The sequence below is a fragment of the Strongylocentrotus purpuratus genome, unplaced genomic scaffold, assembly GCF_000002235.5.
Source record: "Strongylocentrotus purpuratus isolate Spur 01 unplaced genomic scaffold, Spur_5.0 spur5_scaffold_10, whole genome shotgun sequence".
NCBI lineage: Eukaryota > Metazoa > Echinodermata > Echinoidea > Camarodonta > Strongylocentrotidae > Strongylocentrotus > Strongylocentrotus purpuratus.
The window spans coordinates 10,400,575-10,472,663 of NW_022145595.1; the positions used below are offsets into that span (position 1 = coordinate 10,400,575).

The following is a 72,089-nucleotide window of genomic DNA, read 5'->3' on the forward strand; positions in this document are numbered from 1 at the left end:
AATTATGATCTTTAGATAATATTTTTTCCTTCAATAATGAACAATAAAAAAAAAAAAAAAGTAAATTCTGTAGATTTGTGACCACGATTTGTACGTCCCTTGAGATACCAATGCCAGAAACGGTTAGAGGAACTAGAGGTATAAACATCTGCCATAGTTGAGTCAAACTTAAAGTCGATCTTAGTCTTTGTGAAACACTCCCCTGACGCGAACACCCGATGGATGATATAAGCAGCAGCATAGGTATCGGATCACTACATTAATTGTGGTTACGAAGTCCCTTCTTACTGATTAGAACTGTACTGACATAATATCTGCTATAGAAAATGAGTAAGAATGAATACCATATTACTTTTAATTACCTTATTTCACCAAATACCATAAATGACCATGTTCTTTTTAAATACTTTTTCTAAAGCATCTCCATGTTACAAAACTCAAACTAAGAATTTTAGATACACAGTACATTATTTCTATAATTTTACCTAATACTAATATTATTATCATCATTATTATTATTACTAGTAGTAGAAGGCAGTAGTAAGTAGTCATAGTAGAAGTAGTAGTAGTAGTAGTAGCGTAGTAGACAGGAGGTTTAGAACAGGTTCAAAAACAATTTTCTGTATAACCATTGTCCACTAAACTTCAACTTCACATACCTAAAATATCTAAAACCATAATTTACATGGATTACATAAACATACATGTAATTGTTACTCTATATTTTTTAGAGCTATTCAAATTCAATCAATATACATTATTCCAATTTCTCCATGATATACACATTGATGCATCAAAATACATATATTTGCACCAAAAAATATATAATCTATACATATAGTTGTTTAAATATCATATTTTACAGCAATTGTCATACTCATGAATGCAATTCTAATCATATCACATGACACTTATATAATACACAATTATTGAAATGTGTAGATGTCCTATAAAGTAAATTTTAGATGCACCAATCTAGGCTTCAATATTATGTGGATATTGCTCTTTAGACGTGACCTCAAAGCTATCTGGACTTGCAACAAATCTATTCACAGGGAATTTGCAGTTCAAATTTCCCTTCAAATTTTTCATTGCAAAAGCAGGATAAATTTTGTCCACACTATTGCAATATTAGTCAATCGTGAGGAAGCCGGTGCAATAGTTTAACACGAAAAGAGGTCACAAGAACGAAAATGTGCATTTTGGGCATTAGGATATAAAGATGATTGATTAGTATGAAGAGCTTAATTCCAAAAGGAGATAAATCCACTTTTGATGAAAATTGAGTTATTGATATCAGAACATTGTTTACATAAGTACCTGTCTTTCAACAGAATTATTGACCTAAATTCTGGTAGTAATTATAAAAAAATGACGACTGTACAAAATCTGGTAAACAATTCCTTTTTTCTCTGAAGTTACAAAAATGGAATTAGCTCTTTTTGGAATTAAATTCTTCTTTATGTATAGATGACAGGAAGACATTAATTTCCTTTATAGTTTTACAACTTCCTTCATTAAATGTTGTTAGATTGGGCAAACTTGCGTTACAGGTCATGAATAATTTGTTATCATCTAGTCAAAACAAGTCATGATTCATAAGTTATGTTTGTTGTAACTTGACTCACATGGCAAGCTACAAGTAAAGCATTAAAGCTAAAGACCAGTTATGGCCATGCGATTGCATTGTGAAAGAAACGTTGTGAAATCGATCAGAAAAGGTTGATCATCTAGCATAGATGTACTGCAAGGTTCTGGAATCATCAAAATGATAAGAAATTTGGCCAAGTCTTCATAAAGTTAGAAGCACTGTACACAGAAAGATATATATGGAACTACACACACGTGCACGACACATGCATTTCATATCTCTCAACAGGCAAGAGATACACTAATTTACCAAATATATCAATTAGTAGGCGGTTTCCCACCAACATTGTTATCATCATGTAATATTCAAAACATATTCTTTCACATGATTGGTAATAAGAGCTTCCATTTCATTTTTTGAAATTGGGGCGTTTCCAATACTGGTCTTTACCTTTAAGGGTTTATTGCCATTTGGTCTGCAACCAGTTCATGTACTACCCAATTAGTCTATTCCCATCTGGTCTACACCCAGCCGTCTACTATCCACATGGCCTAATGATCATTTAGTGTTAATTTAGTCTAATAACCAGCGACAAATAGTCTAATTCCCAGTTCGTCTAATACCCATTTGGCCTACTATCCATAGGGTCTAATTATCATTTGATGATTATTATAATTATTTATGATTAAAGATGAAGTTGAGTTCTGGTCATGCGATTGCATTGTGAAAGAAACGGTGTGGAACCGACCAGAAAAGGTTGATCATCTAGCATATAAGAATTTGTGTGTATTGCAAGGTTCTGGAATCATCAAAATGATAAGAAATGTGGCCAAGTCTTGGTAAAGTTACAAACACTTGCACAGAAAGATGTATATGGGACTACACGAACACGTGGCGTAAAAAGCCGGCCCCCGATTTTTACGATGTTACATGTATATTTAGAATATGAAGGCATTTGAAGAGCCAAGCTTTTCAGGGAACATGTCTTAACTGATGTTCTTCCACACTTGCATAATAAGAATGAGTAATGCTCACAAATTATTTTTCACCTCTTCCCAGAACTCAACCTTCTCTTTAAATGATTATTGGACCATATGGATAGTAGACGAAATGGGAATTAGACTAACTGGCTGTAGACCAAATGGCAATTCACCGCATTAAGTACATCATATCTGTATGTATAAAACAAGACTCTTTATTATACGTCTTTAATTACAGATAACTTTTATTTCTTGTCCGAGGGTGGTCCACAATGGGTTTTAACATGTAACAATGACGGGTTTGAATTCTCATTATAAATGTTTGAAAATCAACAACAGGTTAGAATTATTCAGTTATTATTAAAAATGTTGCTTGAAAATGCTTCAAAATATGGCTCAGATCGCAACAGAATGTATAAAAGAACCTTAGAGTCCTTAAGAAAATAAGCATAAGATGTTAATTCCTTTTTATCCAAAAGTTGTTGATAACCGAGTGGTCTCTTGACCTCTATGGATGTGTTGGGGGTCAAAGGTCGTCACCTGATGCAAAGGTCAATGGATCATAGGTCGTTGTTACGGATGAACCTGTTTCCTTCTGAGTGGCGGCCATAGTAGACATATTTGCAGCGTCCATACGTACCTGGATAAAAAAGAAAACATGATTAGACATTAATGACAATACTTTCTAACAGCATTCTTGTCTCTGCATTACTATCACATATCAGGAAAGAAAAGTATTCAACCGGCTTTACTTGACTTTACAAAAAATGACTCTGAACTACTACATAATCATCATTAATCTTTTAATACACACAGATGTTAGTACAACAACAATTTTGAGAAAATAAACCCTTTATGGCCAGTCCTAGCCAAAACACCTTCATGTAAATCACTTGAGATTTATATGCCTATTTGTTATGCCTAACAAGGGTTTATAGCCCTATGCTTATTGCATTATTTCAGCATGTTTTGGAACAAAGCCCACCACGCACAAGACTAAATAATGACTAAAGGAAGACAATATACTTCAGTCAAATACCACAAAACAAATAGGCTTCATTTATCATCTAGACTTGCGTTGGTATATATCATCACGGGTCAGGGGTCAACTACCATCATATCAGTCTCTGTATTTTGGTTTATTCCGTTGTCTTTTCTATTCTTATCACAGTTATCTGATGATACAATGTTTTTGTTGCCCAAAGTATTTAAAGGGGAAGTCTACCCTCATATTAAATTGGGACATTAGAGAAACAATTCAGTGAAAGTTTGAGAAATATCGGACAACAAATAAGAAAGTTATGAATCTTTCAAAATCATGGAATCTTTGAGTCAATTTGGCAATACAGTCAGAAATTGTGATGTCATCCCCTCACAATTCATCACTGATCTGAATGACAGAATGACCACAAATCTCTATTTCTCTGAATGTTAATTGAATAGTAGACCTATCTTATATGGAGGTGCACGAAAGAACATGTTATTCGTGATATATGATTGAGATAGGCATGAAGAAAATATATCTTTTGATCAAAATGGAATTAAATGACATTTCTTGCATTCAACAGAGGCTAAAATGTGAGGGGTTGACATCATATTTAGAGACCGCGTTGCCAATTCGACTCAAGATTTGAAGTATCTCGTAAAAAAAACATAATTTACTAATATATTTCTGATTTTTCTCAAACCTTCACTGATCTGTTCTACACACTTTTCTTCTTGTATAAACCAAGCCCATTATTAGGGTAGACTTCCCCTTTAAAGTGTACCAACTACCAAAAAGTATTTTGCTTTGTATGTAATGGGGGTTTCACGTCGCTATACTATTGAAAACATGAGCTTCATATATTATGTCTATAAAGAGATAAAAAGAGATAAGGCAAGTGTAAATACTCTCTCAATTATAAACACAAAAGCGACTTTTTAGTAGTCTATTCAACAAACCCGAACATGTTCAAATAGAAAAGGGCCTGTACGGAACCCAAGTCCAACTTGGGTTCCGAGCGCAGGTTTTTATGTTATCAGTTATTTTCTTCATACTCATTATCTGTTTGATAGCCCATAGGATGCCAGATCAAGAGGGTTTTTTTTTTGACTTATGATGAATTATTTTTTCAGGTGATCGGTTCACTACAAAACAAGTTCAAATTCCATCTCCATCAATACCAACTATTTGTACTTAACATGTAGACTGTTGGGTAAACTAGACAGTCAAAAAGATTGTAAAGATTTATGAGTGATGATAAATCAAATCAAAGCATAAATAGGACAATTTTTTTTCTTTTTTCTAGAACATCCCCCTTTATATTGTATTTTGATGAGAAAATTACACTCCAGTCTACTGCATGTCAGGGCTATGGTGTAACACTGGAGTAGTCAGTTGAAATTCCTATGTAAACAAAAATCTGTGATGTTTACTAGCAGACGTTATCAGTGCACAGTGCATTTCAAGATATAATCACGTACCAAGTTACCTCATCTTTCCAAATTCCTAGAAAAAAACCCTGGTATATGTCATAATACCATAAAAGTGACAGCTTACACAGGAACTGAGCTCATGGACTTTAGAGTTATTTATAATGCCTTTATATTTTGTTTAAAGTTTGGTTTCAGGCAAGCCCTTACACGGATTTTAACCTCCAATGTATAAACATTATGCTTTGATTTCGTATCACATGATGTCATAAACCATCATTAGAAATTAAAGGAAGCCATGTCACATTTAAACATGATACATGGTTGGAAAGCATATCTGTGCAGCATGTACTGGCAGATCACAATATTATGTACACTCTAATCTGTATGTGAGGATGTGTAAAGCCTTGTTTAGATGAGGAGGCAAAACCGCCACAGCTTTTTATGATGACGTAAAGATAAATATGCTTCGCATTTCTGTATTTGATAGTATACACAGAGCTCAGTGAATATGTGCAGGACCTTTGTTGTATGCACCAAAATTTACTTTTATACAGGTTTTGAAAAAAAGTGGTGGCTTTTTTGCAGTGGTTTACCATGTCAAATCTGAACGGGCCTTAAAGAGAAGGTTGAGTTCTGGGAAGAGGTGAAAAATAATATGTGAGCGTCATCATTGTTATCATGCAAGTGTGGAAGAACATCAGATAAAAAATGTTCCCTGAAAAGCATGGCTCTTCTAATGCCTTAATATTCTTAATATTGCATGAAACAGCACGTTTGTGTAGTCCCATATTCATATTTGTGTATACAGTGCTTGTAACTTTACCAAGACTGGGTCAAGTTTCTTATCATTTTGATGATCAACCTTTTCTGATCGATTCCACACCGTTTCTTTCACAATGCAATCGCATGACCAGAACTCGACTTCATCTTCAAGTGATGTCAACTGCACATTTCATTTTGTTTTGCTGCAGAGGTTACTCTAATGCAGTTATTAATTCACATAAAAACAACCCTTATCCTCAATTCTACATATCACACTCTTCTTATAACTACATGTATATCACACTGCGCTCTTCAAGAATAGGTTTCAGTTGCTTAATGTCTTCAATTCTCTTGCAAAGTTCTAGTTGTGTAATTAATTTTGAAGTGAATTATTTCCTTGTTCTTATGGTGATAAAGGTTTCAATTTCTAGAGGAAATTGATAAGAGCAATAAAGTTCTGGATTTATCCTGTATACATGTAGCGCAATTTCTTCAGCGCTTTACAGATCTATATATCATTAACCCAGTCTTCGGATTCAGGCTTGCCTGGACACAATACATGCACAATCTCCACTCGCCACGTGCCATTTTACAGATGCTCAGAATGCTGAGCAAACTAAAATGACTTTCACATCCTACGGGGTACCTGTTTACCACCAGGGTGGAGAGAAGCAATGTAGATAAAATGCCTTGCCTAAGGACATAAGATTAGAGACGTGTGAAAGGGTTATTACCTTGAGGATTGCCATCTGTATTTCTTGCTTGTGATGGCAGAGGAGAATAGAGAGTGGAATTGGAAGATAAGGCATCCTCCGCATCATCCTAAATAAAAAAAATATTGATAAAAAAAAATTGACCCTCGGTATTGGTGTAATTTGTGTAATTGGTAACATACAGTCCTCAAGAGGGTGACATGCATTGATTAAACATATATTCATCTCACCAGCTGGTGAATATACATTGTAACTATCGAAAGTGACCGGTCAGGAAAATATAACAATTAAGATCCTCCCAATTGACATCACATGACGAGCTCTGGACCAATCACATCTAAGTATCTGTCGAAGCTATCTAATATAACATAATATTATTGATAATAATAATGGTTTATCTATTCAGAAATATGCATCGCAGCCTGAGGGCTGAATTGTACACAATTTTCAGAAAAGTATACATGATCAAATAATACAATAAAAATTGAATCACAACAAAATATGTAAACATTCTGTATGCAGTTGTAAATTACCCATAAAGATAATACACACATGTGAGTCTACCATTATAGGTTAAGTTCCAAATAACATAAAGGTTGTCCGTATAAGGAAGAGTCAGGCATAAGCATGCTCCTTTTCGAGAGAGATGAAAATCTATCCCTATGGAAAGATGTGTTATCCATTTTTATTAAAACTCCCAAATGTTGTGATTCAACTTTAATATGCAGTCCGACCTGTCTTTAATAGTGGCTTCCTCTCTATAAAGTCCACCTCTCTCATGTCTCTATAGTGGCCATCCATTCTGTCCCCCCCCCCCACCATAGAAAGAGAAATATGTTGTGGAACCTGTCTATGAAGGCCACCTGACTACAGAGACCACTTCTTCTATTTCCTTTGGGTGGTCTTAAAGCCTATCTGCACTAGTTCGGCCAAGAGGGATTAGACCTCTCCTCGTGGTCACCAGGTGGCTATCTCATCAAATCAGCTCTCAGTTGACATAAGAAAAGGGGGATCATGGGGACCAACAGGCACCGATTAGGCATTGTTTGCTATATAGAGGGCGCAAGTAGCTACAATTAGTGCAGTCCCGCTTTAAGAGATGAAAAATTATCCCTATAGAAAGATGTGTCCTCCATTTTAATAAAAAGAAAAAAAAAAATTGATTCAACTTTAATATACAGTTAAACCTGTCTTAGTGGTCACCTCTCTTTAGGGGCCATGCATTGTCTCCCTAGAGAAAGAGAAATATGTGTTGCGGAACCTGTCTAGAAAGGCCACCTGACTACAGAGACCACTCACTCTATTTCCTTTGGGTGGCCTTAATAGACAGGTTTGACAGTACAGTCAAACCTGCTTTAGTGACCACCTGAATAGAAAGATCGCCTGTCTACAAGGACCACATTTTTTGTTTCCCTTGATAATGGTTTTTCATTGAAACATGTACTAAAGGAACCTGTACATAAAGACCACCTGTCTACACAGACCACTCTTTCTATTTCTTTTGGGTGACTTTAATAGACAGGTTTGACGGTACTTGAAACTTGGCACAATAATTAGAAGACTTACCACATCAGCAGGTCTGGCTACCTTCATCAGTGCACCTATTCTCTTGGCTTCATTTCTCTCTTTCACTGATACTGCTCTGTGGTCGAGAAACCTCAAGGTAGGAATACTGTAGATTACAAAATATCTGGAAAGAAAAGCCATATATATCTCAGTGTTTTTATATTGATATCAAATGAACTACTTTCAAAAAATAAATCTAAGGCAATTTCAATAACCTTGCAAATTCTGTTTTGTACCCACATGCTTTGTTTTTTTAATTCAAGTCGTTGCTAAGATTATTTTTAAGGTATGAATGTGTTAGCAAAGAATATAATACTTAGCTTAAAGAATTGTTGAATATACTTTAATTTTTAACCCATGTTATGTTTCACTCAATCATTGAGTAATTAATGTAGGTATATATTAAAATTATGAAAATAAAAACCTCGCTTGAGGATAAGAGAAAAAAAGAAAGAAAAACCTTGCACATTACCGTTTGAAATGTGCGACATGACAATTAATTATTTTGAATCTGAACGATTTTTATGGGATGTATGAAAGGATATTGAAGTTGGGCTTGAATTGACTTTTCGAAAATAGTTGCGATAGTGTTTACTGTCTAACCCACTCAGTCAAAAGGTAGCTTAAATGCTAAGAATCTCAAATCAGACAAAATAAAGTCTGTTATTACAAAATAAACAAATTACATCACACCGCCTCTCAGATTGGCATGTCTTTAAAGGGAAAGTCCACCCCCAAAATAAGTTTGTTTCGATAGAGGCAGAATAATAAGAAAATCAGGTGAGTGAAAGTTTGAGCAAATTCTGAATGAAAATAAGAAAGTTATGAATTATTGAAGTTGTGATCAATCAAATACAAATTGGCAACTCTGTGACTTATTATACGAGCTCTCCTTCATTTGCTTTGTGCATAATATTCCATAAAATCATGTTTTCTTCGTTATTGATGACGGAATATATTTTTGTTCCTTGCAGGGGGAGTATAGAAACATATTTGCAATTAATATATTTAGGGTGCATGTATGGTTGAAATTTTTCTTGAGGGAAAATGAAAATTTTAGATTTTTTTAGTACTGAGCAAATGGAAGTTGAGCTCGCATGATACGTCATAGAGTTGCCAATTTGTGTTTGATTGATCACAACTTCAAAAATCTTAACTTCCTTATTTTTAATCAGAATTTGCTCAAACTTTCACTGACTTGTTTCTCTCATTTTTCTACTCCTATTAAAACTAACTTAATTTCAGGGTGGACTTCCCCTTTAAGTAGTCATAACAGTAATTACTGTTATTTGTTATGTTAAAGAAAATAATAACATGCTGTGAATCACAGTAGTGTTTTTTACTATATTGCTCTATAAGATATCACATGACGGTTTGAATAAAAAGATAATAACATGTCGAGAACTACAGTAGATTTTAACCATGCTTTATTAGACATCACATTATGCTGTGGCTAATTTTTAGAAACATGCCAATCAGCTGAGGGAATAATGGGGTAAATACACAATGGTTGCCAAACAGAGAAGTGGAATGACACGTACCTGTATCTTTGATAGTCTTCTTCATCTTTCTCCGAGCTCGAGAGCTCATTAGGGCAAGCTTCGTTACCAAGGAGACTGAGGAATGTGAGAGAGGGAACTGACATCTGAAGTTTCTCCACTAGAATGTTGATATCTGATATGTATGCCAAGTTAAGGTCTTTTTTTATTACATGAATATGATGTTGTGGGTAGCTGTACAGGCACAAAGCTTTTTTTAATAATCAGAAGACATGATTAAAGAGTCAAAACTACTCAAGACTGACTTGTACAGTAAAGGGTAGGAGTGAAATACATTTGCATCAATTAGATATAATTAATGATAATAATATTCAGTTCATGTATAGAGCATTACACATTATACAACGTCCCTATGCGCTTCCAAAGAGCTTTGTAAATTATTACTGTAGCTTTAGCCCTGGCAGCCGTTATCAGCATTAACGCTTTGGCAAAGGACATTAGTGCCTCTGTGGGACTTGAACCGTGGACCTTATGATCCACAGTTTGGTGACATATTCACTTAACAACAACACCTCTATGATCATTGCATCAAAGAACAATTTTTTATATGACCATCTCAAAGACACAAGTCAGAATCAAATTCGGGGTTTTAGTTTGCAGGATCTTTTCATGATCTTAGTTTTAAGGCACAAGCCCTCGTTAGTCGTAATGCAAAACAGAGGGTCTGAGCAGGGAGACTACACAGAGTGTGTAATTCGTGTTTTTACAGACGTGTATCAATCAGATATGATTATTTACGTCTGGGGACTGACCTTTAACTATCGTCACCATCCGAAAGTCGTGACTCAGTTTCGAACCTGGGTCCGATCAGAATCAGTTTGAGAGCTGACCGCAGACATTACCAGTAGACCAACTCACATCAGAGTTGTTGTTTTTGTTTTAGTTTTTATTGGCGTGTATCATTCATTTATGAATATTTACGCCAAGTTAGTATGTTGGCTCTGCTCAAGACTTTATGGAATTGTATTTGAGGAACAAATTAAAGTCTGTGCCAGCAGACTAGGTCAATGTAATTAAAAAAAATAAGAGAGATCATCTAATGTAGGCATGAAGGCAACTACACTTGATAAAAGACTATGCTTGCTAATTATGACGACATAATCTATAATTGTTTTTTTAATTTTTTTAATTTATTTATTCTCCACTCATGGGATGGATTGCCCTTGTCAGCTATAAGCTGTTTTTCAAAGGGGTAAAAGGTGAAACAGAAACGATGTCACAAGATTTACAATTTTTATATGAAGCAATTACACTTCATGATGAGAGACTGATCAATACAGCTTTCACTTTTATTATCTAAGGGTTGGTATCTAAAATAGGTTCTCAAGATAAATTTATCATAATTTTGCATCTAAGGGGTTCAAGAGGAAGGAAAATGAATCAAGGAAAACTATTTTCACATAGCTACTAGCTGTGGTTTCATCGTGAAATGATACATGGTTTAAAAATTGTTTATGATAGTTTATGATTTAAAGAAATAAAGCATGAGGTGACATAACTGAAAGATCTTTTTTCGAAATGGCAAAAATAACAGTAAATGATAGTCATTTTTTTTAATATAGACAACTTCTTAGGTACAAAAACAAAAGTAATGAGATGAATTTAAATTAATTTTAAACCCTGATTGCAATGGTAAAAATGAACCAAACAAAAACCTTATACCAGTGTGTCGGGAAGAAATCTGACTTTTATTACAGCTAATCCATAAAAAGTTAGAAAGTCGCCTGGACAATTTAAACTTTTCCCCAGTTCATGTTTATAGCATGTTTATTTACACATATGTACATACATGTATATCGCATGTTTATACAGTGTAGCATGTTTATAACATGTACATATATGTTGATGGATCTTTACAAAGCGCACATAATGATTTTATGCATGGCAGGTATATAAAACAACATCTACAAAGAATGATGATTGAGTAAGGTAGGATATCAACAATGCCATTTCCTACGTATTAATCAAATATTGCAATACTAACAACAACAATAATAATGCAAAAAACAACTACCAGTACAACAACAACAACAGCAATAATAATGATAGCCTCATCAGTATTAATAATATTCTCCCTGGGGGCCCTGCAATCATATTATCACCCTCACTTTAGCAGAGCTACAATTATAAGGTGCTCAAGCATTCAACAACATTATTCCGACCAGGTACCCGTCTACTAGAGACTTCGGTGGTAAGCGCTTTATAAGTAACGTTTTTATTATTATTTATTATTATTACTACTCTTGGGTGGAGAGTGGCAAATGTAGATCAATTTCTTGCCAAATTACATTAGTCCTTTACTACCCTATAACCTGATTGCTATTACAAGAGAGTGCTGTAATTAACTTGCAAGAGCTACCGGTACTTACCCACCTTTGCAAGCAGCCTTTATGATTATATTATTTAAAAGTGAAGGCGGTCATTGTTGCTTCGCGGCAGACAGCTACTACTTCTACTACCTGATTGTTTTTATAAAGGATATTGTGTTTTTGTTCATGTGCAGTGTATGAAGGTGGGGCATGAGAGGAACGTGAAGAGAATCATCCAGAGCGTTGTTGTCCATCACCAGCTCCTCAAGCTGAGGGAATCTCTCCAAACCCTTCAAAGTTCTGTAAAGATCGTAACAAAACATAATAATAATTTTTGTTTACCCGGGAAAGTATTAACCAGCATCATGGCTGTTCTTCCTGAGGGCCCTGCAGATATTATTACCCCAGCTATTGCCAGGAACTCATTTACACCTGGGTGGAGAGTGGAATATATGGATTGAAATGTCTTGCCAAATTAGTCTACAATGAAAAAATGAATCATTACATTTACAAAATTTCTGGCACAGATCTTTTCTTCTTTAAATGTGGTTATTTTAAATGGTATTTACAATGGAAAACTATAGCTTTAAAAAGTGAATTTTCCAACTTTCTTGCAAGTTGGAGTGAGAAAATGCTGGTAGCTTACGTGATCTGGTTGAAGCTGAGGTCCACCCTTGTGACCTTTGACCCGTACCATGTGCCGAGCTCCTCTGGAATCTTCACACATGCATGCTCTATGTAGGAAAGCTGTTTAGATAGCAAAAGAATCAAATAAACAATAATGTGAATAACTATTTGTTACCCAAAAGTTAACAAATTGCGTACATGTAAGCTTTGATGGATGAATCCTTCATTCATTTTACACAGATTTCAACTACCGGTACATGTTGACTTGTAAACCCTATTCTAGACTTGGAAATCCTAAGATCTTACACAACAGGATCTCGAGTTGCAATGTAGTGCTAAAAATCGCATGTTGGTCACTTATGACCAACAGATATTACATACACTGTACACTCATATTCATCTATGGAGACATTGTATTAAGCGCTATATAAAAGCGTGCATGAAGTTATCAATCGTAATGATGAATTGCTCATGAATTTTACGAGGATCTGAGATGACAGTCGTTAACTTCACATAGGCGCGCGCCCGGCCCCACACCCCACCGTCGGTAGGCTATACAATATGCAATATTATTGTGCAGGGGTTTGCTGTGAAACCTGTGAGAAAGTATTATATATGTCTTTGTTTTTAGGAAAAATACTCCAAAAAAGATAAGAAAATTGACACAAAAGGGGTAAGACACTAACAACTTTTTAATCATGACCATAACTTGAACAATTGATGAAGAATTAGTCGCAAACTGACAATTTAACTTATATCTTGGAAGATGACCGGGAGACCTACAGGACTACCTCACTCCTGTATATCGCTGATGATGATGATGGTATCTCCACGCCGGAGCTGAGTTACAGGTCAAAGTCTGGATACGAAAGGACACTAGCGCCAAAAAGGCCCAACGAGGGGGGGGGGGGTACTCACTTATAATAAGACATACTGGGTGTGCCGCTCTAATGGGTCACTTTTTCACAAAAAATCTTAACATGGGTCTCATTTTTCAAAATTTTCAAAATTTCCAAATTTGGCAAACATCCGAAAATTGTGAAAAATGGGCTTCGAGAAAATTCCCCAAAAGGTCAAATGACCCTTAAAAATGGGTGGGGGTTTCGAGGCTTGAGCGGCACACCCCCGTCCAAACCAAATCTGAGTACCCCCCCCCCCCGAATAAAGGTAGACTAGATCTTAAATTAAATGGAAATACAATTTAATTGAAGTCTTTGTTTTCTTTATCAATATCACTCCATAAATGTCGGTATATGGGGCTGTACTGTGGCGCAGGCAACTGACAACAAATCAAAGATTACAACCGATGTTACTTTACTCACGTGTGTGCCTTCCACGATAGGTCCTAATCTTTCGTTAGAATCCTGTTCACTATGACTCCCATTTTCTTGAGCCTGACTGGGTTCGTACATTTTGATAGTCAACAGCCAGAGAATAATCCACAAAGACAAAATACGAAGTTAGTTGGAACGAAGCTGGATCAGTGTGTTTTGCTAATTGTCTGTCGGAGGATGATAGATGGCGCTCGTGTCAAAATATTAACAGTAAAAAAAAAGGTCACGAGATGATAGGAGCAGCGTGGCGGGGACAAAGGAGGCCATACCCCCCCCCCCCCCCCTTACTCCCCTTTCGTCAGGCGCATACGTCAGCTGGATTATTCTTGTCTACGGCCTGAAATGAGACAACCAAGAAACTGATATATTTACAGTTGAATTGTTGAAACTAAAACTAAAACAAGAACATAAAAAACAAGCACTCTTCGCTTCAGCTTCTAGTTGTGTTGTGTGTGATCCATATAGCTATTATCTCTATGGTGTGATCACACTTTTTGAACAAAAGTTTCTCTTGACTACTAAACGGCATGTCCCTATATTTATCAATGGAAAATTGATATTATCTATACGCGCATATCGTGGAAAATATTGTGAGAGGATGGCAAAGTATGTGAGGTTTTTTTTTATTATAGGGGTGAGAAGAAATGAGCCCCTGAACACTGGCGTACTGATGGGGGGGGGGGCAGATGCCCCTAAATCAAATTCAAAAGTTGTTTATTTCTAATTATTTCTAAACAGAACCTTGTTATTCCTGGCTAATTTTTCTTGATTGAGGTGTCATATAAAAGAGCAGAAAATGAAATTTCTAGAAATGTGAATTTTTCTTCAAAATTCAGACACCGCCCGCCAAATGACTTTTTGGTTTCCCTCCTCCAAATTGCTTTTAATCACTCATGCTTGAAATATGCATCATCTGAGTTACATCAAGTGAAAGAGGAGGATCTAAGCCTTACAAATATGTCATGTATTAATTATAACTGTGATTAAGTTATGATAAAACATCAATAATTCTCCGTTTCGTTTTCTCTGGGTCGCACTGTATTTATGAAAAGGAGAAAACGGGAAGATATATACAAAAGGATGGACTCGAGCGAAGGCGCAAAATGGGAAAAAAAATCACAGAGAAAAGTTGAGAAGGAAGAAATATATATGTAGGGGGGATGGTGATGGGGAAGAAATAGAAGAGAAAAAGAAAAGAAAACTTACAATAGAGCAAAACAAAACGAGCGAGTTTGCAAATAAATGAAGAAATGTGGTAAGTTAAGGGCCAGTCTGGAAAAGAGGGGGAGGGGGGGGGGGGGGGGGGTAGACAATGAGGCAAGGAATGTGTAATTACATACTATCATTATGTGATGGCATCGTTTATACATTAAATATTTTCAGCATAATTACTCAATAAATGTAATTTCAGGTTGCGTCAATAAAAACAGAGACACTGACAGAACAAGTTACATCAATAAGAAGTGAGTTCCAAAACTTAGGACCAGTAAAAGCTAATTTATTCAAAGCAACCTTGATGAATCACAACATTAGTATTAGCACGATAAGTTACATCAAAAACAATTCTAATCACCCTTTTCTGAGTGACAATCTTAAAAATCAGAGTAGGTCTAGAGTATTATTTTTAGACATAACTTTTTATCAAACCTTGTGATCTCCAGCGGCAGGAAAGTAAAATAAAGTAAGGGCATTGGGCTAGAGCCCACGAGACCGACAGCCTACATAATATATTTGAATGTTATATATTATATATTTGAATGTTATATATTATATATTTGAATGTTATATATTATATATTTGAATGTTATGTATTTGAATGTTATATATATATATATTTATAATTTTGATATATAGGCCTAATATAACAAAATGATAATACTAGTATTAATCTTCGGTTATTCTTTCTTTCTTTCTTTCTTTTCCAAAAGAAAAACAAATCCTGCGCACATAATATACCGAATACTCTTCTTTATGTACGTACTTCCAGTATTTGCGGTAAAGGTAAATGTCTTAGCAGTCAGGTAAAATAACCAACACCATCAAGTAAACTGGTACGGACGGTATGATAAACCATATATTCCATTCTTATATTACGCATTGCATAGCCTACACGTACCTATACCGCTTTCAAAATATACACAATCAATTATCGTCAAGTCGGCCGTCGGCGCGGTGTAATCCTATGTTCCGCCAGGTATTCTGCTACACTACAGTGATAAATTCGACATTTCAAACTTGATGTTGGTGAGTGTTGTAGCGAGAAATACATATTTTATTAACTCATGTAATTTTTATATCGAAAAAGGTGAGGGATAGATGAGTTTCGACATATAAGTTTGACTTCTGCGATTGCGGTAGATAGATATGTCAGTCCCGCGTGATTATATTCTTGTGTGTTTTAACTTCGATTTGGATCAAGATGAATAGCGCAGCCTCTCCGGCCTCGCGCCTCAGCCTCGGGCTCAGCTCGGGCTCGCGCTCGGGCTCGCGCTCTGGCTCAAGCTCAGACAGAAAAAATAGGGCAAACCCGGACTTTAGTGCCCAGCTGAAAATCTCAGTTTATTATGGATTTAATATCAATAATATTAATTATGCTAATATATGCAAATATAAACATACCAAAACTTGATGATTTTTAATCATTTGACGTCATAAAAAGCAATTTTAAGCCAAAAATAGCAGCGAAGTAGGGGATCTCCTCTTTGCTTGATGCGAGATACTAGCGAACTGAAATAACCGAATAAAAACTATGGTGAACTAAAAAAAGAAAAGAAAAAATCAAACCACCTCTGAAATTACCTTTGAAATGTTTATTAATTTTTTCTTCCGATATGCGCACATGATAGGGGCAGGTTGGGATGGGATGGGGGGGGGGGGTGCTCAATAGTCGCCAAATTTGGGGTAAAAGGGCAACTGGCCTTGGGGGGGGGGCTAAATTTATTATTTACTTATTTTTCTTTGTAATCATTTTTCTAATTTTTTTCCGGGGTGGCTCTTTTCTTTATTCTGCTTCTTCTTTCTTTCTCACCAGATATGCACGAAACATTGGGGGTTTGAAGAGATGACACACCCCCCCCTTCCTGATGGGGGCGCCAAATTTAAGGGTTATTTTAATCTTTCTTTCTTTTTCTCGAGCCCCCCCCCCCCCCCGGAAAAAAAGTTAGAAAAATGATTACAAAGAAATAAAAGTAAATAATAAATTTAGCCCCCCCCCCCCCCCAGGCCAGTTGCCCTTTTACCCCAAATTTGGCGAGTTTTCAGCACCCCCATCCCATCCCACTCGCCCCCTCGATGCGTGCATGCCTATTAAAGAGAAAGGGAGAAAGGGACGGGGGGGGGGCAGAGAAAAAGAAAGAAAGATTAAAATAACCCTTAAATTTGGCGCCCCCATCAGGAAGGGGGGGGGTGTCATCTCTTCAAACCCCCAATGTTTCGTGCATATCTGGTGAGAAAGAAAGAAGAAGCAGAATAAAGAAAAGAGCCACCCCGGAAAAAAATTAGAAAAATGATTACAAAGAAAAATAAGTAAATAATAAATTTAGCCCCCCCCCCCCCCCAAGGCCAGTTGCCCTTTTACCCCAAATTTGGCGACTATTGAGCACCCCCCCCCCCATCCCATCCCAACCTGCCCCTATCATGTGCGCATATCGGAAGAAAAAATTAATAAACATTTCAAAGGTAATTTCAGAGGTGGTTTGATTTTTTCTTTTCTTTTTTTAGTTCACCATAGTTTTTATTCGGTTATTTCAGTTCGCTAGTATCTCGCATCAAGCAAAGAGGAGATCCCCTACTTCGCTGCTATTTTTGGCTTAAAATTGCTTTTTATGACGTCAAATGATTAAAAATCATCAAGTTTTGGTATGTTTATATTTGCATATATTAGCATAATTAATATTATTGATATTAAATCCATAATAAACTGAGATTTTCAGCTGGGCACTAAAGTCCGGGTTTGCCAAAAATAGCTTGCTTGGAGGAGTATTTAAAAAAAAGGATTTTGTCTTTTTACGCTCTCCTCCAGGAGTGAGATTTATTGAAGCAAGGCATAACTTACTGATCTCATATTTCAAACCCTCAAATTTTTCCTATTTAATTATTCATTGGTCCGATTTATTTCAAACTTTCGCGATTCTGTTTTTCTTTATTTTTCTGCTTTCAAACAAACTTATAAAATACAAAGGTTGGATTGCCCTTTAAGGAGCTAGTATATGAGTATACAATTAATATCCCTTTACGCGTGTACACTGTAGGCTAAATGAATACGATTTAGGGCAAATGAAATGATAATCAGATTTATTTACGTGGTGAGTTGTTGTTGACGAGGATGCAAAGAGACATGAGAGAGCGAGACTGAGACTCTGAGAGAGTGGAAGAAATCCATACTCCATAGGTAGGAAGAGGAGGTGGGTAGGGCAGCTAACAGTAACAGAGAAGAAAACATTAGAAGAGAAAGTAAGTAGGCCTAAGGAGTAAGGTTATGTGATACATACAATGCTGTTGAGTGGCTTGCACTGACTGGGGACAAAATAATATTTCAGTTTAATGTTCAATTGTTCGTTTGAATTCGAAAAGAATCACATTCTCATGTAGATCTAGTCTACATCATCTGGCTCCCCCTTGTTTTTTTGGTTAATATGATTAATATCGTAATACGGCAGTATATTCCATTATGGCTCATTATGTTAATGAGTGGTATTTATTATTTAAAGAACAACACTTTCATGAGTGTTCACATGATAATATATTCTATGTTATTTATATTATTAAGAATTGAATTAAGTTCACATAGAAGTACAAATTTTCCATTTAATTTCGATTGATGCTCTATATTCTACATGGATATTTCTTTACTGATAGTTATGGATACAGTCATACTTATATGGATTCTTCTTAAGCCTCTTTTTTCATTCTTGTTGTTCAGTTTGGATCATGACCGGGTGGGTCGAACTTGGCAAAGTCACTTCTCCAGCACTTGTCCAGACTATTTTCAAAACTGTAGACACTAGCTGGCTGCATTAACTAGATCTTGTTTCCTCATTCATATGTAAAAGGAGTGTTTACATTTCTCAGTGATAAACCTTAGACTATATACAGCTTTTTACTAATTACTATGTCCTCTGGTTGGCCCATGCACCTGGCCTATTTAAAGTCTGGCACTATAATTTGTGTGTTTCTATCATATTTCCTCGTGCACAACAATACCGTATGTGTCTGGAGTCTAAATCCTACATTTGTAGTTTAACCTTTGCTCATATCATATGGAAGAGTCTTATTCTCAGGGACAAATTTAGTGACCCTTCTTTGTACATTTTCTAATGCTTAAATATATGTTTTTTTCTTCATTTCTATAATAAACACAATACACCTGTAACTAAAATTAAGCTCTAGATATATTATCGGATGTGAATGACACAGCTTTTAAAGCCTAGTTGTAGTTTGCAGTTAAATGTTAATAGTATTAGCTACATAACGTGGAAGAACATAGAGTATTCAAAGTATTAGCAACAAGCCAGGCAAGCATTCATTTTCACTACAAGCTGGCGTAACCTCAAAGTTAATTGCATCTGCACGGCACGTAATAAGAGGACCCCCAATGCTAGTAGTTATCATGCTAACCTTAAGATCGCTTCTGGTTTATCACTTCAATTTAAATTAAAGTTTTGTACCCTGGTACTTGGTGGGGTAATCCCTTTGGCTGCTCACTCAGGAAGCTAAACTGGGATGGTCAAGTCGGTCAAGTGTATCCGTATGGTCCTTTACGGTACTACAAGATAACTTTGAAGTAGCAGATTACGATCTAAAGTTAAAATTAATGGACTGTCCTGTCCTGTGAAGTGTGAACCCAACTATTATTGTCCAGGTGGGTGTTTCACAAAGATCCTAAGTTAAACTTAACTCTATTTAAAGTTGGACTTACAAATTATGGAGAGCCATTCGTAGCCTTAGAATAAAATATATTCAAAAGCAAAACCTCAAGTATTTTAGACTTTTCATAAATTCCACATCAAGAACATGAAATCTCCATGATAATAGAGAATATGAATGAATATGAATCAACATTCAATGCCTTTTAAAATAACTTTTACAAAATATTTCATAGATGCTAATGGCTTTCCATAATTGTTAAGTCCAACTTAGGATCTTTGTGAAACACCCCCCAGATCAGATGGTAAGAGAGCACTCTGTCTCGACATACATGTATAAAAAACACCTATTCATTACGGGAGACAGGGAGAGTGTCTATTTGTCAACCTATTGAAAGCTGCTGTGGTGAGATTACTTTTATTCAAATACAAGCTAAACAATGGATACACTGTTTCTGACCAAACATGCTTTAGATGCGCTGCGTATTGTACGAAGTGAAAGTGTGGATTTTAAAGTTGTTTCTTCATCAAATTTTATGAATAGTTTCTTTTGAATTTACAGCATTACATAACATGAATGCATGTATAGTGAAGTAAAACAAAAGCCAAGTTTGCCCATGCAGAAACTTAATACTATTGCCTGTGTCCACTGTGATATTTGTGCATGAATGATTTATATACTCCTTTTTACTATAACCTTTGCAATAAAAATAAATTCTGTAATATTGCTTGTGTATTGTAAGCGTGATCATAGGTCTAGTTGCTGTTTGCTTTTGTTTGTTCTTGTCCAGTGCATTGATGTTTTATTCATAACTTACTCCTGTTTTATGTACCGGTAATAAAGGTAATGCTTAAAAGACCAGAGTGGTAAAATTGCAGTTCAAGGGTTTTGGGTGCAAAATATCCAACCAATATTCTTTAAATATTGCCTTTAGAGGTTTAGATGGCAATACTTCAACCTAAATTTGCAAAAATGCTGAAATATATGCCCAAATGTTCGATGTTGAAGTGCATTCGCGATATCTATCCAGGTCGGATCGATATGATAATTTAATACCGGTAGTAGGCGGTTTTCCGGCAAAATTTGTATCATCACGTATTAGTCAAAACATATTCTTTCACATGATTGGTAATAAGAGCTTCCATTTAATTTTTTGAGAGGGGAGCGTTTCCAAAACTGGTCTATACCTTAAAGAAAAAAGGGGTTGACCCCAAACAACCGATTTCTATAGCCTTTTATTTGTAAGGTCATTGAACTATGAGTGGGTGGGAGTGTTTACCACAAAACTGCAACAAACAAGTGTTGTTTTCTTTGTTTACTGGAGCTTTTAGGGAGCCTTTAAGCTGCTATGCTCCAATGAAACTTCTTTATTAGAGTGTAAAGGAGAGAGGATTAAATCCAGACAGTGATGAATATTCCAGCCTTTCAGCCTTTTTTAAAATAAAAATTCATAAACAGGTTTGCTACTACTACTACTACTACTACTAGTACAGTACTAGTCATTAGTCATGTATGTTTACGAAACCTGACAGTTATTAACAAAAAATTACCAACAACAACAAGGGTTCACACAGGAGTGACGGTGACCTCATTTTCAAATTACCGGTATACACGTACAAGCTGGGGTAAACTTGCAACCGCAAGACTGCAAGGCACATACATGTAGCTTTGAGGGAGAACCCGCCCCCTGTAATTCTTCATTAACGTGAAGCTCGACAGGTCTGTCTTCATCAGCTCGAGTTTGCCAAATAACCCGCTATTTTCAGACTCGGGATATAATCCTGAAGCTTGAAATTGCGTCTTTACCAGACATACACGCTTATCACAAACTAGCTTCAACGGGCGCCTATTAGCCCGCTATTTCCCAAATGGCGGTATATTTTGGAAACAAGACCAAGATTTTTCTTGGATATTTCTCGACCAAATATCCCGCTAATTGCAACTGCGGGCTGATGAAGACGCAAATTAACTGGGTATTTTGCAATCGGGATAGTTAAAATAGCGGGTTATTTACCAAACTTGGGCTGATGAGGACAGGCCTATTGATCTGTATGAGGAGAGTCCTTGAAGATGGAGAGGTCTTGATTCATTTTTTTCCTTCATTACAGCTGGGTATACCGGTATATACCCCAAGGGCCAAGGCTCAGTGCAAAATTAGCTCCTTCACTTTGGAGGATGGAGAAGAGTTTCTGTCTAATTTTAGGTTACCGGTACTGGGTAGTCGTGTGCATGTCCTAGCTAGCACTTGCAGTAGATCTCTTCCTTACTATCCAAAAATCTTGTGAGTTTTACACAGTGAAAGCAGTGGTTTACCTAAAAATAGACAGGCTTCATATTATAAACATACATTTACAACATAATTTTATCAGTACATGTTAAATGTGTCTAAAGTACATCAGTGTATATTATAGATACTTGATCGTTTTGCTTGCATGTATCTCTTTTTATAACCTGTTCGGACTATTGGAAATTTAAATGAACCTTGTGTAAAGAAACATAATAAAGAAACATGTAAAGAATCATCTTATAGCGAAAGAAGCATACAAACTAGATAACAACAATAAAGAAACTCGTTTTGATGAGGTCAGTTGAAATGATAGCTGCCCAATCATGAGTGCGAGGTCACATTATGCCCCCCCCCCCCAATTTATGCTAGAGCGGGATGCTGATTCTTTATCAAGTTTTTTTTTTAAACGATGCTCAAACAGGCGTTTTATATGCTTATTTGTTATACAACGTTCAGTTCAGACTACAGCATTTAAATTACTTATTGTATATACTGGATATATACACATTTATATACAGTCTGAATGGAGGGTCTAATTTTAGTTTTTGAAGAAAAGCCAATGTAATGTATATCCCATAGAGCAAGCCAGGCATTCAAAACCAGTTTGGACTGAAGGGATAGTACGCAATGTAATCTAATAGGGAATTTGTTTGTCGGTGGTAATTGCTACCAGAGATGGTATTATTTTAGGATCAGTTGTGATGCCCATTGCCCAATGCAGCGTCATATGCTGCAATATGTGTACATAATGGACGTTATAATGCCAAACTGTGCATACAGTATTTGCCTGTGACAGGGTCTCATTAGCAATTTGAGATACATTGTACATGTAACAGAGATGTGTGATTTTAAAAAACAAACCCACATCCACATGTACAAACCCACATTCATTAACTTTGCATTAATTGAATCTGTTGGGACCACACCAAAAAGAAAAAATAGTTTGACTTACTGTATATGCAAAATGCTACTTGGGAAGTGTAAAAAAACATTGACATGTTTTGCATAATTTGGTTCTAAAAATCTATTCAACCTGGGGAAAATTCGACTTTTGCGACTTTGAGTTATAAATATGCAGAGTTGACTGTTTTAGTGTTTACATGTATGTGTGTCCTTCATTGTATTAGTTCCTTATTCTCTTTTGAGTAAATAAGTCTTTACAATTTTGAATAAACTCCCCGCCATTGCAAAACTCCATGATCTTCCCTTGTACTGTGAAAACATACTGATTGGCGATATTCTTTTTTGGAGAACAGTCGCTTCAGCTTCTTCATTATTAGACAGAAATAACCGTCTGGTAGGGGTCATTCTTTAATAAAACTGACATTTGTATAGAGGTGGTCAGAGGAGCCAGATGTAATCTCAGCAGAGATGCATGAAATATTTGTGATCTTTTTCTCTTCAAGATCCATCAGACCGAGGAATTATTTAGACAGCTGATTGCCATCCTGTGGACAGCATCCCACCAGCTCACAGTATGAAACCATTATATTTCATCTTTCATGAGTATTAGCTTGCAATCTTCAACTCCTCGTCGCACAGTTCAGTTATTCCTATGTATGGAAAAGTCCATAGCAATCAAAATAGTTGAGTTACCTTGTACATCAGAGTTGCTACTGGTTGGGGGGAGGAAAAGAAAAAGAAAAAAAAAGAAAATCCTTTTTTTTCCCTTCTGTCCATTAGTCTGTTTGATTGTTTTCTGTTTGTTTTGTTTGGTTTCTTTTATGAATTTATTTTTTGTATAATATAGAAAAGGAACCCTTTAATGAACAAAATTTCTTTCTCAATTAGGCCCTACATGTAAGTGCTTCTGAAGATATAATTTGGTGCTACAAGTAAATTGGTCTCTACTCCCCCTTTTTTCTTCTTCTTTTTAAAAAAAATTTGCTGCACGCTAGTATGTTCGATGTACATGTATAATCCAAAGGGAGTCAGACTGGTCAGTTTTATTGATCTGACGTCCAAGAGACTTGCATACAGTACATTGCCTTCGGTGGAGCTTACATTGTGAAGGCCTACATGTATCAATATTACCAATGTTGGAAATACATTTGAGGCATAACTACTCTACGTTTCAACGTAAACATGAAGATATTCGAAGCATATCTCAGGACTACTGAACTTTCAGGATTTTTTTATAGATCCCTTTCTTATTTGCATATATCGCTAATTTATAGTCTAAAACACTCCATGATGTGAAGACTTTCAAAGATTTAATTTTTGAAATCTCTGGCTGTGTCTGAAGCAGCGAAAGGAAAGAGCCTACCGTATGTTGTATGCTGTCAGCATAGTCTTATAGAAAGAGAGAAATGGATCATGATGACTGAGGAAACCAGATAGATAATTGTCTGGCTTATTTGTAATATGATTCATTAGCGAGTCCAAATTAGAAATTATCAGAATTAGAATTTATGAAATTGAATCACTATGTGACGCACATGCTTTATATATGGCTATTGTGATTTCATTTCTCAATGGTTGTGTGGATGTGTGTCATTTGTTAACTGAATGTACATGTACATACATGTAATAGCCTGATCACTTTGACATGTGTACATTTATACTGAAATGACATGAAAGTCACATTCATTTCCTTCTGACAAAAATAATGTTTAAAGTGTAACCCATTAACATTGCAAACAAGGAGGTGTTTCCCCCAAAGCAGAAATTGAATCGGGAATACCAGGAACAGATAAAAATAGATCAAAGTAAGACGACCAATGTGTATAACAACCTTTTTTTTCTTCTTCCCCTTTTGTTTGTTTGTCTTTTTTGTCTATGTTTTGCTGTTTTTGCACAGTCAGAATAAGTATATTAAGAATGAGAAAGAGGATGCGGTAGATTTGAAAATGCGGAGGAAGAATGTTATTTGTATCAGACTTTCAGTTGATATTGCAGGATAAATTGGTTTCTAAGTGATATTAGCAAATTAAGTCATGGGTAGCAGATACATGTACTTGTAATTTGAAAATGTTTAAGGTGTCACAGATATATGAAGTTTAATGTTTGTTTAAAGCCATTATGTGGAATCCTACAGAAAACCTTCAGCTTATCTCTCATTCTTGTTCCTTACACTATTCCTATTCTGCAATCACAGACTCTAACTTGACACTTTACCAATATTCCTAAAGCTTTTCTGCCTTGAGCAGAGCCTACAAATTTCAGTCTCTGTGTGTGTTTGCTAAAGTACAGAGCCTAATGTAGTCTATAGTGCAGACACTGTTACGTCCAACTACTGGTGAGGGTTTTTGTCTGCAAACTACACTATTCCCATCCCAACATCTTATATCAATTATCATCAGTTTATGGTTGGCTACTTTAAAATATTGTCTGGCTGTGTTGGCTCAAATATATAGTCTACTGTAGTCTTGTACTGCAGACACCGTTACACACAGCTACTTTCAAGTGTTTATGCCTGCAAACTACATGTACAAGTACACTACTCCCTTCCCAACATTTTATCAATTATCATGAGCCTCTTTAGCATTTCAGTTTATGGCTGGCTACTTTGAGAATATTGATTTGAAAGTGTCAATCAATATTCATCTGACAGTGGACTGTCTAATGGGAAGGTGCTAACAGACTGGTGGATGAATGCAACCCTGAGGGACATTCACAGAAACCACTGGACTGTGTGTGTCTCCCAGACACATCTATTATACCATCCTTTTGTTTTTACAATCAGTTTTTAACACTGTATTTAGACTGCCAGAATTCATTGTATAGCCAATGTGCATGTATATGTCAGTATCATATTTACAAATGTAGCTACCCGTATATGAAAAGTAATTATCTTTTTTTCTAATATTCTGTATGTCATATGTACAGAAACAGCAAATAACAAGACATTGTATAACAAAGTTCTTATTTGAGCATCGTTTTGAATGAAACATATCTGTAATCATCGATGTATTATGCACTATATAAATGCGGAAGATTATTATTATTATCAGGGTTCCACTCAAGTCTTATTTTATGGTTGCAAAAATCACTCTGTAGAGGTAAAGTGCCAAGGTTATAAATTATGATTATTGGATAAGCAATGGAGCATGGAAAATTAGATGTCATGGATGAGAGGATATTTGTATCATCTAGATTCATCATGAACAGCAAGGTACATGTAGGGTATTTGATGGAACCATATTTTAGAAGGAGAAAGAGAAAAGGATTTCGTGCTGTAGATATACATGTACATGTAGAAGATATTACTTGGAATATATACAATGTAGCTGTACTAGGAAGAATAGAGCTTCCTCAAAAGGGGAAAGAGTGGAACATCACCATCTTCAGCATCATCATCATCATCATCATCATCATCATCATCATCATCACAGGGCCCACTGTAATACCAATGCAATGTTGAAAGGGCATCCAGTCGACCTGTTAAGATATTTTTTATGAAAATAAATGAAATATATCATCATCATCATCATCATCATTTTATTCCCTTTCATTCAATTTTTGTTCTCAACATATTTCATATCCTCTACAAAGGTACAAACTATCTGTTCAGTCATGAAAAACATTTCATACCCTGAGCCTCCCAGTCAGGATTTTTTTAAAATCTTTAATTTAAAATCAGGATGAAGAGAAATATGGGATAAATCCATGAACCAAACTATGATAATTTTGAAGTGTGACTACTTAGTAAGTTCCAGATAGTATTGGGGAATTGTGCATGTATAACTACAGCGTGGCTGCTCTGCACAATCTGCTGGAAAGCAGAGACATGCGATTGATTGTAGATGTATGCCCTTCATTGCAGGAAATAATGAAGGCTTAATCATACATTTCCCCTATCAAGTACAGCTTTATAAATACCGGTACCGGTAATGTATTTATTTGAAAGGAATTTGTATTGTAACAATTGAATTCCAATCCTTCTTTGGGGGCTGATGTGTGTACTCTGTAGGGGACATATCATCATTGGCCAGAAGTCAAAGCTGATGTATTATTTTGATATCTCTTTCTTGTCATTGTTAGCTTTGATGTTGAACTTTGCTCCAAAGGATACAATGCACAAGGAGTCGTCTTGGATACAACCCATGTACAGCAGTGTCATGACTTTGACATGTATGTGTATGTATATACATAATCTGTATACAACATGTCTATGCATGTATATCAAGTATACGTACATACTGTATCTGGTCTTAATACAGGAATTGTTTTATATTTGCCCAGAAATAGGAGTCTTTGTCCGATGTTTCTTATCGTGCCTATTTAGAAATATATGTACAAATTTTTAAACGCAACTTTCAGGCAAAATTAGTAAAGGACAAGGTCATATTATAAATGAATATAACAAATATTTCTTTATGTTGTCCATTTGGCAACATATCTCATGAAGAGGGCTACAAATCACTACAATAAATCTTTTAAAATAAAAAACGTTGAGAAAAAAAAAATATGTGAGCATAGGCATTAGAATTGTTTGGAGGCAACATGATCAATAAAGTATTGTTTGTTGTATGGTATGGGCCAAGGTTAATTTTATTGTATGGGCGACTTTTGAAGTCAGCAATAGTTGCTTTGTTACATTAGCTGAATAGCTGTAGTAAATTTAGCACATAGGGCCTGCGTCTTCACCAGACCGATAAGCTCATCACAAACTAGCTCGAACGGACACAAATTAGCCCACTATTCCCCAAGACCAAGATTTCTCAAAAAAAATTCTTGACCTAATAGCCCGCAAATTGCAACTGCGGGCTGATGAAGACGAAAATTAGCTGGCTAATTTGAGATCGGGCTAGTTATAACGGCGTGTTAGTTTGCAACTTCGGTCTGATGATAACAGGCCTGTTAAAGGTGTCTTATCTCTGAGAATATTTTATTCACATCTGTGAAGTTAGACCGATGTAATTCAAACATAGTGTTATTAGTGCTGTACATGTACACTGTACCGTAGGTACTTGTGATACGATGCCTTACCATAACATGAATGTCATATTTATTCAGGTGCTTTTTGTAGCCTACACATCGATGTGCTTTGCTTTGTTTTTGTTTTGGATGAAAATTGATGAAAATTGATGAAATCGTAACATCTTGTGATATTCTTTTGAAGTCAACTTGACTTCTTTTGAAGTCTGCTTCTTAGGAAAACACAAAATTTCATTTCGATTTCCAATCATAAATATCTTGATAATCAGACAGGCGATCGGCTTGTAAAAGTCACGGGATTCCTGACTGACCTGAAGGTTTATAATTATGATTGCGGCATGAGCAAAATCCAGGATTTTGTTTCAGAATCTGAGGCAATAATACTGAGTCACTTTAAATTAATTGTCTTATATTTTTCCTCATTTATTTACAGAATCAACTAAAGAAAAGGCCTTGTCATGCCATAGGAGAGGAATTACAAGGCTGCTAAAGCAATCACCCTGTTCATTAAAGGCTAGTGTTCCAGAATCTTCCGCAACTTGCCGTTGCCATGGTACCATAAACATCGACACAAGGAGGAGAGAGGGAGTCGGATGCTATAGGTTTCTCGCCGAAGCTTGGAAGTGATTGAAATGACACTTTGTGCCATCAATCTTAAGCGTTGTAAAGGAAGAGAAGGTGTCTGAACGCGAAGTGGATACATGCCATTCCCACACATTCTCAATTGAAATCACATCACTTTGCTCGTTGTCCGTGACACAGAAAAGGCAACCCACTTCTTTGAAATTTAATGATAAAGAGTGGGAATAAGGGCCACAGCAGATACCCATCGTTTCTATTATCACAGTCCACAAAACACAATATCAAATCAAGAATCTTATCAAAACAAGTCGGCTGCTTCTCCAGCTCCGCATAAAGGTCCAGAGGCAAACCGCTGCATGTTTTTTCTGGAAGGAGGTCAAAGAATAATCCTTGGTAGAAGCGATGGAAATAATAGAGGGATAATTTTGGAGTTGTAATTGTGTGGTTTCATTGGAAAATGGGTTACCTTTGTGATTTTCCCTGAACTGTGTTTGGTTGATTAGATTGAAAATACACCAATAATGATGTTGGATTAATAGTAAAGCGATATAGAGGGAGCAACTGCTACAACTAATCTTGCTTTCTAAAACCAAAGAGAACCAACAACCAACTGATAGTCTTGTTACATCAGAACTCTTTGTGTGATTAAATTGCATTCTAACAGAGGAGCATTGTACTGAAAATAAACCTGGACGATAGCTTGATACAGAAAGTCTCATGAATAATGGATGAAGAAGGGGCTCCACTCTCTCAAGGAATTTGACACACACCATTGAAGAGGATCGCTGCAAACATGCTTCAAGTCAAGAGTAGAATCCGGTGAATTTGACAACTAAACTCTTCAGATCACCATCACTGCTCATTTTTGGAACAGTGAACATCACGCTTTGCCATGGATAAAATCAACGTTCTCCTGTGAATTTTATGAATATTTCTTCTTTGCAACCAACATCGCTGCATTTACACGTAGAAAGGCAACACAGAGAACTACAGCTACATGTACATACTCATGCAACATATTTCTAGAATGACTCAGAAGTTATCAAAGTAAACAATAGGAGAGATTATTTTGATTATGCCTTCGTCAAATTCTTGAGATTTTGAAAAAACAACTTTGCTAGAGATTTTCATTGTCTATCATCATGGCCGCTTGGGTGAAGGAAAACTTTAATCGAGTCAGACCTCGTTCGCAGTCTTCGAGAAACATTTTCAAACCTGGAAATACAACGTCGGTCATCTTCTCAAAGGGACTTCTGAACGCTCCTGGAGATAATAACTGCTTTCTGAACAGTGCTGTACAGGTAAATATTACCATCTCAATATACCAGTCAAGTGTACTACATGCAGGTGTTTAAAAAACCACTCTTGTATTTTAGTCATATTGTAAATGGTACCTGGCAGGAGTTAATTCCTTGAAATGCTAGAGCACCGTAATGGCAGCACAGCTAAAGCCGAGTTATAATTAAGGCACCTTGAGCATCCCTTGGGGTGGATTTGTGCGTATTATAAATGTTGTTATTATTATTATTTAAATTATATTAAGTGAAAGTTGTAACTACAATGTAGTGCATAGATGAATATGAACTTAGACTTTGCTCGTTTTTTGTTGAAGAATGTAGTAAATAATGCTTCTCAAAATATCATCCATCATAATTACTGATACCCAGATTGTTATGGCCTTTATTTGTAATAAGGTGCAAATGTACATTGTAATTTCAAATGCATACATGTATCATTATGTGGGAACTATTATTATAAGAAAATTACTAGGAAATAACATGTACCGGTACTAAAAAAAAAAGGTCTTTATTGTGTATAGTTTAGCTTGATATTAGTGGCATATAGCTTTATGTTTTTAGTCAATCAATTAAAAAAGAGTCAACCTTTTTGTTATGCCCGTTATACAGTACACCATATTGGTTCCTCAAGTATATAAATGAAAAGTACCGGTATATGCATGGAGATGGTATATGCATTACATGCTTTCAAAAATCTAGATGAATTAAGCATGACAAAATCAATTACCGGTGAATAATTAATGGTCCATTAATTTTTATAGATTGCAGGTGTGCCAAAAATGTTATTGCTGTATATTGACCTCTCATTTTTGTACTTTCATTCTTTTTGTTTTGACTGCATGGATAATTAACCCATAGCAGTATACAGTGCCTCCTTTAGGACATTTTTTGCATACTTGTAATCTTTAGATCAGGATTGCTAGGAATTACACATTATACATGAGCAGAAAAAGCAACAATCATAGAAAAGTTTGAGTCTATTTCCAGTGCAGTACGCTGTGTCATTCACAAATAATTATAGAGCGATTTAATTGTGACTAATCATTAAAATTTGTTAAATTGGCAATGCCGTGTACAATTTGTACTCACCATTTTTGTGGACACATTGGCAATTTTACAATTTTTAGTTTTCATTGAATTCATTCACATTGGTTGAATTTTACACTTCTCATTATTTCAAACTATGAAGTAGTGGAAAATAAGAATAATCATTAATTGCCAGATTTAGGAGAGAAAAAATTATTCATTTATATGAGAAAACTCTGAACTGCTATGGGTTGAAAATGAGGTCAGAAAGGGAAGAGGTCGTTGTTTGTTTGTTTGCTTGATTTTGTTTCTGCATTTTTCAACATAACAAAAAGTAATATAATACAAACAACATGTAGGTACATAAAAAGAGTCAAAAAATGTATACTGTATGATCGTATCATCATATAAATGATTACATAATTATACCTTTAAAAAAAAACATAGTTGACATCACATCATTTCAAAATTGACAAATGCAGGAGACTGACATCTTAAGCTAGAGCTTGAACGTGATTATGGCCTCATGTTGCCAATACATCATACACTGTATGTAATGATGCAGAGGATTACGCACGATCAGCTGATTCATTGTGTTTGTGGCACGCTAACCAATATTTATTCATTCAATCAATGGAGTAGTACGGTGTACTATTTTTGTGGTTTGTTTGATTTGAATAGACAAAGAGAGGGCCGAAGAGAAAGCTCTCCTACATGTAGCATTCCAATGAAGTGATACATGTCTATGATCTACATCTATCTGTATTCTGTAATGACGTTATTTTTAACTTATGATGTAATACATGTACATGTACATGTATCTGTAGAGTGGAGTACAGACTACCATGCATAGTGTACATCTAGATGTGTAACAACTAGATCATTCATAACCCTTGTAAATTTGATGTTTTTTGTGTTTTTCGTAACTCAAGAACGAAACGTGGACTATAGTTGAACTTGGGTCTTTGTCGATAAATTTAGATGTACCGTATGCTTTCTAATTCGTATTCTTAAGAAACATAAAGCAGAATAAAGCAATCTTTCACATAGTACCGGTACTTGAAAATTACAAAATTGGTAAGGATATGAATAATTCAGTTGTTAGCTGTATATGTTCAGTAGGCCTGTATCAATTAAAAAAAAAAAATTATTATTAATAATCTACAATTTAATTGTAAAAATACATTTGTCCCTTGCTGTACGTATGTATATGTAAATTTGCATGCATGACCATTGACTTTATCTTCAATGTAGATCTGTTCTACATTTCATTTCAAAATCATTATTTGAATTCATTTTTGTAAGATGCCATATTAAGCTTTAACAGCACCAAAGTGACAATGCATAATGGCCAGAACACATGGAAGAAAAATCAAAATTAAAAGAGATATAAGAGCGTGGACTCTTTTTCCATCTCATCAACACACCAAAGCATTCAATTGTGTATGAACATATTAAGAGGGAATCCTCTTTGCTATGAGCCATTAGGTATATCTGTAATCCATGTAAATGGCACTCCTGGGAGAAGGCATTACTTTTGTCTGAGTAGTTTTAATCACTAAATTGCTTGATATACTCCAAATGGTTATACCACGAAATCACAATTTATGCTGCTTGATTGGAACAAAATGAACCCATCTTATATGCTTTTGACTATTTTCTAGATTAAATATAAGCAGGCCGACATTTACACTGGTAATTTCAAAATGCATCTAAATGGGATACACACTATTTGATTGTAAAGGTTGTAGATTTGATAGTTCGAGAACCGATTAGTTTAATCACTAAATTGATAAACACCAAATGGTTATACCACGAAATCACAATTTAAGCCGCTTGATTGGAACAAAATGAACCAATCTCTCGCATACATTTGGCTATTTTCTAGATTACATTTAAGCAGGCCTACATTTACACAGGTAATTTCAAAATGCACATGTAGTAGATGTACATGTAGTAGATGTACATGTACATGTACATGGGATTCTGCTGTTTGATTGTAAAGGTCGTGGATGTAATGGTTCAAGAACAGTTCACGATATTTTGAAGGGCTAACTACTTATAAATCTATTTTTGAAATTTTATTTCCCACTATATCGTTGACAAAATAAATATGAATATATATAAGATGAACCGCTGCGGATGAAAATGACTGATTATGACAACAAGAAATTGCCAATTTGTACACAAAATAGTGATTGTTATATTTCACACCCCAGTGCCAATTTAACGACTGCAATGATTACATGTACATACAAACAATTAAATCATTCTTTTTTATGAACGACACAATAAACATACTGCAATGAAAATTGACCCAAATTTTGTTGTTTTAATTTTTGCTCATTCTGCTCATGTACAATGTACCATTCCTACAATTCTGGGTCAAAATTTATGATAAAATGTCACTAAAATGAGATACTGAACTGCTAGTACATGTACCTTACATGTATATGGGTTGAATAAGCGTTTTGTAAGATAGATGAGAGAAACACAATAATTTGGGTACATATATCTATCTGGTCCTAAATCCTCACCAAACAAAATATTGAACATGTTAAACAAATGTATAATTTGTCAAAAATGTAGGCATTCTTAACTCGCATTTTACCTGTGTACAGGTACATATACATGTACATGTACATCAAAAGTACTTATAGTATCATTGACTTTTCCACATTTTCTTCATTTTTTGTTTGTAATGAAGAAACTCTATTTTGTCTGTTTGACTTTAAAAAGAAATGTGTATTCCTTTTAAGTAAAGCCTCGGTCACAAATGCCATTACGAACTGCTACGAACGCCGTATGAACGATTTTCAGACAATGGAAATTCGGTAAGACAATGGAAAAACGGGGATTCGTACAAAATTATCGTTCGTACGAACTTTGTGACCGTAGCATTATGAAATGTTCTTTTATTATAAAATGATGGATGCAGTGTAACATATATATTTTGTCTGAATAAGTGTATTGCTTGAAAATATTTCTATTATATGTAATGAAAAATATTAAAGTGTCGTTTTTTTCTTGCTATATTCTAGGTATTATGGCATCTGGATGTATTCCGGAGGAGTTTCCGTGAGATGCATGGCCATGCCTGTATGGGCACATCGTGTATCTTCTGTGCATTAAAGGTAAACTAATCATTCTCCTAATTTTCAGGTTTCTTTTCTTGAGATTCCACTTAATTCATCCATTATATTTACTTCATGATGTAACTTGAATATTGAATACCGTAGTTTGTATGAGTACAGTATTATACCCTTTTTGTGACAGGCATTCCACATTTTGTTAACTTTTAGGGGGGTCCACTAAAAAGCAGTGCTTGTAGTTTGTGGATTCTCCCATCTTTATAGGCAAGTGGTCTTTATGTACAGGTCAATTGTATGTATGCTTCAATGAGAAACACTACTCAAGGAAACAGGAAATGTGATCTTATGCAGGTGGTCTTCACATACAGGTTTTTGCTTAAACAGGTTTCACTGTTTTATGATATTTGTAAGGTGAGACAAAATTAAAAAGGCATGTACATACTCTCAGTCATGCACCTGTAATAATTTCCTTCTCTTCCTTGGGGGTGTTTCACAAAGATTAAGATCAACTTTAAGTTGGACTTAACTATGGCAGGCCGCTGGTTGCTCTCTCCATTGGTCTCTCAATTATGATCTTTAGATAATATTTTTTCATTCAATAATGAACTATCAAAAAATGAAATTCTGTAGATTTGTGTCAATGATTGGTACGTCTCTTGAGAAACCAATGCCAGTAAATGATGAGAAAATAGTGGCATGAACAGCCTGTCATAGTTAAGTCCAACTTAAAGTTGATTTTAGTCTTTGTGAAACACTCCCCTGATATCATAATGTTATCTCAGTAGAGTTTCGTATTCTCTATGTCATTGTCTGTTCAGAGCCAAAAGGGCATAAACAAAGTGTCAAAGTATTTGATTTAACACCCTTCTGGCTCCAAACAGATGATACTGTATATGCCTTCATTACTTGTCTGTATGATTGTTTGAATAGATCATTTTTAATTTTGATATGGAATCCTGTTCTGAAACTACAATGATACTTTTGAAAGCATTCATGCAGACTAATACATACTGTACCACAGCATTCTGTGCTACATAGATAAACATCGATTTGTTTTCTTTTCATTGGGAGAAAAAAAAACAGTCCAAGTTGTCTCCAGAAACATGTACAGTATATGTACTACAATGAGAACGCAGGAGTTTTCAGTTTCCGTACATTTTACACAAGTCATGAAAACTCTACATGTACATGGGTATGATGATGGTGTTTAATGTCGTCAAGTATACAAAAGTAGCCTCCATAATATAAAAATGTAGGCTTTATTGTATTTCCAACTTACTTTCACTGATTTGAGGAAACCAATGAAATACGACATTTTACTTTGTTATACAAACAGTCAAACCTGCTTTAGTGACCACCTGTCTACAAAGACTACCTGTCTACAACAAGCACATTTTTTTTCTCCCTTCAAAATGGTTTCTCATTGAAACATGCACTATTAGGAATTTGTCCACAAAGATCACCTGTCTACAAAGACCACCTGTCTACAAAGACCACTTTTTGTCTTTTCCTTGGGCGGTCGCTATATAGATAGGTTTGACTGTACTGTATATAGAAATTTTCATTTTTTAAAATTTGATTTTTCAATCGCATTACATGTAGCCATGTAGGAGAAGAAATGCCATGTTGCTTTTTCGATCATAACTTTGCCCCTGAACCATTTCAGTAGGATAGCTGTTTCAAAAAGTTTTGAAAAGAATGTGGATATGCCGTTCTAAGATGGCACTTTTATTTTCCATGATCTTTATTCGATTCCATTTGACATCAATTATATTCCACTTGAATATGTGATTATACAAAATGATTATAATACAGAAATGGATATAAGTGAATGAAGTTTAGGCACTGATGCTTTAGTCAGCCTTCATACATGAATCAGTGTATTGCAATAGAAATGTATCTAGTCAAACTGTTTAAAGCCCCACTGTACTACTTGTAGCTACTTGCTCCCTCTATATACATATGTAGAAAACAATGCCTAAGCTGTGCCCGTTGGTCATCCATGATCCTCTTTTCTTATGTTAATTGAGAGCTGAGTTGATTAGATAGTCACCTGTCAGTGACCACGCTGGGTGGTCTAATCCCTCCTGGCCAAATTAGTACAGACAGGCTTTAACCCATAGCCTACTGGAACCGGGTGGTCCCTGTATTAAAGGGAAAGTCCACCCCCAAAATAAGTTTGTTTCGATAGAGGCAGAATAATAAGAAAATCAGGTGAGTGAAAGTTTGAGCAAATTCTGAATGAAAATAAGAAAGTTATGAATTATTGAAGTTGTGATCAATCAAATACAAATTGGCAACTCTGTGACTTATTATACGAGCTCTCCTTCATTTGCTTTGTGCATAATATTCCATAAAATCATGTTTTCTTCGTTACTGATGACGGAATATATATTTGTTCCTTGCAGGGGGAGTATAGAAACATATTTGCAATTATTATATTTAGGGTGCATGTATGGTTTAAATTTTTCTTGAGGGAAAATGAAAATTTTAGATTTTTTTTAGTACTGAGCAAATGGAAGTTGAGCTCGCATGATACGTCATAGAGTTGCCAATTTGTGTTTGATTGATCACAACTTAAAAAATCCTAACTTCCTTATTTTTAATTGGAATTTGCTCAAACTTTCACTGACTTGTTTCTCTCATTTTTCTACTCCTATTAAAACTAACTTAATTTCAGGGTGGACTTCCCCTTTAAGCCTATGGCAGTGAGAGAGTTCAGTAATGAGTGGGTTATTTTTTTTTCTTTAGGCGTTATTCATCCAGCTACAGCACAGTGAGGAGACTGCATTACCGGCTGATGCTCTGAGAAAGGCTCTTGCTACTGCTTTCAAAGATCAGCTACGCTTTCAGCTAGGATGCATGGATGATGCAGCAGAATGCTTTGTAAGTATAGTGGCTAGGATGGGGCAGGGGTGGGAGTAGAGTTAGGAGGGGGGGGGGGGATGGGCATCAGCTAAGCTTCCAATTAGGACATATTAACTATGTTGCTGAGTGCTTCGTGGTTTAATGGCTGGGATGGGGGCAGGGCAAGGGTGGGGCAGGGGTTGGTGCATATGCTACAATTCCAGATATTCTTACTAAGATGTATTGATTATGCTGCAGAATGGTTTTATATTGGAAAGCATAATGTTCTGTATAATGCTTTGTAAGTATAATGACTGGGGGGAGGGGAGGGGGTAAAATTTGTCTCTTTTCTTGGATGGGGAGTTTCTTGACAGATACTGTACCTCTCTTTTCACAGTGATGATATCAAGTTTTAAAAAAAATCCTAAAATACTTTTTGTATCAATATCTTAAACCCCATTCAGGTATCCCACGGTAAATAGCATTTTAAAAATGTTTATGTAAGGATGTCTTTATACTTTTTACTTTTCAGTATCTAAACACACAGAACTCAGCAAATATGCAGAGGTTCTTTGTTGGACTTACATCAGTTTACACATTTGAGAAAAAACACCCAGGTTTACTGTTCATATCTTAACAAGAATTCAGAGTGTCTAGGCATATGAAGTCACAGTATGTATTAGTTATTCTTTTCAACACTACTATTTTACTATAATTTTCTTCCCTATAGCTCACATCAGAACACACTTTAAAAATCCTTCAAATAATTCATGTATGTAAAAAACGTCTTTATTGTTCTGTTTTCTATTCAAGGAAAACATTCTGGTGCGGATCCACTTCCATCTAGCTCATAATATCAAGGAGGACCTATGTGATGCAAAACATTGCATCCCTCATCGCAAGTTTGCTATGACACTTATTGAACATGTGAGTATACATATTGCCATTTCCTTTGGCACATACATTCAAAGCTGTCTTAGTGGCCACCTCATAAATGCCACCTGGCTGTAGTGGTCGCCTAGATTGCCCTCCTGTATTAGACGAAGCATGTTTTGTAGAACCTGCCTAGAAAGGCCATCTGTGTGCAGTAGCCAGCCTATCAGTTTCCTGTGGGTGACCTTAATAGACAGGTATTGTATTTGTGTAGAGCCTCAATAAATAATATATAACATGACATTCTATTGTAAAAGATGTTAACAAAAAATAGGTATTACTTTAACTATTTAATCCACTCATTAACTCAGAGATTGAAGTAAAAACCATATTAAAAACAAAAGGAGTGTGAAAATGAAAAGAATGAGAGAGAAAACATTTAACTGTAATATGTTATTCTCATTACACACATCTTCATGTAAAGCTTGAAATAAAGCAATATTCTGTCTGTCTGTGAACAGAAAATTCTATCAGTTGTAAGATATTGACTTCGATGGGTTACATTCTTATCAAAATGCATTAAAGCATTAAACATTACTGCATTGCTTGCAGCTACTTGCGCTCTCTATATAGCCAACAATGCCTATGTGGTACCTGTTGATCCCCCATGGTCCCCTTTTTTAAATGTTAATTGAGAGCTGATTTGATGAGATAACCACCTGCCAGTGACCACACAGGGAGGTCTAATCCCTCCTGGCCAAACTAGTGCAGATAGGCTTTACATGTTAACAACATCATATTTCTCTTTATTACAGAGTATTTGCAAATGTGGTGCTACATCAGAACCTTTCCCCTTCACCCAGATGGTCCATTATGTGTCCAGCACAACACTGTGGTAAGTGATGACACACCCTCTTTCTCTCCTTCTCTCATCTATCTGTGTATGTCATTCTCAACTTCTCTCTCTCTCTCCTTTTCTCTCTCCTTTTCTCTCTTTCTCTTTCTCCTTCTCTTTCTCTTTCTGTTTCTCTCTCCATCTCTTTCTTTCCATGTCTTTCTGTCTAGATAAATATCTCCTGTTTTGAGACAAACTATGGTATAAAACATGTACAGTGTATACTTTTGAGCGCTTACAACACCATCATCATCATTATTATCATTATCATGATCATCATCTTCATTATTGACATCATCACCATCACCATCATCATCGTCGTCGTCGTCGTCCTCGTCGTCATCATTATCATGATGATCATCATCATCATCATCATCATTATCATCATCATCATCGTCATCATTATCATCATTTCACAATGCAGAAAACAAAAAGGTTCAGGTCATTGTAGACAGACAAAATTCAGATTCAGATTATTTATTGACCCATATTTCAAAAACATCAGAAAATCAGCTTCCATTGTCAAAACAAATAATGGACTTCTTGACATCATAATTAAAAAAGCATAGATCATTTAAACATTACTAGACAAATAAGGCTCCAAAAAAACAAAGGAGGCAGTAGAGAGAGAGAGAGAGAAGAGAGGACCGTGAAATGGAAAGACAGATAAGGGGGGGGGGGTACGTAGAGAGAGGGAGATATAGACTTGATGGAGGAAGAGAGAGAGGGGAGATCAGAGCAACTTTTCATATACATGATGTAGTAACAGCCTGGGGCCCGTTTCTCAACAGAGAGAGAGAGAATCACATTGCACTGGAAAGGAGGTATACATGCAAAGAGATGAATGGGAGAACTGGTGAATAGGAAAGATTAATAACTTTCTCTTTGTTTGTTACAGTACTGAAGCTAGCAGGATGAGGAAGGAAAGAGTCTGGCCGAACACAGATCATTTTGGAGTTCTGCTGAGGAAAGCTGGTGCTATCGGTGATGTCAGGAAATGTCCTGTAAGTAGTTCACAAGAAATCCAAACCTAAAAACAACCAAACCTTTAAAAAAAGCTGGAAAATCAGAGAATCTGACTTGTGAAAGTTTTTAAAGGCCCACTGTACTACTTGTAGCTACTTGCTCCCTCTATATAGAAAACAATGCCTAATCGGTGCCTGTTGGTCCCCCATTATCCTCTTTTTCTTATATTAATTGAGAGCTGAGTTGATGAGATAGCCACCTGTCAGTTACCTCGCTAGGTGGTCTAATCCCTCCTGTCCACTAGTACAGACGCGCTTTAAACAAAATCTGACAAAAAATGAGAAAATTAGGAATTTGTGAAAGTTGGAATCACTATAAGTATGGGCACTGCAAATTGGCTTAAATTGGTAATGTTTTTTCTTTAATATGTATGACTTGGGGTGGTCTTTTTTTGTTAGACGGTCTGTAATAATATACTCTCCATAATATATTTTGAGAAGTGCCCCAAGGGTGATGGCACTTGGGAGCAAAACCGAAATTAGTGATATTTTTGTGCATAATAAATGGGAGAGTTATTTGTGACTATGTCACAATCCACTAACCAAATTGCCAATTTGAGATTCGTATAGATGTAGGGATCTCATATTTCAAGCATTCACAACTTTCTTGTTATTGGTCTGTTTCTCTGATTTTCCAGCTTTCGTTAAAATAACTCATTACAAAGGTTGGATTGCCCTTTAGGGCTAATTAAAAATATAAACTCCAGTACTGGTAAAAAAAAAAAAAAAAATTCTCACAGAATCAAACGAAACTTACACTGAATGTTCAAGATTACAAATAAATGACTTGTGCCAAACAATTTTGGAAGAAAATGTATACTGGCTGAGTAATGAGCATAGAAAGACAAGGAAATCAAGGTAGTACTAGCCCCGACACCACTGTGTTGTCCCATATATAGCTTTCTATGTGAGTGCTTGTTACTTTACCAAGACTCGGTCAAATTTATTATGATTTTGATGACTCTAGAACCTTGCAGTGCACACCAATACTTACATGCTACATGATCAACTGTTTCTGATCCTTTCCACACCTTTTCTTTCACAACGCAATCGCATTACCAGTACTAAAGTTTATCTTTAAGATATTTTCAGTTTAAATCTGTAAGTACCATGATCTCAAAACTGGTATGTTTCCTGAAGTGCTCGGTTTACCAATCAAAACAGGATATACAAAGATGTATTACAGATACATCTTTTTAGTAACTTATAATATTGTTCTGTTCCCATCGTGTTTATTGATTTGATTTGATTTAATTTTATCTTTTATTACCGAAATTCATTTCACAAACAGATATAGATATAACAGTGTACGTAGACATTTTTTGTAAAAAGGACTAACAAACTAGCATAATGCTAATGTAGGTTAGTCTCATCAAAATATACATAGTTATTTGACATTTGAGCTTTTTTACGATGTTTAATTTGATATTTACAATGGACAATATTTACAGAGAAATGTTCCATTTGAATAAGAATTGTCTTCATCTTATTTTGACAGAGTTCATGTGGTAAGAACATCCATATCAGGAGAATACTCATGAACTGTCCTGATGTCGGTGAGTACAGCCTGAATTCTTTTCTGATCAGATGATTACAAAATCATCTTTGATAACATGATTCTAAATTTATTGATAATTATAATTATAAAGTTAATTACGTAGATCCACATCACGAGAATCAGGAGAATACTCATTAATTGTCCCAATGTTGATTAAATATTTTTCTAAAGTTATTGATAATAAAGATTTTAAAGTGGTATAGCGCTTAATAATAATTATGATAAGGTGGATTGTCCCAATGTCGGTGAGTACAGCCTGATTATTTTTTTTATGATTGAATTATTTTAGTGTTGTCTTTGATAACATGATTCTAAAGTTATTGATAATAATAATCATTAGATTAAGTATAGCGCTTACTAGTTACACTGGCAATAAGAGTAGGGGGAAATCCTGGTGAAGTGGTCCACCTGCACACTCCCATCAGTTATACCAAGAAGAGAGACGCAAGGGTTACAATGATTCAGTTCACTTTCGCCCCCAGGCACAGATGACACCAAACACTTAATAATAATAATAAGAAGAATAATAAGAAGAATAATGATGATGATGGTGGTGATGATGATGAAGAAGAAGAAGATGATGATGATGATGATGATGATGATGATGGTGGTTGTGGTGGTGGTGGTGGTGGTGGTGGTGATGATGATGATGATGATGATGATGATGATGATGATGATGGTGATGATGATGATGATGATGATGATGATGATGATGATGATGGTGGTGATGATGGTGATGATGATGATGATGGTGATGATGATGATGATGATGATGATGATGATGATGAAGAAGATGATGATGATGATGATGATGATGATGATGACAACGACGACGATGATGATTATAATAACTCTATTTCCCCTGTTTTCTTGCTACAGTGAGTATTGGACTGATCTGGGATTCTGACAAGCCTGATATTGATCATATAACAGATGTCATCTGTAATCTGGGTACAACTATTCAACTCAGAGAGGTAAACCTGTTACCCATACACTTTATATCACTTCTCTTTCTTCTTCTTCTTCACCTTCTTCTTCTTCTTCTTCTTCTTCACCTTCTACATCTTTTTCTTCTTCTTGTTCTTTTTCTTTTTCTTCTGTTTCTTCTTCTTGTGTAGAAAAACAAGGTAGATGACCTAAAGACCATCTTACATCTACTCTTCAATCCCCATCATATTTTTGTAGACTTCCTTTTTTGTAATCTGTTGATCAAAAAATAGAACATGGACAGATGAACAGTGACTTTCCTCTTCATTATTGATTTGATTTGATTGATTGATTTATTTCTGTTTGATTTTTCTTTTTCTTTCGCAGTTTTACAAATATATAACAAACAAAACATCGCAAATTTTGCACATGACAAAAGAATATATGTAGAATAAAGTGAGGCTGGCTGTAACTAATCGAAAACATCAAACAGGAGGGTTGACAAAGTAAAGCTTGATAGCATGACTAACCTCAATGGATACATAATAATACAAACATGGTGGAAAAAAATAATGGTGAATAGGAGAGAAGGAAAAAGAAGAAAGAGGGGGTGTACATCCAAATTTACAGATGTATGTGGTAGTTGGATTTCAATTTGATATAAGAAGATAAAAACAAAGATGGACCTTTGAATATTGAGTGGCAAACTTGGGATATATTATAGAATGAGAAGACTCGCAAGGTTTCTGGACAATATGAATAAGAATGTGAGATCAGTGAGCTGATTTTAAACCTGGGCCTGCGAGTCGGAGCCTTGAAATTTTTGTATACAAAACAGTGTATAGTCAATATTCCCATTCTTATTCCCATGCAGCTCTTTGATGACACTGTGGATGATAGGGCTAAGGCTAACAGCCTTTTCCTGGTCGGTCTTGTGACCTACTACGGCAGGCATTACACCACGTTCTTCTATAATACCAACCTAAGATACTGGGTCTACTTCGATGATGCTGTTGTCAAACAGGTAAGTAACCTGGGACCCGTTTCACAAAGCCATTTTTCAATGACAAATGACAAAAATCTAATAAAAATCTGCTGATAACCAATCAGAAGCAAGCATTTCAGTAGCTCATAACAACAACTGTCAGTTGTCACTGATGACAAGTTGTGTGAAACACCCCCCTGGAGGGTGTTTCATAAAGACTAAGTTCAACTTTAAGTTGGATATAACTATGGCAGGCCATTCATGCCACTGTTTGCTCTCACCGTTTACTGGCATTGGTGTCTCAAGAGATGTACAAATCATAGTCACATATCTACAAAATTTATATTTTTTGATAATTAATTATTTAAGGAAGAAAAATGTATCTAAAGCTCATAATGGTGAGAGCAAACAGTGGCATGAATGGCTTGCCATAGTTAAGTCCAACTTAAGTTGATCTTAGTCTTTGTGAAACACTCCCCTGGAATCAGTAATGCCATCTATTTGGAGCCAGAAGGGAGTTTATCTCTGTGTAAAATGATATGTATTAATGTCCTTCTAGCTCCAAACAGACGATATTACACCCATGTAGCCCTGGTGGTTTATTGCCGTTCGGTCTACAACCAGTTCGCCTACTATCCATGGTTTAATAAACATTTTATCATAAATAATAATAATCATAAAATGATTAAATTAGAACTTATGGATGGTAGACGAAAATGGGCATTAGACACACTGGGAGTTAGAATATTAAGACTAAATGACTTTTAGCCCAATTAGCCAAAAGATAAGTACCCGGTAGACGAAATGATTATTAGAACTTATGGATGGTAGACGAAATGGGCATTAGACAAACTGGGGATTAGACTAACTGATTATTAGACTAAATGACTATTAGCCTAATTAAATTGGCCATTAGACCAAAAGATAAGTAGACTAAATGATTATTAAATCATGTGGATAGTAGACAGGTTGGGTAGTGTAGACCAAATGGGAATAGAATAATTGGGTAGTAGACGATCTGGGACCCGTTTCACAAAGCCTTTTTTCAATGACAAATGACAGATATCAGTGACAAATCTGCTGATAACCAATCAGAAGCAAGGATTTCAGTAGCTTATAACAACAACTGTCATATGTCACTTATGACAAGTTTTGTGAAACACCCCCCAGGTTGTAAACCAAACGGCTATTCACCGCCCTGATTAGAGGCTTGACAATCAGGAGGCAATAGACCAGGGCCCTGTTACATAAAACTTGATATCAATAACAAGTTACAAGCTACTGTTATAAGCTACTGAAATCGTGGCATCTGATTGGCTGAGAGCAAATTTGTCATAGAAATTTAGTATTTGTTATAGATAAAAAGTTTGATGAAACAGGCCCCAGTTGACGGTTAGCAACATGCCCCAAATGACCCCGAATATCCACAGATCTTCAAAATCATGAAGAGGTCCCACTTTGCACATTTCGATATTGCAAAATTTGGATTGCCTGTAGATATATGGCTGGGAAAATAGCATCTGGCATTTTGTTAATAGCAGACGTTTCAAGGTTGAAATCACAGATACTGCATATATATATTTATCTCACAGTGTATGACATATTCTAAATCAATAGGCATGAAAATGTGTCAAGCTCTATACATGCTCTAACTCTGTTGGAGGGGCGCCATATAATAGATATGCTGCAAACTCCTGGGTAAGTATTTCTGTTAATAGTTTCAAACAACAGACTGAGTATATGTGATCAAAATAAAGTTCGTAGCCAGTTTACTCACTAAGGACATCTTTTATTTAAAGCCTGTCTGAACTAGTTTTACCAGGACGGATTAGACTACCTTGCTTGTTCACTGACAAGTGTTTATCTCATCAAATCAGCTCTCAACAAACATAATGAAAAGGGGATCTTGTGGGACCAACGGTTACCACTTAGGCATTGTTTGATATATAGAGGGCGCAAGTAGCTACAAGTAGTGCAGTCCGGCTTTAATAGTTGGTAAAATTTAGTCAAGCCACAATAGAGCCTACCCAATCACTGACTTTCGCGCCATGATGACATTCCCTCCCTCCCTCCACTTCTTGTCTTTAGCATCCTCCTTATTTAGACCAACCTTACTGCTTTCTTTCCTCAACATATCTTTCCCTGAAATCTAGTGTCTTCCTTTCCCTCTTATGCCATCCACTATGTCTTTCAGATCCCACGCTCTTTTCTCAGGTTCATCACCTTCCCTTCTCATCACATGATTGGACATTGGTAATTTGATGTTTATCTTTTCTTTGAATAGGTTGGTCATAACTGGTCTGATGTTGTGGATAGATGTCGGAGAGGTCATTTTCAGCCTCTGTTACTTCTGTACGCATACCCTGATGGTAAAGCAGTGTCAACGGTCACAGCCCCCAAGCGCATAACTATGCTCAAAGGATACGACAAAGATGACAAGGAAAATGGTCAGTTTCCTATTACTATAATCTTGTGAAACATTTTGCTCATTATTGTTTTCCAAAGGAGAGAAAATCATGAAGGACATAAGGAAAATCAACGCTCTTTTTTAGTGCCATTGATATTTGTCAAGTATAAAATACAGTAAAACCTGCTTTTGTGACCACCTGTCTATAATGACCACATATCCTGTTTATCTTGAATAGTGATTGTCATTGAAACCTGTACTTTAATAGGCTTTTCATATTATAGTTTTGAATATCCATGCTGGTACTTTGTTCTTTAATGTTTCATAATTTTAATTTTGAAATGAACACAGTTCTCCTGTGAAGCTTTCATAATTCAGTAATATTAGTACACTCTTCTTTAGACATTAATTTATTGTTTAGCTTTTTTCAATTCGCATGTTGTAATTTAAAAAATTGATTTGGTCGTAAGTTCCAAGTGGTCTGTAAACTCAGCATGCGATGTTAGAAATATTTATGCGTTGGTATACAGTCGTTCGTAAAGTAGGCAACTTGGCGATCACTACATAACACTGAGCCAACGGGTATTACGCTCCCGTACAGACATACGCATAAAGGTACACCAGTACGCACGGGAGCGTAATACTTGTTGGCTCAGTGTGCTGCCCTCTATGTACCCAAGCATGAGCAACTTTAAGCAATGGGTGAAACACACTGTGAAATCATTGGCCTAAAAATGTTTCCATTATCCATCATTTCAGGAGGACCACTTGTCCACCCAAACAAACCTGAGGAATCACTGTTACTCAAGGTCCTCACCGAGCCAGAAGAACCCATCCCAATCCATCATTACCATGGTAACAGTAACAGTAGCACCATGAGTGGACAGAGTGCAAGCTCCAACGATTCCCAGAATACCTTGGTCTATCAGCCAGTGGGGACAGTCCCTGAGTTCCAGGCAACGTCGGAGATCAGGACGCCTCCAAAGGGTGAATCCTCCAGGGACAGCAGGAGAAACGAAGCCGATTGGACGATCGGTAATGACGGGTCTGTCGCAAATGCAACCAGGGCTAGTTGGATTCCAAATTCCATTGTCGAGATAGGGCATGATGCCCTGAACTATGTGCCTATGAAGAAGCCTGGTGAAGGAAGCTATGCCATCTCTCAGTTTGCTCTACAAGGACACGATGAAGCTGCGGACAGAGGAACTGGTTCCAAGACAATGCCTAGAGTCCAGAATGGAGGGAACCAGACCGAGAGACCTTCATCTGCTAAGGATTTATCGTACGGTCAGAGGATCCAGCCGATGTCACCACAGCAGAGTCGAAGACCATCTTCAGCACAGTCTAAGATCAGTAGGCAATCGGTTAGACAAGTTTCCTCTTCTGTTGTGAGTACAAATGATTCAGCCTCACAAAGGACAGATACCGGCTCTCAGGGAGGAGCAATGTACAATGCCAAGACAGGAATGATCACCGGGCATAAAGAAGCACAGTCTCCTCAACACATGCCTCAACATAGCCTCACCTTTGAGCCTTATGGTAACTTTGCAACCGAAGTTGAACGTGACCCTGTAGCACAGAAAAACAGGCAACTGAACATCAAACCTCTACAGGAATTCAGTGTAAGACAGGGACCTCAAGATGCCACTATGAACCCAACTAATGTTCTAGCTCCAAATCAACAACCCCCAAAGACTAATGTGGTCAGACAAGGATCTTGGAGTAATGGTTCTAGTGGACAATATACCGGAGATCCCGTCCAGAGAACTTCCTCTGTCCAAAGAGCAAGTTCATTGACTATCAAACCTCTTGACAGATATCAAGATTCCCATAGTAGTAACCCTGATTTGAAATCCGATGCAAATCACTCTAGAGGACTGAATTCAAATGCAAGCTATACAAGTTCCAATGGTGGACAGTTTCCCAAGTATTCAAGTGTGCCAGACCTGCAGCGGCAGATGAATCCTCATGATGATATACCTGGGAAACAGTTTTCGAGGACAAACCCTCCTGCAGGATCAAGGTCAATGAAGCGTTCCCCCTCGTTAGACCAGCCTGTATCTGCAGGAGGTATACTAGATACGGCAATCCGTAATTGTGAACCAACTCCAACGCAGAATCAACAGCGTGATGGACGTCACATACCACTAATGAGATCATCATCGGTTACTCAAAATCCTGAAGATAAGCAAGCCAGGGCAAAGTACAACATACAGAATAAGTTCCTGACCCTACCAGGAAAGAAACAGGCTAATCAGTTCAGACCAAGTAGTAATAAGCAGAGCTTGATGAGTAGCAGTGGTGGAATAGGGTACAGTTCTGCTCCACAAAGAGACACGACGTACCATCAGTCGTCTAGCACCGAGAACAGCTCACAAGGGACATCCCACCATGAAGGACTCACTATGAGACAAACACCTGAGGTGCACGTCAGCAAGGGTTTAGACATTGATTCCATCGCGAGCAGGGACTCCGGTTACAGGAGTCGAGACAGGTCAAGCGCAAGCTCCGGAAGTGTCTATTCTCTGGATGGACATGCTTCCGATGTTCCACCACCAAGTGTAACGGCTTCAGCGTCCAGTAATTCCCATGATAAAGATATCTCTAAGTATGGACACGTGCACCAGGGTTTTGATAAGAATCAACCGTCACCCATGCACCATCAGACAAGTTACAGAGGCGATGCCCAAAGACCTCAAACGCCTACAAGACAACTTGGTCAGCAGTTCACACCTGCTGCAGCCGACAAATCAGACCGCAGAACTCAAGGATCTGAGGATGTAGTCATTGAATTCATGCAGGGTGTTGAAGAACAGTTACTCTCATCCAAGAAGGCTGAAGAGGAAGGGGATTTGGCATTAGCACTTGGTCTCTGCACAGCAGCAGCTTGTAAGTCCACCCCCCTTCATTACCCATTCTGTTATGAAGTATCATTATGATGTAGTGAAACTAATATAATTTATTATAAAACTTCATGGTTTCTGTCAAACAGATAACTAGGAAAACTGCAATAATAGTGTATATGATGCATTACCTATTCACTATGAATATGATTGAAAATTGAGTGAGAATTTTGAATTTTAAAATGAGAAGAATAGATCTTGAAATATTTGAAAAAGCTTTCAGAAACCTGTAATAATGAAATTTGTATCTCCGATACACTATAATTGTCTGAGAGATGAATAAATATCAGCAGTACCCAAAATTGCATGCACTTTGCAATTTAAGTTTTACAAAGTGAGAGTAAACCTTGAACCCTATTCAAGCTGTATTCACTGGGTATCACAGCACCAGTACGGTGGCATATAACGTACCACTGTACATTTTCCTCAAAAAGATGTGTAAAGCAAGCATGATTTCGTGCAAATTAAAGGATGAAAGGATGTTATTACCAGTTTCCTTGTAAAATTCCAGGTAACAAACAGCAGTTATTATTGTAACAAAACATACCACAATTATTAGGTTAACTCAGTCCTTGATGTTCCAGTGGTAGTACATGTATTATCTTTTATCTTTATTTTTTCATTTGTCATTTTTCTGATATCATATGTATTTTCTTTATTGCAGAATAAAATAATGATGAACATAATAAGAATGGGCACAAAGTTAAACGTAATATTTTTTCTCTTCATGATAAAATGTGAAAAGTTTGGTGGATTTGTAGGACTGTGGGTGACATAGTTTGCAGGTCGAGTCCCACTAATGTCCTTTGGCAAGACATTAATCTACATTTGCCACTCTCCACCCAGGTGTTAAATGGGTACTGGAGGAAAAGAATTCCTTGAATGCTGTGAGCACTGAATTGGTAGCCTAGCAGAGTCTTAAGCACCTTGCATGAAGGATATATGGGCTATACCGTGCGTCCCCCAAAAAACTATACACTTTCAAAATGGCTGCCGAATAAAAAATATTTGATTCTGGGGGGAAAGTTTTATATGTATGGAAAGCTCATAAACTCAACTTTCATATCACACCAAAAAGTCCGAAAAAAATTCATACTTGGGTGAGCACTGCTCACTTTTGTAAAGGGTATGAAAATTAGGTTGTGAGAAAAGAAAATGCTAGAATCGTCAGCAAACAAAAGAAAAGACAGGGTTGTTGAAGACATGTTAAAATCATTAATATATACAATAAAAAGTAACGGACCTAAAATAGAACCTTGAGGCACGCCATATTCAATGGTCTTTATAGAAGAATGTGCATCGTATATGAGAACGTATTGGTTTCTATTATTATTATTATCATTATAAACATATCAAATTTTATTACTATTACTATTTCAATACCCTTTCTCTTTATACCTGTAGCGACGTTAAAGATTGCGTTGCGCCAAGATGGCTTGAAAGACCAGACCAAGCTATTCCTGCAGACCAAGTACAATACGACCGTGCTGAAATCACGAGGGTTGCATCGCCGATTGACCTTACTTAGAAGATCAGAAGGGGACAGAAACATCCACAACAAGCTCACTCCACCTGCACCTCCAAAGCCAGACTATTCAAGGTAGAATGAAAGACTAGTCACTGGGGTTTATGAAAAGTTAGTCACAGAACTAGCTCCAAGTAACAGTATTGGGTGCGATAAAATGATACGTGAGATGATGATTAGGCAGTTGGAGTTCATGGGTCACATTACACGTAAAGAAGGCCTACAGAATCTTGGATACTTTGGATGGACAGTCTGCAGAAATTGTTGGAAGAGAGAGGAGTGAAAAAACTGGGAGTGGTACTAATACAGAAGGTTAGGAGCGGAGGGTTGTGGAACAGCATGATCGCCAAAGTAAAATGATATGGCACTTAGAGAGAGAGAGAGAGAAAGTAGAAATGACCGTTCAGAAAACTATACTAATCTGCAAAGTGTTTATATATTTTCTTTAAACAGGAGCTTTTTGAAGTACCATTCCTTGTTATGATTTTTTTTGTGTGTGATTGAAACAGAGACAAACCAATTGTGAGGATGGATAGCAGGGAAGAAATGCAGCGACAAGAGCAGGACTCAATGCAGCAGATAGCGCTCTTGAAGAAGCGAGTGGAAGACCTATCATCGGTACAGGACACCAGCAGACTGTATGGACAGAAGAGTTCTACCGAACAGACTGATTCGTCAAGGAGCGGCTATCAACCTCGGCAGTATCAGAGCGTCCCATCATCACCTTCCCTGCAGCGTAATAGAACGAGTGGCAATCAGACCATGCAGTATGGATCAGCTACCAGTATGACATCAGGCGCTCCGATGGGACATGGACACAGTCGGATCCAGCATGACCCTTCTAATGGACAGGGACGGGTGCCACAAGGACACGGTGTACCTCAGGGATCCTCCTTGGAACCATCAGGACACCAAACCTCTGCTCCTCCTGTGCACAAAGACTGGAATCAATCACAGGTTGGCTATACATCGGGTTACGCTACGGTGGGGCGGAGCTCCACGCCCCTTGGTTTCACGTCCACGTCACGTCCGGCAGAGGTCAGCAGCTCCCGTTACCGATCGCAGACTCCCACCCCCTACCTGGGATCGACGAAACCCTCGTCGGGCTACGCTGGACACCACATCCACACAACAGGGAACCGTAATAACAATGCTATCACCCAACAGAACGGGAGAGACGCAGCCAGAGTGTACCAGAACACGGCAAGTGAGACACAACAGAGGAACTATAACCAAGATTGGGTCCAAAGGGAACAACCAAGACATGGTAAGGATACTGCCTTTTTTCTTTGATTTCACTTTCAGAAAAATAAAGCTTTGCATCATCAATTTACCCTTTAAATGCCATTTCATCAAGTTATGCCATTCATCAAGTATTCACATTTACCAATGTGTATATGTAACTAGTTTTCACTAATTTAAAACCAAATTTCAGGTAAAATCTTTTGTCAAATTTATTCACTGGTATTTGGGAATTTTTCTTTCTAAAGTCTCGGGAGAACACTGCCTGTTATAAATGTTATAGTGTTGATAATTTTTTCAAGTTTCCTAAGTATCAATTTTTGATGCATGTTTGAGAGGAGATGTTCAACACCTAACCATTTCTCTCAATGTAATATCTGTATTTTCAAGATATTGAATGTTTTGAATACCGGGTACTTATTAAAGAATTTATCTGTCACTTTGAATATCTGGTGTTAAGGCTAAAATTAGTTCTTATCATGGTGTTACATCGCAGTACATGATGATGAAAAATAGGAATTCCTCGAGCAGAACAGTGAACTTATTGGGTATAACAGTCCAAATAGATGCCCTTGATTGCCAAACATCATTTGCGATATTCTAGCAGAAATTTCATTTAATATACTTTTCTTGAAGGAAACATTTGAAGAGATATTTTACAATGAAAAGAATAGGAAATTAAGAGATAACATCCCAATTTTCTAAATTTCATCGTAACATTCATGGACCATCATGCTAACCATTCATTCGCTATGGACTCAGATGCCAGGTAAACTCAAGCTCACACTGCATGTACATTGCATGACTCTAACACGTCTTTTTGTTGTGAATACTTAATATTAGCGCGCTTTCGCAAAGACGACGGAAGGCAAAGACGACGGTAATGCGAGCGAAACACAATCTGTGCATGTGCGAACCAGAATTTTCTCAGTCCTGTTGATTTTCACGTCCGTACGCGGCCATTATAGCATTTATTCCCTAAACATGACGGAAGAGCTGTATCCCTGTAATTCTCCAGAGGTCTTTGCTTCCGTCGTGTTTGCGAAAGCGCTCTATTGTCTGTTTGGAGACTGAAGGCTGTTAACTCATACTGTTTAACACAGAGTTAATGCCATTTTGGCTCCAAACAAATGATGTCACCATTAACTTGGACAGATCTAATTCATTGCATGAACTCGATGTTTGTGGATTGGGACAGTTGACAATTATTGTCCATCGATTATTATAATATATGTTTGTGAGTGCATTAGTAATATGCACTGCACACAGGTTAAAGGTAAAGACCAGTTATGGTCATGCGATTGCATTGTGAAAGAAACGTTGTGGAATCGATCAGAAAAGGTTGATCATCTAGCATCTGCAAAGTTCTGGAATCATCAAAATGATAAGAAATTTGGCCCATTCTTCATAAAGTTACAAGCACTATACACAGAAAGATGTATATGGGACTACCCCATATCTCTCACAGTCCATGAGAGAAACAAATTTACCAAATATATGAATTAGTAGGCGGTTTCCCGGCCAATTTTTTATCATCATGTATTAGTCAAAACATATTCTTTCACATGATTGGTAATGAGAGCTTCCATTTCATTTTTTGAAATTGGGGCATTTCCAATACTGGTCTTTACCTTTAAGTCACAGTAGGATAATGAAAAAGACTTGTTGAGTTCATAGTTTGTCTCATTGTGACTTAACCAAGTGCAGTACATATCACTAATGCACTAATGCACTAATGCACTAATAAAGTTAAAAACATATATTATTTGTTTTATATGATGGGTCCACAGTGTGAGTAAAAAGTTGAGAAATTGACCAAAAAACCTGACCAAAAATCCAAGTAGCGCACAATCATGGAGGCCCTTATTTGCTTAATTGGATGACCTTGGGGGTGTTAAATTGAAATGTGCATTGTTCAAAATATTCTTTTAGACAGAAACAGGTCGCACTTTTAGCTTGAAGTACATAGGTGTTATTTTATTCATGTTCAGAAAAACACTTAATTCCACAGGGGTTTGAAAGCTGAATAATAGAATGTTTTTACTATTGCATCCACAGTTAAGACATATTGTTACTCTTACTCTATGCTGTGCTTCTGGAATAATGTTATTAAATCTTGAAATTCACCAAAATAATGTGATTCGATCGTCATATATATTAGTAATCCATTTGATTGTTTCTTGTACAGTGGTATGACTTTTTGTATCAAGTTCAGTAGTGTTGCAATTCTACAAATGCACTTCATATATTTGATTTGTTAATCATTAATGGTTTTGTTGGTTATGTATGTGGATTTGTGTTTTTTTGTGTTACATTTCAATCGAAGTTTATACTCTAATAGACCAGTTCGTAGTTACCATATAGTACATATGACCCGTAATATCCACGACATTTTTACACAGTAGTCCCACTTTTTGCATTTTAGACAAATCACTGCCAAAGTCATGGATGTGCTCCATGAATACCTTTTTATTTGCCCTCTTGAGAAGAATACTTCCACCTGTGTTCAATAGATTGTACCCTCAGTGCATAAATGAATTTTGATTACATAACTTTTATGAGCACGGATCCAGTATTCGTATTGGTGGATTTTACAATTTTGGTACAAATGACCTTTATCTACATGGGCTGGGGGGTGTTTCACAAAGATTCTAGGTCAAACTTAACTCTAAGTTGGACTTAAATATTATGGAGAGTCATTTTTAGCCTTATAATGAAATACATTCAAAAGCAAAATTCAAGTATTTAGACTCTTCATAAATTCCACATCAAGAAAATGAAATCTCCCCAGATGATAGAAAATATGAATGATTTGAATCAACATTTTATTCCTTTCAAAATAATGTTTAGAACATATTTTCAATGATGCTAACGGCTTTCCATAATTGTTAAGTCCAACTTAGAGATAAGTTCAACTTAGGATCTTTGTGAAACACCCCCCAGATTGTATCTACGAACTGGCTTATTATGTGATCAGTGCATACTAACTTCTTTTCTGGTGTCATTCTAACAAGCACTTTTTCTTTGGTGTGTTTTTCTTTGATATCACCGTACACATACTAACTGGGACTACAGGATTGGGAAAACTTACGATGTCTGTAAGTATTGTAGTCTACATCAAACTCTTCTCATTTCATGTAGCTTCTACTCTCCCCAATCAAGTTTAAGTTTATTTATTTTCCACATACAGGTAGTTAATGATACAAATAAACACTGTAGACTCTTTGCCCACTCATTTGATAGTTTGTGTTCTAAAGGAAACTGACGCCAGGCTGATAAGAACGCGCACTGTGGTATGAGTTTAAGCAAAAATCGTCTGCTTGCCAATTCTTGGTGAAAAGGAGGGTGATTTAGGCAATAAAATGTCTTTAAACAGGCAAAGTATGATATTAATTGAAAAAAAAGACACATTAATCCGAAAAAATAATATGCACTTGATAATCCCAGAATGTTTCTGGCCATTTCGTCATTCCTAATTATAAACGACAATGAGATTGTAGGATCCTTAGTTGTAGGACAAATACAAGGACATTCCTGCAATGATGTCAAATGCGTCATCAAGCCACGTGACCTTATTTACCTTTTTTTGAGGGGTGTAGCTTAGCAAGCATGAGATCTGTGAAAAATGGATGGTTATTATCATTTTTGGGTCAATGTAGAGATTTTCTGAAAAATGTTAGGCTGGAATGTTAATAAGTACAGGTGTATTCATGTTTTAAAAGGCTAAGTTAGTTGGGTTAGAGCCTTAGAGGGGACCTTTAAAGCTTATCTGTACTAGTTTACAGGAGGGATTAGACTGCCCTGCAATGTCACTTGACCGGTGGTTATCTCATCCACTCAGCTCTCAGTTAACATAAGAAAAAGAGGATCATGGGGGATCAATGGTCACCGATTAGGCATTGTTTGTTATATAGAGGGCGCAAGTAGCTACAAGTAGGACAGTGGGGCTTTAAAGTCAATCTTGGTCTTTGTGAAACACCGCCCCAGATACATGAGTAGAAAGGGAAAGAATTTCTGCGCAGACTGCATCCATTTTTGTTGCATAACCCCATCACATGCTAAGAAATAGGAATTTTCTAAAGGAAAATAAGGTTTAATAGCCTTAAATTGGCAAAACATAACATTGAAAGGTTCAAAATCATTATTTTTTGGTCGAAAATGGCAATTTTTTTTTACAACTCTTCAGCTAAGTTCTTACCCGCTCTTTTTTTCTCCAGATGACAAATGTTATCATATAAGTTTAATTATTATTATTTTGTTTGTTATAATGACAAGTTTTTATATTTTCTGTTTGTCCCCAGGATACCACGACGTTCATCAAGTATAACAGTGCTGTACCCAAGCAGAGAGGTGTAAATGGATCCAGTGCATACCCCGAGCGTGACAACGGAGACAATCTCATTGACCTGTTATAACGACATGTATAAGACTATTCTCACTACATGTATAAGACTATTCTCACCATGGTCATTTGTAATAACAATACATAAAGCATTTTCAAGTTATAACAGTTATTCAGATTTATACATTAACTTAGCACTGAGCTGTTACATTCACCTGTAGAACTGGGCTTTTGACAAGAGTGACTTGAAGGATTTGCTATTGGGGGGGGGGGGGATGTTTTTATCCGACGTCAATGAAAGGGAGCTCCAGATCGGGATGGTTTGGGGGTAGAGTCGAGTAGGGGTAGCAGTCTTGTTGGTCTGGACAGTGTTGTAGTTCAAGGGCAGGTTTTGCCTAGTTGTCTAAATGTCTCAAATAATGAATAATGAATAATTTTGAAATTATTCATTATTGTAGATTGATGATTGACTTGCAGGGAAGAAAATCCAATCCTAATACATATTTGCAGTGAGAGAAAGCAAAAGAATCTCATGACTAATATAATTTTTTTTTAATATGGAAACTAAAATCATTGTAAAAATATGAAATCCATTGTCCTTTAAAGGAATGGATGGAAGATGGAGTAATGGCAATACTTGGTATCCAATAGTGTTCCCAAGTTACTAAGTTTAAACAAAAAACTGTGAGTGAAGAGCCTTAAAAATACTGTGTAGTTGTAGTTTAAATATTTGAAAGATACCAATGGTACTTATCAATGTTGTGTAAATGATTTATGGCGTAGATGGTGAAAAACATTGTAAATAGTGAGTGTATTCAGAGTTTGTATAGAATTATTTACTGTGAAAGTTTGGAAAGTGTACAGAGAAATATGTTTGCAACTCTTATTTTTGTATAAAGAAGTTTACGAGTGAATGTATGTATATACTATGGTTAGTTCATGTCAAAATTTATCAAAACAAATGATTAATATAAGAAACAGTGTATATGGAAGAAGAAATATTTATCTTTTGTATTAAAGAAGAAACACCAGAGGGCAGTCTAAAATGAATATGAGAATAGGGATTTAACCAGAATATCGAAAAGAAATTGACATCAAAGTGGCATTTAACTCGCTTGATGCTAAGGCATACATGCAGCGAAGTTTGGGCATTTTAAGTCAATTTCTATGATAACTCTCTGACTGTTATAAAGGACATAAGAATGAGAGTTTGCTGGTTTCGATGGAAAGCTGGAGTTGTACCAAAATAGAATTGTATTCAAAGGATTGATATTCATCCAGGACTTGCCCTTTGTTTTGTCTTGTATATTGTCTGTTTGGAACCAGGAGGGCATTAACTCAAATACTTAAAGGAGCTACACAAAGAAAACTCACAAAACAAAAACACAAACAATTTGCTGAGAAATCATATAGATATCATGGAAAGGCGTAAAATGCAATTTTTCAAGACCCTCCTTAGACCCCCGAACGCCCCTGAACGTAAGTCAAACACACAAGCGTAGCAAGCTCTGAATTGTGACGTTACACACTGGACGAACAGCTCAGTGCCATGTAGCAGTATGCAGCTAGCCAGCCGTGTCCCGTATGTGACGTCACAAATATTGACGCTCTGCAAAGGACTGCTGAAGGCAGAAAATCTGGATCTCCGAGTCAAAACTAACATTTTTGAGAGTTGATTACTGCGGGCCCCAAACATATTGAAGAGAAGACTTGTTTCCCCTTCGCAATGATATGAGTTTTGCATCAATTCAAAACACTTTTGATTCTTCACTTGGCTACTTTAAACACAGAGTTAACACCTTTTTGGCTCCAAACAGATGATATTTATATTTTTTGCCAACATTTTGTTTATACATGTACATAATTACAAATTGGATTAGTCTACAGAAGTCTGCCCTTTGTATGAATTCTCAAAGCTTATTATGTAAAATATATTCACCATGCATGGCAGATTTTATGTGCAGTGTAGCCATATGCATGGCCCTTGTGTGTTCTGCATAAATTCCTTTCTGAAAGTGCTGCCTTTTATCACGTTTTGACTTAAGTAGAATGAAATACTGCAGCATCTTGCCTTGTGTTTTGTGTTGATAGCATTTTAAATTTTAACTTACAATGAATCAGTGAAGGTACATACAAAAATGGTACTTCTCTCCTCTTATTAACTATCATTAGTTTTCACCATTCATAAAGTTTGTCTATCTGATCATATGAAAGATCATATTAATATCCTTATAAGTTAAAGGAACCTTTTTTCTCTTTCTTTTCTTCTAACAATATTGTGGATGAAACTCAATGGCTTTTGCTGTGCAGTGATGAATTTTTGGACATTTTAATCATATTACAAGTTCTTCATTAATTTGGCAGTGTGATATGCAAAGTTTGCATAGTACAAAGAACAATTTAATTATACTGAGTGTTGTATTATCTGAAGTTGTATTCAAGGTACTTAAATTATAAAACAGTATTTTTATTTGTAAAAGTAGAGAAATGAGGCATTTAAATGTATCTTGTTTTCATGTTTATTAAGGTCATGTTTTTTCTTCACCTCTCAAAAGAGAGTATGAAAACCTTTCATAAAGATTTGGTATAACAATCAATATCAACCTCCTAGCTCAAAATTTATATAAAGTTATGTGATGTCCCAGTACTAGATAATAAACGGCGTGGATACTTAAAAATATCAGATTCAATAGATGCTATTTGGGGGTAAATTCATGCAAATTTATGTGAAGCTTATTTTTTTGTAAAGAAAAGGAATTATTCGGGGGTGTTTACTAGGGTAATTTTTATGTTTTAGGATTTTGGGCTTATCCACTGAGCTCCGTGTTATAAGTGACATAAATGTGAAACATATTACACTTCACGTCATCATAAATGAGAAAGAAAAAAAAAAACGCTGCAGTTTTGCTGCGTCATATTATCATATACCCTAAAGGTATTGCGTCAGTTTGGGGGCTAAGATTATGCTGATGATTATGGCAAGTACCCAAAGAAAAACACGATTTCGGTGAAACCAGAAATGATTGCATGCGGATTTTCACGCTGTGCAATAATTAAATCACATGTACACATCTTATTTGGAGATTTGCAAAAATGCATTGCTTTGAAATTAACTGTCATTACCCGATTGCGAAATTTGCATGTCATGAAAATGTAGCTTGTTTTACAGTGTGATTAGCTCTTTAAAGGTAGGGTATTCTACTGACCATACTTTTGATGTGCATATACTGCCGTCGACAGCCATGTCCCACAATGCATCACCAACTGATGACGAGCAGGTGATGATGATGCTTGGATACAGGAACCGGAAATCGCTGTATGTACGCCTGACTGAAGATAGCTCAATTGAAAATACATTACAGCAGTGGTAGCGATGTCTGTAAAGTACCCTGCCTTTAAGTTGCATCTCAAGTTATGGGAGTTATGGGGAAGAAAGATTTTTCGTTATTGCTTTTAATAGCTCCCTATTAAAACAGTTGACAATTGTGAACACATTGTATATTTAAAAATGTCTAGGCTTGTCATACTGTCTGTGGGAAACCATCAAATTCCACTGTGTACGCCGGAAACTGCCATAGCTTTGAAAAAAGTTTGGAAACTTTTCTCTTAAAATCGATAGCATTACGCTTCACGCAGTAGAATGAAAACAATGCTTTTAGCTAGGTTTGTGCCTTTAATTTAAAGATGGATGTAAACACCTTGACTTACACCAGGCTTCTACCAAGGATACATGTTTGTGATCTAGACTAGTCTATATCAGTGGTGTACGGAGTATAAACATATTCTTATTTTATTTAAATTAAGCTATATTTGATTAAAACATCTATTGATGCTTCTAAAAAATATGCTGTGCTTTACATCTTTTCTGTAGTTGTCGTGTGTTACAACAGTGTTTTTTAATTGTTTGTCGTGAGGGTAGATTTCCCATCGGACAGTTGGAAATAGGAAGTCACATCGATACTAATATTTTTATCATGAACAGAAGTAGAGGCGCGTGGACGAGTGGATATGTCACCGGATCTGATGACCGGGTTAATAATATATATATATCTGTATATTTGAGAGGGCCTTCGATCCTGAAAAGCGTTTTATAACAACTAGCTCATTATTATCATTTTTTTTGTATATCACTGAAAAATACGAGTTCATTTCCGTTGCAGTAAAAATCGTTAAGGACTAAAGACCGACTAAATGAAATGTATAATGATTGAAGTCTATAAAGTGAGCTCTTATAGGGTGAAGTTGCATGGAATTGCGTGTGAAATATAATAATTATCTGTCTATAAAACAAAAAACAAACGAGCAATATCACGTTGTATTTTCGTAATTGCTTCAGTTAGCAGTAGGCCCCGATGGAAATCTCTGAATATGTAGTTGTGTTAAATAATTTTCAAACGGGAATATCTAGTCGAGAAATATTGTTTTATAGCGTAATTAATATATTGACCTTAAGAGGGAGCTATACTGCGTAAAGAGTTAATTATTTATAATTTCATAACTTTAGAGTCGATTTCAACCGCGACAACGATCATTGAATATTGTAGGATCGCATTTCCAATATGTTCATTTGAACCAATTTCATGACCCCATACCTAAACTTTGTATTACCTTTAATTGAGGTTGTTGTTGTTGTTGAGATTAATGGCGTTTCCATCGTCATTGTAAGATTTTCGCCAGGCAATGTGAGAGGGCGTAGTTACTGCTCCTCTCTTAGTACTTTTGCTCTGTCGGATCGACGATAGCCTAGTGGCGTTGTGTTTATGAAATTAACAATAACAGTTAATTGTTAGTAGTTATTTTCTGTATAGTTATGCAGCTTGTTATTTTAAAGAATTAATTAGGAAGGAAATGATGAAGTGGTTGAATATTAGTTGTATTATAAAAGTCATATTGATTTCAAATGTGCTATGCATTTCCAACTGCGGCTTTCGACCATGAAACTAGTTAACTTTCTTTCTGTTTTTTTCTTCTTTTTTTTCAACTTCAACATCTGCAAATCAATGCCAAATATAATGATATCGGTTTCAAATTCAGTTACTGTTGACGGACGATGGTACGTGTAATAATGATATATAGATATGTATGAATTCGGTTTAGTTATAAGAAACTTTGAAATGGTAATATTCAAAAGTGATGTACATGTAAGAAATATATTTCAACCTCTGTAAACTGCCATGTGGATGCAATAAAGATTTACCCAAACAAAACCCAACTTAAAACGAAGGTTCTATCAATAATGAATCGATTTCGTATATTGTATGTATTTTGTATGTTGTATGAAAAAGATAATGAATGGTTCTCAGAAGAAACATCTCACATTTTAAAGAAAACGTGTATTCATCTGGTCTTTCCCTTTTTTTAATCGATGTGATAAACATCAGGAAGACGCAATTACCATTTGATATGTAAACATATGATGTAGTTTTTTCTCTTTCTCTCCCCCCTCTCTCTCTCTCTCTTTCCTTCTTTCACACTGAAACATTTTTTCCTCATATTTTATAGATCATCTCTGCTTAATTCACAATATCAACAATTTCATAACTTTGGATGATTACGTCCTTGAATCACCATATCAAAGACACCATTATCATCATCATCATCGACAGAACGTAATAAGATAGACATTCTGAAGATGTTTGTATTTAATCGAACATATATAGATCTCCCTGCCTCATCTGTTTCTCTCTTTCTATCTCGTATCCTCTGAAAAGAGTTGCTCCCTTACTATCTATCTCTATTTATATGCCTGCTCCATGGCTATTCCTCCCTCCCCTCCTCTCTCTCTCTCTCTCTCTTCTCTCTTTCTCTCTCCTAATTTTCATAGTTACCCCTCTCACAACATGAACAAAAGTAAGTTAACCCGAGGAGGAATTATTACGTCATTCCATTTAATGAGACCGTTTTGTGCACAGTTTGTCAGAGAATAAAGCAGCTGATTAAAAATTTGACAATTTACAACTTATCAATGTATACCCCTCAATGGTTTCATTTTCACGTTTTATCTACACATGAAGCACATGTACAATATTGTACTCTTCAATGCATTATATCAAAACAATCAAATTTCCAGTGAATTGACTAACCTGTTGTCAACACAAAACTATATTGGGCTACATGTAGGCATATTGATACTTTCCTTTTGAATCGAGATTCAAATTGTACTATATACATTTATTGAATGTTTATATTTTAGGGGCAAGGTTATGAATTCGTTGGGGTTAGGGTTAAGGTCAGTGATGACTGATCACCGATGATTGTTTTTCTCGCATCAATTTGACAAAAGTCTCAATTAACAAACAGAGCAGACGTCTGACCACATGGAAAAGATCCAGCTAGTATACTTTCCGATCTTCTCGAAGCTACTCTTCCCCTACTGTTGAATTAAAGCAAAGAGAGAATATAAAGATTTAGTAAAAAATATTAAAACAAATTCTAAGGAATTTTGTTGACAATGTGCATGCACCGATTGCATTTCAGAAACAGTATTGTTATGTGATATGGTGTGATTCTGCTAGTGGGATAATGAAGATGTGTATAATTATGTGCACTCTTAAAGCAGTTTACAGTTGGGTACAATTTTGCAAAGAGGTTAAAATGGGAATATGCATGTTTGTTGGATGAAATGTACCCAACCTTGGTTGATTACCCAGTGTTGGCAAACTCTTACCCAATGAACTAACATGGTTCCTTTCTTCCCCTCTTATGTGTAAAATTTCACGCAACCCTAACAATTATGAAGATACATATGGGAAAAATATGGATTGGGTAGAGCCTGACTTCTATAGAAAATAAGCATGCCCTTCATAATGTTTTTAAAAAAAATGTTATGCAAAGTCTTTTTGATCGAAATTATGCGCACTTAAAAGCCTTCTTGTGTCATGATTGTTGAGTACTCCTTAATTTGTATTCTTTAAAACAACAACACATTCATTTAAAATTACAATGCCATTGATCATGACCATCGTAAATATTACCAATAAAATTGTTTTTATTTCTGTACTGCACATCCACGAGTCATATATCAGCGTTAAAAGTATTGCTATTATCAACCTAATCTTTACGTTCACAATGGCATTGATCATTTCGAGGCTGGTAACAGAGGTGGTAAAGATAAGAGCGAAAGAAATATATTGCCGACTTTTCAAGTTCGTCTTCCTTGACCTTTCTCATTTTCATAACTATGTGATAGAGGTGTCGTATCGAAAAATGAAGAGATGGATTATTATCATTCATAGAAGGAGCATTCTATTTCTTTTTTTCTTTTTTTTTTTTAGATTTGGAAATATTGTTCATGCTTGACTTACGAAAACAACCTAGTCTAACTTTTTTTTAAGTGCGTACACTCTGTGATGCAAAAATAAAAGATTAAAAAATGATTAAAACAATAATAAATCAATAAATCAAATCGAATCAAACAAAACTTGGTTGGTACCTAACCTAAAGTTATCACGAAAAATCATCGGCAAGGAGAATAAATGATAGAAAGTATTTGGTCGGATTATGTCGAAAAATCATTGTCATGTTAGCACATTTCGATAGGTAACCGCACAAGCATTTATATACGACTCTTGGAATTATAGGTCGGTTGTTTTGTAATTATCGTATTCGTTTAGTTGGTTGACAAGATTAGAAATTAATTGCTTACTTCTACTCCTGCGGGGAGTATAAGGCATGTCTTCCTCGACATCCAACTCATTATCATTGTCGATCTCATCTTCCTTGACTAAAACAATACCAAAATAAAAGACGAAAAATGATCGAAAGAATAATAAATCAACAAATCAAATTAAACGAAATTCGGTTGGCAACTCAATTTATCACAAAAAATCATCGGCAAGGATAAAAAGTGATATAAAGTATCTTTCTTGTCAGTGCATTGCAAACTTTCTTAAAATCTGGTCGGATAATGTCGAAAAATCAATGACATGTTGGAAAATTTTAATATGTGACCGCACAAGCATGAAATTACTTGGTCGGTTGCTTTGTAATGGTATTCGTTTAGTTGGTTGACAACATTAGAAGTTAATTGCTTACCGCCTTTGACGTTTTTCTCGACATTCAACGCATTAGAATTGTCGATCTCATCTTCCTCGACTAAAACACTTGCTGCCACGGCCAAGGCAATCAGAAAGTAGAGAGCAATCATGGTTTTGGACGCCATTTTTAAAGTCTAAGGAAAATGGAATAAACATGAAATACATTTTTGATTCGGTACATAGCTACGGTGAAATTGCAACATGATTAAGAATGTCAGCATAGATTCGCGATGTACTGAAACTTACAAGTAACTGAATTGTGCATGAATAAAACATTGATGGTGAAGACAATTATACATTTCAAGTGATATCACAGTAAAAAAGTAACTGAATTGCACATGAGTAAATTGCTGGAAAAAAGCAAGTATACATTTTAAAATGTCACACTATAATCTACATAATTATGAAGAGCGTGTATATACTATATACCATTAATCTTATACAATATTTCAATTTAAAAATTTGAGTTAAAAAGAAAGAGAGATGGGAAAGCAGGAGAGAGAGAAAGAAAGAGAGAGAGAGAGAGAGAGAGAGAAAGAGAAAGAGAAAGAGAGAGAGAGAGAGAGGGGAGAAAGGGGACAGATGGACAGAGAGGGAAAACAATTATGTACATGTTGATAAAATACAAAGATACATTGCAAGACAAATATGAATATTATAAGGTGAACATTAGAGATATTAAAATATAAATATATATGCATCGCATTCTTCATGTCATAAAAAATTCATTGACTAACAAAGCCAAAATTGAACAATATGAAGTTATAACGGAAACTAAAGGAACAAATTGCGCTCAACTAAATAACGGGCTTCGAGACGACAGGCTGTCTTAAAATACGGGAATTGCGGGTAGCTCTGATCAATGCAAGGGGAAGGCTTCAGAATGTCTTCATTCAATCATATTCTTTGCTTTCTGAAATCATGGACCTTCTATCAGTGGCGGATTCAGGGGGGAGGGGGGGGGGGGGGGGCTCCTCTGAGCAAAAATACAGTTAAAACACGTAAATTTTACCCTTTTTTGGAGATGGCGCTCAAAAAAAAGGGGGGGGGGGTGCGATTTTTCAAATTATCGAGCCCCCCCCCCCCCCCCCCAAAAAAAAAAAAAAAAAAAAAAAAAAAATTGTTCACATCCCCCCAAGGAGCACAATTATTTATTTTTTTTCCAAAATAAATTGAAAATTGTGCCGGCCGATAATTCGCTCAGTCATCAATAACTGAGAAAATTAAAGTTTATGAAATTGTCGGTACAGTTGAAGAGGGGGTCGCAATATACGTTACAGTGTTGCCAATTTGTGTTTCAGTGATGACAACTTTAGGAAGGTACTTGTAAGTCTGTGTAATGGGCCCGTAATGGGTCGGTGACGACAAGTTCAGAAACAAAATGAAAACGAAAGAAGCTCGGATATACAGTTGAAGTCCACTTTATTATTTATAAAGTCAACGGAAGCTCCAGTAGTTACAAACGAAGATTAATTATTTAAGAACATTTTGAAATAGCTGATTCTCTCAGAGGCTGGGTAAAACTAGCAGCATATCCTAAACATGGTAACGGAATAAAATAAAACTCAGCTACAAAATCCCGCACATATGGCATTTAAATACTCCGGCACCCGACGACGCTTAAATATCACATGATAATATTAACCAATCAGGAGTACCCTTACGAATACAACCAATTACAAGATATGATATATAAAATAACCCTTAGGTCATCCGACCTCTAGATCAGTTCAATCCACCAATTAAAGATGAAGTTGAGTTCTGGTCATGCGATTGCATTGTGAAAGAAACGGTGTAGAATCGACCAGAAAAGGTTGATCATCCAGCATATAAGAATTTGTGTGTATTGCAAGGTTCTGGAATCATCAAAATGATAAGAAATTTAGCCAAGTCTTGGTAAAGTTACAAACACTGTACACAGAAAGCTGTATATGGGACTACACGAACACGTGGCGTAAAAATCATACCCTGGAGTTTTACGATGTTACATGACATATTTAGAATATGAAGGCATTTGAAGAGCCATGCTTTTCTGGGTACATGTCTTATCTGATGTTCTTCCACACTTGCATGAAAAGAATGATAACGCTCACAAATTATTTGTCACCTCTTCCCAAAACTCAACCTGCTCTTTAAGAGAGGAGTATTAATTAAACAATGACAAAGCATAATAGATAGAGTGACTTGAACTAGGCACCGACGAAAATGAGAGGAGGCTATAGCTTCGCGAGAATGTCAGGTCCCCAGAAAAACAGTCTATTGGCTAACGTAATTATCGAAAATGAACACCTGTAATCTAATGCAGGAATTCAAGACCTATGACGGTTTCGAGAAACGGCCCCCGGGGGCCGTTTCTCGAAACCGTCATAACTACAAGATCAACGACATCTCGCCACTGTCATGCAACTTGTCAGCTAAGTGTTTCACGAAGCCGTCTTTGCCAAGATGAGCGACAACTTCCGCGACAAGCGAGTTGTCACTGCTCCGAACCTGTCATATCTTTTTAATTGCTGTAAAGCGCCATCACAAGTCAGTTTGTTGCCATTCCATGGGCCGCGAAATGGACGATTAGTTTCACTATCATTTTGAGAAAAATATAGACGAGTTCGGTACGTAATTCTCTGGGATGCGAAATGCAAATGTACAAAAGTGAGAATACAAATTATACAGAAACTTTAAAAAGCTTAATATAAACATTAAATCCCAAATCATTAAACTATAACATATAAAATAAGAGAGGTAAGAATGTTACACACCGTTTTCCATAGTCGATCCATAGTCTTTTCTTAGGATACCGTCATACCTTTGGGGCCTATGTGCATTATTTTCCCCTCTCTATTTACTTCATCCAAATTATATTTTCAACATCAAATCAATTATATAACGAGTATTTATGAGACTCTAGAATAAAAACTGGCTGAGAAAAGACATTTTGCCTAAAATTTCTCGTCACAATAAACAAAAAAGTACGTATTGATAAACTATCACATTACGGTATCCTTCAACTAATTTTTGATTCGACTGTCGAAAAAAAAACACTCACCGGTTTTTCTTCAATTTAAGAATCTTTACAGAAATATGCAAATCGTTTGATGATGTAAATATGATAATGACACTATTTATTATTTATTTTAGGAGAATTTATATGAATATATTTCTTTTTGAACAATTTTAGCCACAAAACTTGTTTTGGGTTATTCTTGATAAATCAAATGGATCGTGACAAAGACTATGTTCTTGAGCTGCTAGTATCGCGATATATCGATATCATGTCTGTCATGGCTTTGTGAAACGGTTTATCCGCTTCATGACATCTCCGTAGGTCGCCGACAAAGATATGACTGTCATGGAGTTGGTTTCGAGAAACGGCCCCCCGTTCCCGGCATACTATCGGGAACATAATTAATGCTTTTCAACTTTTAGATGTATATAAAGTCAAACTAATAACCGTACAATTGATCAACTCAACCCGACTCCTTTATTGCTATAGCGCCCCCTTTAGTTCAATGTGTTGCCTAAGTTAGCGTACCACTACATCTGTGTAAGCAAAGAGTCAGTGTAATAACTCAAGATGAGTAATGAGGATTAATGCCTTACCAAAGGACGCCTAGCGCCCTTTAGTGTTACGAACCCGGGACCTCCCGATTACGAAATCACTGGGCCATCGCACCCCTCAGAGTTGCCAAAGCATAGCTCCTGATTAATGTGCACTAAAAGCCCGCTCCACAAGAGGCGAAGAAATGTCTGAAGAAATGCAGGCAACAACTGAATTTACATTAATTATTCCCAAATCCACACCAGTCAACCACCAAAAAACGCTATACAGTTGCTGCTTCAAAAACATAGAACAATATTCCCCTTTCCATCAGAGAATTAAGCTGTCTCGCCTCTTTCAAAAGACTCATTAAACATATTTCTTCTCTCAGTAATAAAGTTTGATTTACCTATTTTTGAGTTTTATGTTTCTCATCACATTATGTTACTTTGTATACAGTAGCTTACGATTGCACCATGTGAGAGGGGGGGGGGGGGGGGGGGGGACTGGGGAGTCCTAAAATGATTGTCGATACTCTTTCTGTCTTGAGTGTGTGTAAGCCTACTATATCTACATCACCAAGCAAGCCGATACTTATAAGTAGCATCGAAGGTACTTTTTGTTTTAGCGCTACTAAATAATCGAAATCATTATCAATACAATTACAAACTGACGAAGTCAGAAAGACGTCTCATATGTAACAGACATAATGTAAGAGATGTTGGGCCTACCTGATTTGGATGCGGTGTTCGAGTAGATTTCGGTGAAATGATGATATACTTTCTCGTAGCTTGATGTGACGAAGTGTCTCTATCCAGCTTCCTGTTGAAGTACTGTCAAGATAGCTTCTAGTTTTATAGAATATCGAAGCCTGCCATGACTATCTGTTCGTAACCGACAAATCACCGCAATTAAATATAGTGTTCAATTCAATTCAATTCAATTTATTTTGCCAAGCAATAAACAAGCATACAGGGTGAATAAAACAGTATACCAGATACCACACAATTAAGTTGAACACAGAAGAAGAAAAAAAAATCCATTTACAAACATCAATAAATATCGTTAAAATACAAGGAAAATTGCTTAGCCTGGTAGCATTTAGAAAAGGAGGTGGTCCTTATAAAAGTAATAGTGAATAAAACAATAGACCAGATACCACACAATTACAATTAATAACAAAGTTGCACACAGAAGAAGAAAAAAAATCCATTTACAAACATCAATAAATATCGTTAAAAATACAAGGAAAATTGCTTAGCCTGGTAGCAGTCAGAAAAGGAGGTGGTCCTTATAATAGTAATAGTGAATAAAACAATATACCAGATACCACACAATTACAATTAATAACAAAGTTGAACACAGAAGAAGAAAAAAAAAATCCATTTACAAACATCAATAAATATCGTTAAAAACACAAGGAAAATTGCTTAGCCTGGTAGCAGTCAGAAAAGGAGGTGGTTCTTATAATAGTAATAGTGAATAAAACAATATACCAGATACCACACAATTACAATTAATAACAAAGTTGAACACAGAAGAAGAAAAAAAAAATCCATTTACAAACATCAATAAATATCGTTAGAAATACAAGGAAAATTGCTTAGCCTGGTAGCAGTCAGAAAAGGAGGTGGTCCTTATAATAGTAATAGTGAATAAAACAATATACCAAATACCACACAATTACAATTAATAACAAAGTTGAACACAGAAGAAGAAAAAAAAAATCCATTTACAAACATGAATAAATATCGTTAAAAATACAAGGAAAATTGCTTAGCCTGGTAGCAGTCAGAAAAGGAGGTGGTCCTTATAAAAGTAATAGTGAATAAAACAATATACCAGATACCACACAATTACAATTGATAACAAAGTTGAACACAGAAGAAGAAAAAAAAATCAATTTACAAATATGAATAAATATCGTTAAAAACACAAGGAAAATTGCTTAGCCTGGTAGCAGTCAGAAAAGAAGGTGGTCTTTATAATAGTAATAGTGCAAATTTATAGAGCGCACACACCATCCCGGGACGCTCACGGCGCTAGCTCAGCATCAGTTCTCTTTGATACAAGTAAAGTAAATAATTTTGCAATATTTTTATAACCCATTTCAATCCTCAGCTCTGCCCGATGAGGGCCGGTGCCCTCCAGCTGCTCCGTTCACTGACAATTTAAGGGACTAGCCCAGTCAGCACATTATTCACAGGAGCTCTAGCATCTGAGGCCAACAGGCCCCACACGGGCAGCCAATGAGACTAAAGGGTGATAACTAATTAATTTCAGATGTATATACAAATAACATATCAATTATGGATTCATTTAAATAAACTGATACAACTTACAGATGGAATAGGTAAGTCTTAAGATGAGTTTTAAAGGTGGAGTACGTTGCAACACAGCGAAGTGATGAGGGAAGCTTATTCCATAATTTGACTGCTGCATGCGAAAAAGCATGGTCTCCCCATGAATGACGGGTACGGGGAATTTGCAGCAAATTATCACTTCCAGATCTTAAGGTACGAGTTGGATTGTAGGGGTGTAGTGAGTCTTTAATATACTGCGGCGAAATTCCAGGGAGAGCCCGATAAACAAGTAACATAATTTTGATGTGGACCCTCTTCTGGACAGGTAGCCAGTGAAAAGAGCGTAATATAGGCGTAATAGAAGACATTCTTGGTGTGAAAGTAAGGAGTCTTGCACTGGAATTTTGGAGGGATTGCAGTCTGTCTTGCTGCTGTTTTGTGAGTCCAAATTGAATAGAATTACAACAATCTAAGCGAGATGAGATTAATACATGGATTAATTGTTCACATGCTTTTGAGTCAGAGATTTTCGTATGAACCCAAGGTTCCGCAGTTGATATCTCACAGACTTTGATGTGCTAGATACATGTTCAATAAATGACATATTATTGTCAAATATCACACCGAGGTTACGGACCTTTGAGGCTGGCTTTAGAACTTCGCCACCTACATGCAAGCTTAAATGAGGTTGATTTGCTCTCAGTAAAGAATTCTTAGAGCCCAACATGATAAACTCAGGTTTATTTTCATTTATTTTAAGACCGTTGGAATCCATTCAGCCTTTCATGTCATGAATACAGGCTTCTAAAGTTCTCCTAGCATCGGCAATTGCATCTGAGGAAGAATGTACAGAAATGAAAAGCTGAATGTCATCAGCGTAACAATGATACTTTATATTATGCTTTCTAATTATTGTACTGATTGGCTCAAGGTAGACAGAAAACATTAACGGGCCACCAACAGACCCTTGTGGCACACCATATGAAAGATAAGTTTTGTCGGATTGAGAGTTATTTACAGAGACATACTGGGTTCTTTTATGAATGTATGATGAAAACCACTGCAACGCAGTGCCTGTTACCCCAATAGACTGTAGTCTCTTAACAAGTATTGTGTGGTCAATAGTGTTGAAAGCACTTGACATATCAAGTGCCACAAGAAAAGTAATGTTACCTTTATCCATTTCAGAGAGGATACTGTCCACAGGATTAGTTAGCAGCGTTTCCATACTATGGTGTGGGCGGTAGGCAGATTGAAAATTATCAATTAAATTATTTTTTAATAAGATATGTGCGAAGACGTTAGAAAGCCACTCGTTGTGTGAGTTTGGATAGATATGAAATATGAGATATGGGACTATCCAAATAATCAAATTTTAAAATTCTTATGATTTAATTTAAGCTATAATAAAAAGTAAAACAAATAACAATCACATGTAAAATATCATTATATAACAACCATATTGAAATTTTTAGCTACTAGCATCAATATAGGTCCATCATTTTTTTTTGTATTTACCTTTTAAGTGTTTACAACATGCTGGTGAATGAAACTGTTTAAAACTGTAATAAATATGACGTCAGAACGTATTGTTTGATTATTTTTTATCCAAACTTTGAATCATCGTCAATGTCATCATTCTTGCATTTCCCTTCTTTTACTGTCTTGTCCATAGGCGCCGGAAGTGGGGGGGGGGGGCGCAGTTGCCCCCAGTCAAAAAAGTGGGGGGGGGGGGGCAAAACGCCCCCTCCCCCCTCAAAAAAAAAAGCAGTAAAGGAGTAAACATGGTTTGTATTTTTAACCCAAAAGAACATAACAAGAATAAAAACCTGAATTAAATCACATATACAATTCCATTCAAAGAAAAGGAAAGTTCACAGGAATTAAATTTCATAAACACTGCGCATGCCACCTATACGGTATTTATCAATGGAGGTCTTTATAATAGCGATACGCGCATATCGTGGACATATTGTGCGAGAAAGCGTGTCTGTTTTTTTGTTGTTATAGAGGTGAGAAGACATGAGCCCCTGAACGCTGGCGTACTGATGGGGGGGGGGGGGGGGTGTATTTCTTATTCGATACCAGTGATTTACAAATGTTGCTGTTATGACATGATTTTCCGGTATTTTTTCTCCATTTTTATGTAAGACATACCTTTTCATGCGTTTGTTGGAAAATAAGAAATTCCCAAATTTCGGTCGGGCGAAAAATACGCTTATTTTGAAGCCTTTATGTCATGGTCTGCTAAGTGGCTGGGCTCCAGCCCCCCCCCCTTTTTGAAAAAGTATGTTAAAGAGAAAAGGGAAGAAAGACGGAGAGAAAAAATAAGTGACCTGCCAATGTCACTAATAAGATATAAAAAATGCTCATCTGGCGTAGTTAAATGCCTAAAACCCTAGAGCTTACAGGGGCTCCGCCCCTGGACCCCACTAAGAGCCCTAAGGCGGTCCCCTGGATGCTCATCTGACCGTAATTAAATACCTAAAAAAAACCGAGCTTCCGGGGGTTTTGCCCCCTGGACCCCACTAAGGGTCCTAAGGCGGGCCCCTGGATGCTCATCTGACCATAATTAAATATCTAAAAACTCCGAGCTTCCAGGGGTTTTGCCCCCTGGACCCCACCAAGGGTCCTAAGGCGGGCCCTTGGATGCTCATCTGACCATAATTAAAAACCTAAAAAACCCGAGCTTCCAGGGGCTCTGCCCCTGGACCCCACCAAGGGCTCTAAGGCGGGCCCCTGGATGCTCATCTGACCGTAATTCAATACTTAAAACCATTGAGTTTCCGGGTGCTCT

The 72,089-nt window shown here is 36.3% G+C and overlaps 1 protein-coding gene and 2 long non-coding RNA genes across 6 annotated transcripts in view; 1 reads left to right on the forward strand and 2 right to left on the reverse strand.

Annotated features, from left to right (window-relative positions):
- Positions 1–2,652: 2,652 nt before the first annotated feature.
- Positions 2,653–13,989, reverse strand: LOC100892506. Its single transcript, XR_004063024.1, has 7 exons — positions 13,848–13,989; positions 12,545–12,645; positions 12,072–12,198; positions 9,572–9,711; positions 8,031–8,154; positions 6,486–6,573; positions 2,653–3,211 (listed from the first exon to the last, which is right to left on the reverse strand). It is a non-coding gene; the product is annotated as a leucine-rich melanocyte differentiation-associated protein (long non-coding RNA).
- A 15,044-nt stretch (positions 13,990–29,033) lies between these two features.
- LOC115918098 lies at positions 29,034–56,111 on the forward strand. Of its 3 annotated transcripts, none has more exons than XM_030979461.1 (15): positions 29,034–29,774; positions 33,839–33,931; positions 36,641–36,775; positions 37,550–37,663; positions 38,425–38,504; positions 39,403–39,508; positions 41,028–41,085; positions 41,967–42,061; positions 42,889–43,038; positions 45,284–45,446; positions 46,166–48,295; positions 49,714–49,909; positions 50,344–51,101; positions 51,839–51,845; positions 55,378–56,111. In XM_030979461.1, exons 1-15 carry the CDS (start codon positions 29,616–29,618, stop codon positions 55,430–55,432), a joined length of 4,299 nt encoding a protein of 1,432 aa, XP_030835321.1. In that variant the 5' UTR covers positions 29,034–29,615; the 3' UTR covers positions 55,433–56,111. The 3 variants fall into 3 exon arrangements, with proteins under 3 accessions (XP_030835321.1, XP_030835320.1, XP_030835322.1); XM_030979460.1 differs by lacking the exon at positions 51,839–51,845 and adding an exon at positions 54,152–54,174; XM_030979462.1 differs by lacking the exon at positions 51,839–51,845.
- Positions 56,112–61,292: 5,181 nt separating this feature from the next.
- Positions 61,293–72,089, reverse strand: part of LOC105437926 — a 16,809-nt gene continuing 6,012 nt past the window's right edge. Inside the window, exons 1-4 of one of the 2 annotated variants that reach the window (XR_004063025.1) lie at positions 67,721–67,978; positions 63,453–63,588; positions 63,064–63,141; positions 61,293–61,791 (exon numbers count right to left, since the gene is read on the reverse strand). This is a non-coding gene — a long non-coding RNA (uncharacterized LOC105437926). Of the gene's footprint in view, positions 61,792–63,063; positions 63,142–63,452; positions 63,589–67,720; positions 67,979–72,089 lie in introns of those variants that run through there. The other variant, XR_004063026.1, reaches the window with a different exon arrangement.

What these genes read in the sequence shown, in the direction of transcription:
- LOC115918098 (XM_030979460.1), top strand. Translation starts at nt 29,616, where the DNA reads ATGGCCGCTTGGGTGAAGGAAAACTTTAATCGAGTCAGACCTCGTTCG. An exon ending in GTATCTTCTGTGCATTAAAG is followed by an intron (nt 33,932 to 36,640) that starts GTAAACTAATCA and finishes TTTTTTCTTTAG; the next exon opens with GCGTTATTCATCCAGCTACA. An exon ending in CATGAACTGTCCTGATGTCG is followed by an intron (nt 41,086 to 41,966) that starts GTGAGTACAGCC and finishes TTCTTGCTACAG; the next exon opens with TGAGTATTGGACTGATCTGG.